The 72089-nt window shown below is 44.0% G+C and overlaps 1 protein-coding gene and 1 long non-coding RNA gene across 2 annotated transcripts; one reads left to right on the top strand and one right to left on the bottom strand.

Moving 5' to 3' along the window:
* Nucleotides 1-40654: 40654 nt before the first annotated feature.
* LOC140396147 (uncharacterized) lies at nucleotides 40655-43510 on the bottom strand. Its single transcript, XR_011936469.1, has 3 exons — nucleotides 43353-43510; nucleotides 42507-42662; nucleotides 40655-40927 (listed from the first exon to the last, which is right to left on the bottom strand). It is a non-coding gene; the product is annotated as an uncharacterized lncRNA (long non-coding RNA).
* Nucleotides 43511-43658: 148 nt separating this feature from the next.
* foxg1a (forkhead box G1a) lies at nucleotides 43659-46126 on the top strand. The gene has a single exon (XM_072484307.1). It carries the CDS (start codon nucleotides 44021-44023, stop codon nucleotides 45248-45250), a length of 1230 nt encoding a protein of 409 aa, XP_072340408.1. The 5' UTR covers nucleotides 43659-44020; the 3' UTR covers nucleotides 45251-46126.
* Nucleotides 46127-72089: the final 25963 nt, after the last annotated feature.

Genomic DNA, 72089 nt, shown 5'->3' with positions numbered 1-72089 from the left:
GAGTTTTTCTTCGGCAGTTTTAAGTTCGCAATTGTATTTTGTGTTTGTGATTGTTTCTTGCTGCTTATGGACCTGTGCCATTACTGCAAAAGACCATTTCATTTCTTTTTGGTCAATCGTGTGGTTTTTCCCCAAGCTTTTTTGATGTCGCCAAGGGACCACTGTCCTTTGGGAATATCATATTTTGATTCAATTTTCGTGGATACTTTAGACAATCCAAAATATCTATAAATTGAAGATTTAAGGTCACTAAATATGTCATCAACAGAGACTTCTGGTACAGCATGACCTCCCCTTGAAGTTGTGGGAAGTTGTTCTCTACCTTTTGAAGGAACAAGATCTATTTTTTGACTTTGGTCCGCCATAAATCCTGCCTTAAAACCCAATTATCTGGTCGCAAATAAGTTGGTGTAATTTGAAGATTACACGACTACTATTCAGTTGTGTTTTATTTAGTTGTACGGTTTGCACTCGATTGAATAACTCTTTCTTAAAAGGTCCTTTCTAAATGGGTCGAAGCACTAGACGTTGCGGCTTTAAGACTTTTAATGGGTGAAAAAGGATTTTCTTACCCCAGTCTAGTCGTTCTTCGGATAGATGTCTTTGGATCTTACGTCCTTCTGGTCTTACTTCGGTCTTCCAATTTCCTCCGACTCAGCGCTCCTTCCCTTTTGCCGTACTACGCCAATTGTTGAAATCTACCATGCAGTTTAAGTGTAGTCTCGTATACACTTTTTAACTCAGTAGAAATTTAAGCTACACATCTCGGGTGCGAAATGAAATCTTTTATTGTGTCGATTGATTATAATTGAGAGTTTGAAATCTTCTTGTGGTTACAAATCAAATGTTCTCAAGAAAGCCCCTGCAGAAGGCTTTAAGAGATATAATTAACTTAGTGATTTACAAACAAATTGAATTTTCAAAATACAGTAATGGTTTCTTCCTCAAAGCAAAACAGCTTGTGCAGACTTTAAGAGTTCGAGTGGAAATATGAAAATACAAAATAAGGATAGCGAGTAGTTAGGTAAAATGTATAGAGTGATCCTGGATGGAAAATGGCTGCCCGGACCTCTATGTTTAAGGAAAATGTTATCAATCTGAAGTCATCTGTACCTACCCCTGTGTCACACTGATTGGTTTGGGTGAGTTTCAAATACATTTGATTGGATGGTTAGTTGTCAATCCTCAATGTGCAACATAACTAAATGTTTCATATTTGGGTGTTTTCTGTGTATTGGAATGTGATTTACACTTTTAATCAGGTCTGGTTTCAACTAGTTTTTTGCTGACTTTTATACTATTCATATTTTGAACAATGGTGGATTCATGTTGTCATGGTGCTTATTTCGACCTTGATCAGATTGTGGTACTGTTTAATACTTTTAATGAAATTAATTTGAACTTCTGCAATTCTATTCATTAGAACAATGGACAGTTTATAATGACAATTTAAGTTTGCAGAAGAAATGTTGCATTTGTTTCCAGCTAGCCTGTGGATGTTTCAGATTCTGTGCTTTTGTTACTGCAAGCTGTGTGCTTTTGTAATCTAAAGCTATGCTTGAAGTCTTATGATGAAATCCATTTTAAAATGGATTTCAAACTGGGCTTTAGTATTTACATCAAAATGGCTAAATCAATGATCCTTTCACCTATCAGAAATTGTTGATGGGAAATGATCAGACTGGAGTCCAGTGACTAGTGGTGTACCACAAGGATCTGTTTTGGGGCCACTGCTGTTTGTCATTTTTATAAATGACCAGGAGGAGGGCGTAGAAGGATGGGTGAGTAAATGTGCAGATGACACTAAAGTCGGTGGAGTTGTGGACAGTGCGGAAGGATGTTACAAGTTACAGAGGGACATAGATAAGCTGCAGCGCTGGGCTGAGAGGTGGCAAATGGAGTTTAATGCAGAAAAGTGTGAGGTGATTCATTTTGGAAGGAATAACAGGAAGACAGAGTACTGGGCTAATGGTAAGATTCTTGGCAGTGTGGATGAGCAGAGAGATCTCGGTGCCCATGTGCATAGATCCCTGAAAGTTGCCACCCAGGTTGAGAGGGTTATTAAGAAGGCGTACGGTGTGTTAGCTTTTATTGGTAGAGGGATTGAGTTTGGGAGCCATGAGGTCATGTTGCAGCTGTACAAAACTCTGGTGCAGCCGCATTTGGAGTATTGCATGCAATTCTGGTCGCCGCATTATAGGAAGGATTTGGAAGCATTGGAAAGGGTGCAGAGGAGATTTACCAGAATGTTGCCAGGTATGGAGGGATGATCTTATGAGGAAAAGCTGAAGGACTTGAGGCTGTTTTCGTTAGAGAGAAGAAGGTTAAGAGGTGAGTTAATTGAGGCATACAAGATGATCAAAGGATTGGAAAGAGTGGACAATGAGAGCCTTTTTCCTCGGATGGTGATGTATAGCACGAGGGGACATAGCTTTAAATTGAGGGGAGATAGATATAGGACAGATGTCAGAGGTAGGTTCTTTACTCAGAGAGTAGTAAGGGCGTGGCATGCCCTGCCTGCAACAGTAGTGGACTCGCCAACACGAAGGGCATTCAAATGGTCATTGGATAGACATATGGACGATAAGGGAATAGTGCAGATGGGCTTTAGAGTGGTTTCACAGGTCGGCGCAACATCGAGGGCCGAAGGGCCTGTACTGCGCTGTAATGTTCTATGTTCTATGGTTCCCTTCATTAACCTACTACTCTCTTTTACTGTCCCACCCGGTACCCACGCAGACATGACAGACAAACATGGGAAGTGCGGGAGGGGGTGGTGGGAAGGGATGTAAATAATAAGGATGAAGGTCAAATTATAGAATCATAGAATCCCTACAGGTAAACAAGGAGGCCATTCAGCCCATTGAATCTACACTGACACTCTGAATGGGCACCATATCAAGGCCAACATCCCCACCCTATCCCCGTAACCCAGAACCCCACCTAACCTTTTGGACACTATGGGCAATTTAGCATAGCCAATCCACCTAACCTGCACATCTTTGGACTGGGAAGAGTCGTTGGTTCTAATGGTGGTTCTTTAGCACACTTTCCTCACAGCGTGCTGGTTGATCAAAGTCCATGGCTTGCAGCCTGTAACAATCTTCACTACCGTTGAGAAATGTATTCCCCACAACTGTTTCTGGAGTGGCCCTTTTGCTTCACATCAAACGTTGCTTTCAGTTCACAGTTTATTTCCAGGTCTCTGCATTTTCTGGAGAGAGAGTTGGTCAGTTCACTCCCTCCCTATTTCCAACTTCATCATTTCCATCTCCATTTATTTTTCTTGTTCTCTCTGCTTCAGCTCCATTTCTTTTTACTGCACTCCCATTTCTTTTTCTTTTTGCTTCATTGGTTCATTTATACCTGGATTTTTGCCAATTCTACTGATTGTTGTTGACCCAAGCTGTGTTTCTTACATTTCTTTCAAATGTAAATGTTGAGTAATTGCTTCAATTATCTCCACCTTCTTAGCTCTATCTCATACCTATATTTTTAATTCATCTACCAATTCGACTGGCTTGTCTTTTTGAAACTCTTAAATAAACAGAGATAGGTCTTCCACCTCAAGAAAGCTTTTAGCATCTTCCAGAGCCATCCTATTATATCACTACAAACCCAGTGACTCTCTTAATTTACACTGGAACCTAAATTCTCCATCTATCATTCCAAAGCTCCCGGACGAGCCCCCAAATTACATTACGACACTCCAGGCAAGTGTGTAGTCAATTCCAGCCCCACTCTTCCCAGAGTCACAAAAAATAACCAAGAATTGTTGAGAAATTCCTGACATCTTTGGCCCTCAGCTGCCCAATAATTAGATTCAGCAGGTTTGTAAATTGAAATACAATGGGCGGGATTCTCCGCTCGCAGATGCCAAAATTGTATTCGCCGATCGGGCGGAGAACCCTTTTTGACACCGAAATCGGGGCGGCACCTGTTTTCAGATGCTCCGCCCCCTCCAAAACGGCGGCATCGGTGAGTATGCTGCACACCGTTGGGGATACTCAGGACATTACCTGAAGGCCCTTCCCCGATGCTCCGACCCCAATGGGCTGACTTCCCGACGGCGTGGGACACATGTCCTCTGAGTTTCTGTCAACCTCGCGTGGCGGCTGTGGGCTCTGTCCAGCGCCGCACAGTCGGGGGGGGAGCCATTCTGCTGGCTGCAGGGACTTCGGTGGGGGCTGGAAGAACTGGTGGGAGGTGGTCCGGGGGAAGAGAGGAGGGTTACAGGGGGCACTATCTGGCAGGCCGGGTGTGCGCGCCATGGATCCGGCAATTCTCCAGCTGTTTCTGGCAGGAACGCCGGGGGTTTTATGTGGCATGGCTGCTAGCCCCTTCCCGGCCAAGCATCGGTGCGGGGCACTGCCGACTTTTTCATCGTAAAACTAGACACTTCCTCCAAACATGGCCTTAAAATCGGAGAATCCAGCCCAATTTCTCTTTATTTGTAACAGTAATAATAATGAAATATGTAACAAATACAACTGGATAACAACAAGCTACCCCCTTTTACTGTCCCACCCTCTACTCACACACACAAGACAGACAAATACGGGGGAGGGAGGGGTGTAAATATAAGGATGAAAATCAAACGGTAAGAGTCTTTGCTTATAATGGTGGTTCTTTAGCATGTTTTCCTCACACCACACTGGTTAATCAAAGTCCTTGGCTTGCAGCCTGTCATGATCTTAGCTGCAGTTTAGAAATGCATTACTCATAGCTTTAACTGGCAATGCCCTTTTGCTTCTCATCAAACTCAGTTTTCAGTTATTTTTTTAATAACTTTAGTGTATCCAATTCATTTTTTTTCCAATTAAGGGGCAATTTAGTGTGGCCAATCCACCTGCCCTGCACATCTTTTGGGTTGTGGGTGTGAGACCCATGCAGACACAGGGAGAATGTGCAAACTCCACATGGACAGTGACCCGCGGATGGGATCGAATCCGAGCCCTCTGGTGCCGTGAGGCAGCAGTGCTAACCACCGCGCCATCATGCCATCCCTTAAACTCAGTTTTCAGTTTGTGGTTTATTTCTAGGCACTCTGCCTTTTATGGAGAGAGAGTTAGTCAGTTCCCAACAGCATTTTCTGCAAAGAGAGTAGATCGGTTCTCCCTTACTTGCACAGCCTGCAATGGTTCTCCTGTATATAGATTCATCCAGGCTCCCTGCTAGTTCAGAAACATAGCCTTTCTAGAGACAGCGGAGAGGGGAGAGGACAGCAGTCCTTCCTCATTTCTGCCAGGAGTCAAATTGATACCAAAACCTCAATGCTTGAAGCTCTGAAAACATTCCAGATCCAATCACTGCCTATTACAATGCAGAGCACAGCCTTTTGGACTAATTAATTGGCCACCAGCCAAATCAATCAAACCAGTCATCACTGATGCCGGCCAGTCTCTGTCATTGGTGCCAGCCGTCTGTAATCACCAATTTAAATCAGCACAGCCTTCTGGATCCTTCTGTTTGAATAAAAGGCACAGGCTGCTCACAGGTTGCTTTGCCTTAAAGTCACATGTCCGTTAAACATCTATGGATCAAAAATGAAATAGTAAAATTTAAAAAAAGGAGAAATAAGGGAATAAACTGGAACAAACAAGAAGGAGCCTTACAATACCCTCTTGACTGCCTTGATTGAACCTGCCTCCATCACACTTCCAGTCAGTGCATTTCTGACCCCAACCACTCATTGTGTGAATTTTTGTTTTCACATCACATTGCTTCTTTTGCAAATCACCTTAAATCTGTACCCTCTCATTCTTGACCCTTTTATGAGCAGGGTCAGTTTTTCCCTATCTACTCTGTCTAGCCCCCTCATGATTTTGAGTATCTCTATGAAACCTCTTCTTAGCTTTTTTACCTCCAAAGAGAACAATCCCAACCTCTCCAATCTCTCCTCATGACTGAATTTTCCCATCCATTCTTGTGAACCTCTTCTGACCTCTCTCCAATGCGTTCATATCCTTCCTATAGTGTGGTGCCCAAAACTGTACACATTATTCCGGCTGAGGTCTACTAATGTCTTGTATAAGTTCAACATATTGGGCGAGATTCTCCGACCCGGCGGGTCATTTACATTGTAAGCATTTACAATGGAAACTTTGTATTTAAACATGTCAACATTTTACAATCACATTTTTCAGTCACACTTTGTTGAATTAATCAAGTCATTCAAAATGCATTGAATTTAACAAGTTGTTTATTTTTGCTTGGTAGCTATAATGTCTATGCCAGGTTTCTCCTCATTGGTTGGGATGGAACATACAGTTACTATTCTAGATCTCTGCCAATCTTAACCTATTTTCCTGGATAGGGGTTCACCTCACTATCAGCAGGGAGCCCAGTAGTGCAAAATTTCACTAGTGCTGCTGTGGAGACACCAATGGTGTTAAGTCGGTGTTTCTGGTAATCATATGTGTTGTGTTTTGGAAGTCTAAAACAACTGAGCTTTATTTACGGTGTGTTATCTCTTACATGGCAGCTCTTCACTCTCGATTTCCCATGCTGGAACTTATGACGTCACGTCCGGTGAACACATTAATACAACAGAGCTTTACTGGAGCTGATAAGAATTAATGCAAATGCATCACATTTCCTCCCCTCCCCCTTAAAATCAACATCACCAACAAGTTCAAAACACGTCCAGCATGAACAATAGTCAATACGCCAGACAGTCTGGAGGCCGTAACTCTCAGAACAGTTGACGGTGAACCTCTGGCATCTTCTTTTTACACTCGCGGTAACCTCTGGCATTTCCATCTTTGCACTAGCATCATCATGTTTGGTTTAACCGGCTTTGATGTTGGAACTCAAGGTTATCCCTGTGTCTGATCAGAAGGTGAGGTGATGCTTTTGTCAACAATGTCTGTTAGTGTCGGGATTGTAGGAAAGGTGAAGTCATGATTTTGTAGGTGTGAACCTGGATTTTCTGCAGGCCCCGATTCCGTTCTTCCAGCCAGCAACTGGTCTGCATGTCTCCTCCAGATAATGTCATCTCTGGTCATGACAGTATAAGAGACAGGTTCAGTCTGTGCGAGGATTGTGGTGGAACCCAGTTCTCTCCTGAGGAGTATTTCCTAGCCAAATCCCCTTGCCCTTGGTGGACACCTCAATGCTATGCCTTGCTTTCCCACCACTCCACTTGTACTTACTGTTGTACAATCTCTTTAGGTTTCAGAGGTTTCAGCAGATCAAAAAAAGAACGTAGTTGTCTTTTCATCATTAATAATGCAGGAGAGTTCTTGATCATGGAATGTGCGGTTTGTCTATACACCAGTAGGAACTTGTTAAGACATTAGATCAGCGAACCTTGTTCCCTGTTTTTTTTCCAAGGTATGTTTTATAGTTTGGGCAAAACGTTCTGCTAGTCCATTAGTAGCAGGATGGTATGGTGCAGACTTAATATGTTGAATACCATTCTTTTGTGAGAAGATTTTGAATTCTTGTGAGACATTGAGGTCCGTTGTCGCTTATCAGTTGTTCAGGATTCCAAAAAAGACTAAACTCTTCCAGCTTCTCTACCTGATGAGGTAGATTTCATCACAGTGACATCTGGTAACTTGATGTGAGCTTTCACCGTTGCCAAGAACATTTGTCTTTCAATAGGTCCTGCAAAATCTACAGCCCAGCATGCCCAAGACCCTCAGCCTCACTGTAAACCACCCGGCCTATCTTTGTGTCATCCACAAACTTACTGATCCTATATGTCATCTCAGCCATTAATATAAATGGTGAATAATTGGGGACCCAGCACAGATCCCTGTAGTATGCCACTGGACACTGGCCTCCAGACACTAAAGCAGCATCTGTCAACATCCTCTGTTTCCTATTGCTCTGCAAGCTTTGACTGCACCTTTATCAAGTTCCCCTGTGCATTTGCCTCCTCTGACCTGACTGTTTTTCTGTGCTACACTGTATTCCTATTCTACTAACAGTCTGTGTGTGTGTCCCCTCCCCCCTCCGCCCCTCCCCCCGACCCCATCCCTCCTCCCTCCCTCCCCCCTCCCCCTTCCCCTCCTCCCCCCACACTCAACTCATCGATCGACAGTTACAACGCGCCACAGCAAAAAACCGCACCGACCTCCTCAGAAGACAAACATGGGACACAACCGACAGAATACCCTTCGTCATCCAGTACCTTCCCAGAGCGGAGAAACTACGACATCTTCTTCACAGCCTTCAACGTCATTGATGACGATGAACATCTTGCCAAGGTCATCCCCACACCCCCACTACTTGCCTTCAAACAACCGCGCAACCTCAAACAGACCATTGTTTGCAGCAAACTACTCAGCCTTCAGAACAGTGACCACGACACCACACAACCCTGCCATGGCAATCTCTGCAAGACGTGCCAGATCATCGACATGGATACCACCATTACACGTGAGAACACCACCCACCAGGTACGCGGTACATACTCGTGCGACTCGGCCAACGTTGTCTACCTCATACGCTGCAGGAAAGGATGTCCCGAAGCGTGGTACCTTGGCGAGACCATGCAGACGCTGCGACAACGAATGAACGGACATCGTGTGACAATCACCAGGCAGGAATGTTCCCTTCCAGTCGGGGAACACTTCAGCAGTCAAGGGCATTGTGCCTCTGATCTCCGGGTAAGCGTTCTCCAAGGCGGCCTTCAGGACACGCGACAACGCAGAATCGCCAAGCAGAAGCTTATAGCCAAGTTCTGCACACATGAGTGCGGCCTCAACCGAGACCTGGGATTCATGTCACATTACATTCATCCCCCACCATCTGGCCTGCAAAATCCTACCAACTGTCGTGGCTTGACACAATTCACACCTCTTTAACCTGGGGTTACCCCATCTCTGGATCTGTAAAGATTTAATCACCTGCTAATGCTCGCATTCCAAGCATTGTCTGGCATCTTTGAATCTGTCTATATATGTGTTTCTGGAACATACCTCTTCATTCACCTGAGGGAGGAGCAGCGCTCCGAAAGCTAGTGACATCGAAACAAACCTATTGGACTTTAACCTGGCGTTGTAAAACTTCTTGCATTACTTACTTTGGAAGCTTAAGTGGTGTGTGAGTCATGTGAGTCATATCAAATCATCTCAGCGCTATTTAAGAAAGGGCTTCAAAGTGCACTCACTGTGAGCTTTGCACACAAGCAGTGGGAGAAGCCATGTCCAGTGTAAAGCACAGCCAGAGTGAGTTTTAAACTTGGGAATTTGAAGTTGAGTGGGAATTTGGTGCAGAGCTGGACGAGGTGCTCTTTGCTTTTTCCCCTTGCTTTGTTACTTTTAAATCTTCAGAGAGTGTTCTTGCTCTGCTGCAGCTGAGGCTATAAGGGAGAGAGCTGATTGGTAAATAAGGGGTAAGGTTGGTAAGTCTTTACTAATTTTATCACTTTTATCGTTGAAAATACTTTTGTGGTTTATAAATTGTAAGCGCTCTAATTGGTAGTGACAAAGAAATAAGGGCCTAAGAGAATTGGATTTAATGTAATATAAAGCATCTTCTAAAGGTTTAATTTAAAGGGGTCAGGAGAGCTCCAAAGCCTTGATTTGCTTGTCTTGCACCACGTGGGATGCCGGGAATATTTCCAGTGTCCGAGACCGGCATGTGTGCAGAAGGTGTCTCCAGCTACAGCCCAGGTTGTGGAGCGGCAGCTGGGAACACAGTGGAGCATCTGTGAGGCAGAGAGTGTCGTGGATACACATATAGAGATATGGTCACAGTGCAGGCTCGCAGGAAAGAAGGCAATGCATGACCAGTAGGCGGAATAGAGAGATAGGTAGGCAGTGCAGGAATATCCTGTGGCCATTCCCCTGCAAAACAGGTATATTGCTTTGGATTAATTTATAGAATTTGCAGTGCAGAAGGAGGCCATTCAGCCCATTGAGTCTGCACCGGCCCTTGGAAAGAAAACCCTACTCAAGCCCACGCCTCCACCCTAACCCTGTAACCCAATTACCCCACTTAACCTTTTTGGACACTAAGGGCAATTTAGCATAGCCAATCCACCTAACCTGCACATCTTTGGACTGTGGGAGGAAACCGGAGCACCCGGAGGAAACCCATGCAAACACTGGGAGAACGTGCAGACTCCGCACAGACGGTGACCCAAGCTGGGAATCGAACCTGGGACCCTGGAGCTGTGAAACAACTGTGCTAACCACTGTGCTATCGTGCTGCCCTTAATATTGAAGGGAATGACCTCTCCAGGGAAAGCAGCAGCAGAGTCAAATTTTTAGCACCATGGTCGGTTCTGATGCAGATGGGAGGAGTAAAATGTGCAGGAATGAAATAGTTATAGGGGATTCGATTGTAAGGGGAATAGATAGGTGTTTCTGTGGCCTCATACAAGACTCCAGGATGGTACGTTGCCTCACTGGTGCTACGATCAAGGATGTCTAGGGGTGATTGCAGGACATTCAACCAATGGCATAGGTAAAAAAAAAGGAATGAGATCCCAAAAGCAGAATATAGGGAGTTGGGAAGAAAGTTGAGAAGTCTGACCTCAAAGGTAGTGATCTCAGGATTTTTACCTGTGCCACGTGCTAGTCAGAGTAGAAATAGCAGGGTATATCGGATAAATACATGGCTGAAGAGATGGTGTGAGGGGGAGGGTTTCGGATTCCTGGGGCATCTGTGCAAACTGGACAGATTACACCTGGACAGGACCAGGACTGATGTCCTTGGGGGAGTATTTGTTGGAGTGGTTGGGAAGGGTTTAAACTAAAATGGCAGGGGGATAGGAACCTAGGCGAGGAGTCAGAGGAAGAGGAAACATGAACAAAAACCAAAGACAGAAAGGGGAATAAGAAAAGTGATAGGTAGAGAAACCAAGGGCCAGATTCAAACTAGGACAAAGTAAAAAATATTTGGAAAGGGATAAGTAATGATAAAAAGACAAGCTTAAAGGCTTTGTGCCTGAACGCGTGGAGCATTCGCAATAAAGTGGATGAACTAATCGCGCAAATACACGTAACCGAGTATGATATAATTTTGATTTCGGAGACATGGCTGCAGTGTGATCAGGGATGGGAACTGAAGGTCCAGCGGTATTCAGTATTTCAGAAGGACAGACAAAAAGGAAAAGCTGGTGGAGTTGCAGTGCTGGTTAAAGAGGGAATTAACACAATAACGAGGAAGGGTGTTAGCTCCAACAATGTGGAATCAGTATGGGTGGAGCTGAGAAACACCCAAGGGGCAAAAAACATTCGTCGGCATCATATATAGACCACCAAACTGCAGTTGTGATGTTGGCAATGGCAATTTAGTTGTGTCAGACCCCTTGGAGATAAGCCACTATGAAATGATAGAGTTTTTCATCAAGGTGGGGAGTGAAGTAGTTGATTCTGAGACTAATCTTAAAGGACTCGATGATGGCATGAGGCATAAGTTGGCTATGATAGCTTGGGAAACGTTACTTAAAGGGATGATGGTGGATATGCAATGGCAAACATTCAAGGAGAGAATGGGGGAACTGCAATAATTGTTTATTTCTGTCTGGCACAAAAGTAAAATGGGAAAGGTGGCCAATCCATGGCTTACAAGGGAAATTAAAGATAGTATTAGATCCAAGACAGAAGTATACAAATGGACCAAGGGATTGAGTAAGAAGGGGAAAATACAGTACAAGAGTAAGCTTTCAGGGTCATAAAAACTGACTGTAAAAGTTTCTATAGGTATGTGAAGAGAAAAAGATAGGTGAAGACAAATGTATGTCGCTTACTATCAGAAACATCGGGATTAGGGGGTAATGTATTGAGATGGACAGAGTGGCATATTTTGGTTCTGTCTTCAAAAATGAGGACACAAATCAGATACTAGAAATGTTAGGGAATGCAGGGTTTAGCGAGAGGGAGGAACTGAAGGAGGTCAATGATAGTAGAAAAATGGTGTTGGGGAAATTGATGGGATTGAAGGCGGATAAATCCCCAGGGCTTGATAATCTACATCCCAGAGTACTTAAGGAAGTGGCTCTAGAAATAGTGGATGCATTGGTGGTCATTTTCCAGGACTCTATAGACTCTGGAACTGTTCCTGAAGATTGGAGGGTAGCTAATGTAACTCCACTATTTAAAAAGGGAGGTAGAGAGAACAGGGAATTATAGACCAGTAAGCCTGCCATCAGTCATGCTTTATTTGGATTTTCAGAAGGATTTTGACAAAGACTCACATAAGAGATTAGTGAGTAAAATTAAAGTGCATGGGATTGGGGATAGTGTATTGAGATGGATAGAAAACTGGTGGCAGACAGGAAACAAAGAGTAGGAATTAACAGGTATTTTTCAAATGGCAGGCATGGGCTGGTGGGGTACGGCAGGGATCGTTGCTGGGACCCCAGCTATTTACAATAGCTGAATGGCCTCCTTCTCCTATTTTCTATGTTTCTGTTTCTAAGAAGATGTATTGCTTTCAGAATTGTTGCCAAGTTTGGGACAAATCTTCCATACTACTAGTTCAACAATCCCAGGAAGGAACATAACTGGTTAATATTCTGAGATGCAGGTTCCTCTGCATTGGCCTTAATCTTTGAAGGAGATTTGTTAAGGCCAGTGGCATCACTAACCTGTCCCAAACACTCATGGAGGATTGGAAGAGCTCTTACATATACTCAGACCATAATCTCCCAATCTCTGGAAAGTGGCATCAAGATTTTGAAGGTGTTCATCTTCAACCCTTCCAGTGACTAGGATGCCATCCAGATAGCACTGAATTCTGCTCAGTCCACTCAGGATCTGATGCATTGCTATTTGAAACAGTGCAGAAACTGATGTGATACCAAAGGATAATCTTCAGATCAATTTTGCTGAAATGTCTGCCTCCTGTCAACCCCGCAAACAAATCATCAATATGAGGTCATGGGTACTGTTCAGCACATAACACTGGATTTATGGTGACCTTGAAGTTCCCGCAAATCCTTACAGATCCACCTTTCTTGATGACTGGAACTATTGCCGAAGTCCATTCACTGTTGCTGACAGGTTCCAAGATTGCAGACTTCACATTCTCCGCCGGCGGGAGTCTCCGTTTTGCCGGCGCCCGGGGGTTTCCCGACGGCGTGGGGCTGCCCCACAATGGGAAACCCCATTGACCGGCCGGTGTTACGGAGACTCCCGCCGGCCGGTCGGGGCAGAAATGTGGCGGGGTAGGTAGGAGAATTTCGCCCCACAAATCTCTCTAAGTCAGCTTCCACCTAAGGCCTAATAGCTTATGGTGCAAACCTTGCCTTCAAGCATTTTGCTCGGCTTGCTTCTTTTATTTTCAGTTTAACTGTAATATTTTTCATGCTCCCTATTTCTCCATCGAACATGACAGTGAGCTTCTTTAGCATTTTTGCGAGGCTCAATTCTCCATTGGTCATCAGTTGACTTTGGCCCAGTTTAGTCAAATCTTCTCCAGCCATGTTAGACCGATCAATGCTGGATAGTTTCCCTTTGACACATGTGGAGACAAATCTGCTGTGTGCCCATTAAGTTGCACGCACAGCTACTGCAATGCGGCCCTTCACTTCTCCTGTATATATTTTCAACACAATCCTTGATTGCCTTAAGGGAATATGTTTCAGTTTCTACTTGTAGACAGTCGCTGGCACCAATGAGACTGTTATCCCAGTGTCAACCTCCATTGTTACTGGCTGTCCATGCAGCAATTTAGTGACCCAATATCGGTGTACCAGCAATGGCTAGCACATACAGTGTTAATTCCTCCTCTGACTCTCAGCCTCTAATTTTCCTTGACCCTCTTGTGCAACATGGACATTCCTCCCTTTATTTTGTTTAAATACTACCATGGTTGCCTTGCCTTTCATCATTACTTAGGGCAAGCTTTTTCTTCCTGCAGACATGCTCTGTGTCCTTTTTTCCACAGCGTCCAAATACCACCTGCGGGATTCTCTGGTAGCAGGATCGTTCGCTTCGCCTGCGGCTGACGCATGCCCACTGGTTTCTCAACGGCATGGGGTGGCCACAATGGGAAACCCCATTGGCTGGTGAAGGAATGGAGAATCCCAGTGGGGGCGCGCTGCGCTGGAAAATGGGGCTGGCGGGACGGAAAATCCTGGCCCATGGTCTTCACACCAACATTCAGCTGCAGAATGCCTTGCTTTTGCACATTGGTAACATGTCCGAATCTTGGGTGTCGATTCAGCAGCCATTTTGTATATTTGAGTACACAAACTCAAAATTGCTGAGCTCCCTTTGCAGCCATAGAAACAGTGATTTCCGTAGCCTTCTGCAGACTTAGATTATTATCAATTAGTAAACATTTCTGAATCACTTCACTGCGTAGACCACAAACAAATCTGTCCCAAATATTGTCATTCAACACATCTCCAAACTCACAATATTCTGCAAGCCTTTTAAGCGCAGCCATGAATTACAAGATTGACTCCCCTCTTCTTGGATTATTTTATAGAATCGAAAGCGCTCGGTAACCACCAAGGGTTGTCCTAGTATATTATCTGCGATCTCATTGTAAGTCTTGATGCCTGGTTTCTCAGGTAGCACTACAACTACGGAGGAAATTAAATGATTTTCTCCCCCCATCACATTCAGGAAAGTGAGCACTACAATATCTTCCGCTATTTTATTTGCCTGCGTAAAATAGTCAAAACATTCAGTAAAGAAAATCAATTGCTCCACATTTTCATCAAATGATCGACCACACCGAACACTCCCGCCATTTTTCTATCATTGGAGAATTCTCGCAACCATGTTTTCAGCAGCTACCTTGCATTCCTCATACACAAGGCAACAACCCAAGCTTATTTATTACAGACAACTATACAATCTGTTCTGCAGGCAGGTTACCATTACTCATGTCCACCTAACCGGTTCTCCGTAGCACATATCGCGCCAGGTGAAACCATTTCCTTTCAAACTTATCTTTCTTTCCAACTTTTCTTGGTAAATTCCTTCTTCCTGGGTGGCTAGCCCATGTAAGTTCGTTGTCCTTGTTGCCAGTTTTTATGTTGCGTTTGAAGGTGTGATACCAGGGAGCACGGAGATTTAAAACAACAGAGCTTTTTTAACAGTGTGTTATCCCTTACATAGTTGTTATTCTCTCTGTTTCCCACACTAGGACTTAAAATGTCACTACTGATGAATACATTACCACAACAGAGATTCACTAAAATTAATAAGAATCAATGCAAGTACATAACAATATGTAACGTAATATTTGTATTATTATCAAGCCTTTGACTCACTGAGCAACACGAGAGGAGATCTATTGTTAATTTATCTGGAGCCTTGTGCACGCGACACAATTGACCTGCCATGTTATTTCCACTGTGAATTGCAATCACATTTTAATTTTTCTATTTGTCAAACTAAGCTGTGATTCCGTTCCCCTAGTTGAGTCCATTAGCTAGGTGGCATTGTGGCTCTATTCATTTGATAGCCTGTATCCCTGATTGGGTGGATTCATTCCAGCCTTTGTCCTCCCAGCACTATCATGGCTCGACAGACAGATGTTCTTTCCAGACATGCTTTCACAGCTTCTCCCTTTCCCTGCTTCTTTATCTGTTTCTATTTTTGTTTTCTTTTAGCATTTTTGAAGTGCTCCTGTCTTCAATACTGTTGCCTCGACAATGTTTTCTCAGTGTTCTCAGCGTATTTTCATATTGGTCCTGTTGGACAGTGTGTTATTATTGACCAAGTGCATGATATGTTTTCGATTGGGATTACTCCATTGTTGAGTGTTTATTTATTTCATACTTTTTCTCACTCATTTCCATTTTTGATTAGGGCCAAAATGTGTGATTTGTTGTTGTTTTTCCTGTCCTCTTTCTCACAGCTTTGTTGTATCGTTTATACATTTTTAATCGCCCTTTCTTATCATGTACTTTTTGCTTGCCTCTCATTTTATTTACAGTTCATTTGCTGAACAGATTCTCCGTTCCTGAGATGAAGTGCTGATGCCGGGGCAGGATTAGTGGAGTTCTATGACAGCACGATTGGTGCCACACCTGGACCGATTCACTGACCGTTAAGGGGCTAGCACCAGCGGCAAGTGAACATAATCAATTCCACAGATAATTAGGGCTGGATTCTGTCATGGTATTCAGGTAAACATCATGGTACAAACATACATACATACTGATGGACAGATCAACAGACGAATCAACACACACACAACACCACAGCCAATCACAGGCAAGAGCATACACAGTACAAAACAGGGAACACGACACTTCCCGCTCATTCCAGCAGGAGACAGCTCAGGGCACAGAGCTCACAGCAAGCCACTCAGACATCCACCATGTGCTGAGTGCCACTCCAAGATAGTGTTAGGAATAGGTCCACAGATTCTAGGGTTATGATCGAACCTCAGTAACCAGTTTACCACTGTCAATAAATGTTAGTAATAAAACTGAGTTGTACCATTCGCAACCGTGTTGGTTTGTCTGTGTAGCAGAGTACCCAACACATCAGATTCTCCGATCCTGCGGGATCCGTCCGGTCCTCAGTCCGGTGAGGGGCTGGCAGCCGCACAGCGTAAAGTCCCCGACTTTACCTGCAGATATGGCTGGGTCTGTGGCCATGCAGGTGTGCCGTGCTGTGCAACATGTAGCCGGCCTAGTGCGGGCCGGCCTGCCAAAAACTGTAACCAGCCTTGCCAACCCTGGACCAGCCGCCACCAGTCCCCCCAACCCCCCGGAAGCCTCCCTTGCCAGTGGAACGGCTACCCCCCCCCCCTACCCTGACTGTGGCGGCGATGGACTCAGTCCGCAGCCGCTGCAAGATCCCCGAACGGTGTGAGCACTCGCGAGCGACGCTGTTGGGGACTCAGCCCATCGGGGGAGGGCCTCAGGTGACATCCTGAGGCCGCCCATATGGCGTGCAGCATACTCCCCGAGAATGCCGTTTTTGAGGGGGCGAAGCATCGCAAAAACAGCATCGGCCCCGATTCCAGCGTAAACGGGGATTCTCCGGCCGATCGCCGAACGGGATTTCGGCGCCGCCGATCGGAGAATCCAGCCCATGGTGTGGGATTTGCCAGATTTGGGATTAACACTCAGGAGGCTGACAACCTGAAGCTGCAAATACATGCTTCACTCCTCACACACACCATCCCAGTCAACAAGATGGCAGCAAGAAAAGTGGTACCAAGTCTACAGGGGCCGAACTGGAGACCCTGCTGGATACGGTGGAGGAGAGGCAGGGAAGGAGGCTGCCAGCCTCCACCACTTGCTGAGCCTGGACGCAGGTGGCAAAGGTCCAGGTGCACACAGCTGATCCGGCACATCAGGTGGAGATAGGAACACCCGAGGGGGTGGACGATCGGAAGTCTGGTCGACCCCAGGGACTATTTTGAGTTTCTGGAACGGACAGTCCCATCAATTGTGGAGATGCAGTCACAGAATCAAAGACTGCATGGGGGGGGGCAATGGAGGGGAAGGTTTTGCACATGGGTCAACATGTCCAAGGCCTGGGTCAATCTGTGCAGGTGGTGGTCAAGGCCTAGGACAGGGCTGCCCCATCCCAGGCAGCCATGTACCAGAGCCACCTGGACATTGCAGCTGTGTTCCAGAGCTTGGCCCAGTTACAGCAGGCCATGGCTGAGAGCATTGGCGGCATTGCCCGGGTGCTGGCTGACGTGGCAAAGACACAGAGGGGGGGTGGCCCAGTCCCAGAGGGACATGTGGCAGTCACTGGCTTATGTGGCACAGACCCAGAAGCTGTTGGCACAGTCACTGGGTGATGTGGCGGAGACCCAGACAGAGGTGGTCCACTCCCTGTGCTCCATGGCCACGAGAATGCAGACTCTGGCCGAGACAAAAGCGGGCCTCCAGGACTGACTAGGTGGCGGGAGAGCCTCAGATGTTAGCTCCGCTCGCAGCCCCTTCCCGTGTAGTAGCCATCAAGCAGCCCGAGGGAGGAGAAAGTGATGGGGCCCGTGCTGGTTGACACCCACAGGGGAGGAGCCGGAACACTGCAGCACTTTGGACTCCACCCTCCCCCCCAACCACCCCCCCCCCCCCCCCCCCCCCCCACCAACCCTCTTGTCCCTGGCATATTGAATGAGCAGCGGGCAGAGCAGGGCCGCACAATGCTACCTGGGAAACCTGAGCAGCAGACTGGAACATCCAGGCCCGGTCTCACCAGAAAATGGCCACCAACAGGGACCCAGGCCGCAGGGCGGGAATCACAGCAGGCCGCCTCCCTCCTGATGTACTGCCCAGGGACCCACCTAGACATGGCATTAGGGCTCGTCAGGCCAGAAATGTAGATACCAATTTAAGTTGGCATGGGCGAAGGGCACAGCATAGCGTTAGAGGCTAGGGCACCTGTATATATTTATTCACATTAAACACCTGTGCACAACATTACAACCTGTATCAGTGCTCTGTCGGATGGGTGTGAGGGGTGCGCTGGTCTGGGCTAGCTGCAGAGAGGTTGCAAGGGGTGGGGTGGGCATGCAGAGTACCAGAGCTCATCCTAGAGCAGGTTGTCATCATCCTCCATCCTGTGGACCAGACCCGCTGTTACTGCCAACCCAGGCCCCCCACTCCATAGTGAGTTAGCGGGTGTAGACATGCATGATGCGCTTCTCATGGTCACACACCAGCTGCTCTTCATTGAGTGGAACTGCTTTTGGTTTGTGAAGACCAGGCTGTCATCTGCAGGTACTCGTAGGGCATCACAGGCTGGTGCTTGGGGGCTCGTAGTGCTGTCTCGTTGCTGGACGTGTCCTGGGGTTGTGGCCGAGGACATGTCGCATGGTTTGCTTGTGGGTTTGGGTAATGGTGTGGGACAGGTGGGGTAGTAGGATTGGGTGGGCGTGTAGGTGGTGGGGTGCTGGGGTTGATGCCGTGGGGTGATGTGTGGCTGGTGGGGTGTTGGCGTGAAGGGGTGATGTGTGGCTGGTGGGGTGCTGATGTTGGGGTGAAGGGGTGATGTGTGGGTGATGGGGTGAAGGGGTGATATGTGGGTGCTGGGGTTGGGGTGGTGGGGTGATATGTGGGTGGTGGGGTGTCTGGGGTTGGGGTTGTGGGGTGAAGTGTGGGTGCTGAGGTTGAGATGGTGGGGTGTTTGGGTTGGGGTTGTGGGTGGTGGGGTAATGTGCGGGTGGTGGGGTGTTTGGGTTGGGGTGGTGGATGATGTGTGGGTGGTGAGGTGCTGATGTTGGGATGGCGGGGTGTTCGGGTTGGGGTGGTGGGTGAAGTGTGGGTGGTGGGGTGCTCGGGTTGGGGTGGTGGGTGATGTGTGGGTGGTGGGGTGCTGAGGTTGAGATGGTGGGGTGCTGGGGTCCTGGGTTTGGGATGGTGAGGTGATGTGTGGGTAGTGGGCTGCTGGGGTTGGGATGGTGGGTGATGTTGGGGTGGTGGGGTGCTGAGGTTGGGATGGCGAGGCGGTATGGGAGTGGTGGGTGCTGGGGTTGGGATGGTGAGTTGGTATGGGAGTGGTGGGCTGCTGGGGTTGGGATGGTGAGGCGGTATGGGAGCGGTGGGTGCTGGGGTTGGGATGGTGAGTTGGTATGGGAGTGGTGGGCTGCTGGGGTTGGGATGGTGAGGCTGTATGTGAGTGGTGGGCTGCTGGGGTTGGGATGGCGGGCTGCTGGGATTGAGATGGTGAGGTGGTATGGGAGTGATGGGTGCTGGGGTTGGGATGGTGAGGTGGTATGGGAGTGGTGGGCTGCTGGGATGGTGAGGTGCTTTGGGCGTGGTGGGCTGCTGGGATTGGGATGGTGAGGCGGTATGGGAGTGGTGGGCTGCTGGGGTTGGGATGGTGAGACGGTGTGTGAGTGGTGGGCTGCTGGGATTGTGAGGCAGTATGGGAGTGGTGGGCTGCTGGGGTTGGGATGGTGAGGCGGTAAGGGAGTGGTGGCTGCTGGGATTGGGATGGTGAGGTGGTATGGGAGTGGTGGGTGCTGGGGTTGGAATGGTGAGGCGGTATGGGAGTGGTGGGCTGCTGGGGTTGGGATGGTGAGGCGATATGGGAGTGGTGGGCTGCTGGGGTTGGGATGGTGAGGCGGTATGAGAGTGGTGGGCTGCTGGGATTGAGATGGTGAGGCAGTATGGGAGTGGTGGGTGCTGGGGTTGGGATTGTGAGACGGTATGAGAGTGGTGGGCTGCTGGGATTGAGATGGTGAGGCAGTATGGGAGTGGTGGGTGCTGGGGTTGGGATTGTGAGATGGTATGGGAGTGGTGGGCTGCTGGGATTGTGAGACGGTATGGGAGTGGTGGGTGCTGGGTTTGGGATGGTGAGGCGGTATGGGAGTTCTGGGATTGGGATGGTGAGGAGGTATGGGAGTTCTGGGATTGGGATGGTGAGGAGGTATGGGAGTGCTGGGATTGGGATGGTGAGGCGGTATGGGAGTGGTGGGCTCCTGCGATTGGGATGGTGAGGCGGTATGAGACTGGTTGGGAGGTTGTGCCAGTGGGACACCACAACTCAGTGAGGGTTCACTTGGTTTCCCGATGCCGACCCCCACCTCGGCGACTGCCTCCTTCACGTGCCGAGTGACCAAGCCCAGTGCCCGCTGCTCCGTGACGATGAGGTGCCGCAGGTCTTGCGGGCCCCTCCAATCTTCTCTCTGTCCCTGTGGTTGTGCACTGCTTTCTCCTTTGGGAGGGGGATGTGGGGAGACAGCTGCGTACTGTTGGGCAGTTGGCCATGGGCAACACAGAGGGTCAGCAGATGATGGCCTTTGTGAACAGGGCACCCGGCCATGGCAGGAGGTGTTGGTACTGGCATGCGGTGCAGGGTGGGGTGTGAGCAGACTACGGGTCGGGTTTGGCCGCCCTCCGGGTGGGGGGGGGGGGGGGGGTGCGTTATGGGTGTGTGGGATGGGGGTTGGTGCCAGGGGCACAGTGCTGTCTACTCACCCGTGCCACCCTGAAAAGGTCATGCAGTTTTTTTCCGGCACTGCTGGCCAGTCCTGGCGGTGGGGTCCACGGCGCTCATAGCCTCGGCCACCTGCGCCCAGGCCTGGTGGATGGCGGTGGATGGCAGCCTCCTTCCCACCCCGGGGTACAGGGTAGCCTGCAGCTCCTCTATGGCATCCAGCAGGGTCTCGAGCTCTGCGGCCGCGAGTCGGGGTGCCACTCTTCCGGCTGCCATCTTGTTGTTGGGATGAGTGTGTGTGGGGAGTGGAGAGCTAATATGCAGCTGCAGCTCGTCAGCCTCTCGGTTGCCAATCCCTACCCCAGTGAAAAGGACACGGTTATTCATTGGAACTGCTGTAGTTCCATGTGGTGCCAGTGCTAGCCCATTAACAGATTCTGATTTGCTCCGGGACTGGTGCCGTTTCCTTAGTCATAGAACACCACCAATTCAGTCCCGGCATCAGCACTTAGTCTCTGAAATGGGGAATCTGACCCAAATACTTCAAACATTGTAACCACCATAGCAACACGCTCACCTCCAAATAAAACACCCTGGGCTGGATTGTCCATTTCAGCAGCTAAGTACCGGCGCCAGCGGAGCATGTGTGGTCTTATACGACCAAATCATGGGCATACAACCCATACCGATTCCGGGACTGGTGAGGAGCTGGCTCCAGCGCCGACAGAAACTCCCGCCACCCATGCCGAAAACGGCTGTAGAATGGCCGGGTCCCGGGCCAATTGTGCACACGGCTGACGAACTGCAGCAGTCGTACCGTACGACATGGTGCCGGCCGTGCACGGACCCAACCCACCTTTCGCGACCCCCACAGCCTTCGCAGAAGTACCCCTGGCCAGCAGCATGGATCCTGGCCGAGTGTGGTGGCGGTGGACACAGTCCGCAGCCACCACGCCGGGTTCACAATTTGTGTGACCATATGTGGTCCGCGCCATCGGGAACACGGCCCATCGGGGGCAGAGCATTGTGGGTGGCATCGGGGACAGAGCATTGTGGGTGGCATCGGGAGCAGAGCATTGTGGGTGGCATCGGGGGCAGAGCACTGTGGGTGGACCGGACGGTGACGTCCCAACGCCGTTACAAAGGTGCATCCCGACGATGCCAGTTTGGAGGGGGCGGAGCATGGCTGACCGGCGTCAAACTGGTGCCAACCCCAATTTCGGTGTTAAAGCCCATTCTCCGCCCAATCGCCAAACACTATTTTGGTGTCGGGCAATGGAGAATCCCACCTCCTAAGTGTAGTTTCGAACTTCACTATTTGGTCAGTAAACTATTGTAGATTCTGTGAGAATTTGATTTCAATTTAAATAAATGGAACTGAGAATCGGATGGTTTCTATAATGGGCAAGCAATCCACTATGTCAGCTTACTGCGCAAGGAGGAAAAATTAAAGATGTCGGGTGGGACTCTCCATTCGTTGATGCAAAAAACGGGAAACACGATTGGGCGGAGACTCGGTTCCGACGCCAAAATCGGGCTGGGCACCGATTTGACACCAAATCGCAATTCTCCGTCACCTCGACAGCGGCATCAATGCAGTCCACAACGCATGTACAGTAAACACCATTTGCATGCCATTAGTGGGCCTGACCCGGTATTCTCCGGGGCCTCCACGATGCTCTGCCTCCGATGGGCCGAGTTCCCAACGGCATGGTTCACTTGTGCTTTTAACAATCGTGAAACTGGCCTGGCGGCTGCTGAGGGAGGAAGAGGTACAAAAAGTGTCCAACATCACCATAGTTTGCTGACAGTTGTGCCACTGGCCAGGGGGCTTCTGCCAGGGCTGGGGAGAGTAGCAGGGGGTGGCCAGGAGGTGGGCTGTGGGGTCAGGGTTGACGGGCACGGATCATCATTACCGCAGACGGAAAGGCAGCCATGCAGCTGCACACGCCGCTGACAGCTCACTGTGAAATTAGTGCCATGGGTTGTCCAGGTGTCCCCCCCAGGCCACCACCTTGGGTGCCCTCTGGCTCCAGATGCCCCATCAGCTGCATGAGCGTGCTCCAGTGCAACCAGTGCCATCTTGTTGGGTGGGATGAGTGTGCGGGGAAGTGTAATGTGGGGATTATAATGTGTATGTGCGGCTGCAGCTAGTCAGCCTTCTGAGTGTCAATCACAGACCCGGCGAATCCTGCACCATTTTTTATTGGAATCAATTGAGTTCCACGTGGCGCCAGTGCTAGTCCCTCTGCAGTCATTGAATCGGTCCAGGTTCGGCACCTGTTTTGCTGTCGTGAAAGTCCACAAATTCAGCGTCGGTGTCAGCACTTAATCTCAGGAACAGAGAATCCTGTCTGCTCATCTCTACTTCACCCCTGTCTCACAAAAGCCTCATCCTGTAATTTCTCAGGAGCAATGCTACAGGAATTCAGCTATTAATACTGAAAAGACTTACATATTTACCTGAAATAGGTTGATGCTCATGGTAAGGATTTTCCCAATATAAATGTTTACAGATGATTTTCCATTGTGAGACGTTGACATACATAGATCGCCACTCAATTTTGTCATCGGCATGCAAGAGGTTAACGACGTTCTCCAGGCTACTTGCAGATATATTCATTAATCCTACGCTCACCATCATTGCGAAATGATAAATTCCTGCTTGTTGAAGGCAATGAAAGGTTTAAAAATATCCTGCAATGCAAGATATGAAATAACAACCTGCCATCTGCTATTGGCAGACTAATCTCTGCCAGTCACAGGTAGAATTTAAAACTTGGCCAATTTTTTTTTAAATGTCCAAACAGTCAGATGTATCACAGTCCCAGAAATAAACCAGCAATTTAAATAATGTTTTAAAAATCATTTTGGCATCAAGTTGAAATTTTAGTTAGCAGAGATAGCAGGACAATTAGAATTGCACAGTGTAAGTGTCGAAAGCAAGTACGAGTTGCAATCATCATGGAGGTCAATTTTAATAATGCAGATTTAACATTCAAAAAGGATCAATAGTTTAAATGAATGCTGAACATATATAATACATAAACTCGTACATATTGCAATATAACAAATTTAATTTGGTGTTTGTTATATAAAAATAAAATTAAACCACTCTCTAAGGTGCTAATTGTGACACTGAAATTCTACAAAGTGTTGGTTTCTGTGGACCCAAATTTCTGTGAACAAGGAGAGAAGCAATCTGAAACACTGCAGTGATGTGTGGAACAAAAAGGGCCCTATCTCTATTTGTACGTATGGCTTCATGTTCCCATTTTATTCCTGTAAACGTGGTAGAATAATGGTTGTGACATTTGATTATTAATCCAGAGCCTTGGATTAATGATCCAAAGATATGAGTTCCAATCCCATGACAGTTACTGGGAATTTGTATTCAGATAGTTAAATAAACCTGGAATTTCAAAAGGCTGATATCAGCAATACTTCTATTGAAGCTACTGAGTTATTAAAAATAAACCTGAGTCACTAATGTTCTTTAGGAAAAATAATATGCTGTCTTTATCTGGCCTATATTTGACTCCTGGCTCACTGCCTTTAATATTTACTGTCCTCTGAAATAGTCAAGCAAACCATTCAGTTGTACCAAACCGACAAAGGTTCAAAATCACGGCTTTTCTCAAAGGAAATTAGGGAAGGACAATGAATGATGGTCTTATCAGCAACATTCACACTCGGAATTCATTTTAAAAATGACCAGGCAGTATGTTTCCATGGCTTGAATTTTGAGGATGATGGGGGCTCGAGGAACACATCCCCACCCAATTTGAGAGTCGCACTGGCATTTTACCCTTTAACAAGTGTTAATTAGCATAATTTAGGACTTCCACCCATCAATCCCATCTTGAAAACCTGCTGACCAATCGGACTGGTCAGCTGCTTTCCAGTCTCTCCAACAACAGTGCTGCAGTGACCGAGAGAGGCACAGCACGGAGCTGCAAGAGCCGAAGTCCCAAGGCTGAGGGTCCAGGTAAATGGCAGGGGTCCCAGGACAAGGAGGTTAGGGAAGGCCTGGTGAGGTGATCTCGGGGGATAGACCAGGGGGTAGGGATGTTTAGAGATCATCAGGCTTTAAGAGGAGGTGTCCCCAGTTAGAGGTGCTGATTGAGGCACCTCTTCATCCCCCCCCCCTCCCCACTCAATATTGACCTTTCCTCATTTCTGGGTCATCCCCCCCCACCCACTACCTGCCTCACACCAAACTGTCAACTACCTGCCTACAAATTAGGGTTGGACGAGAAACAGCCCTTAAGTGGCCATTAATTGGTCACTTAAGGGTCTCTATTGAGGAAAGGCTGGCTTCATGTCCGAGAGCCTATCCACCCCAGAGTAAAATTGCTGTGAAGTCAGGGTGTGTGTGGATCCTATTTTGTAATTTCCCACCTTGGAACCCATAGGTGGAGTGGGGGTGTAACATTCTGGTCCATGTATATTTGCATTCGACACTAATACTAATGGTTCTGCAGACTACTGTCTTCAACTATGTGAGGGAGTGTACCATTGAATAGTATTTATCGTATTTATTATTGTCACAAGTAGGCTTACATTAACACGACAATGAGGTTACTGTGAAAACCTCAACTATAAATGGCAGATTAAAATGTCAAGCAGACTGGGGCTAGGAACCAATTAAGTGTGAAAAGAACATTGGACGGAATTCTCTGATAATGGGGCTATGTCTCCACACCCATGAGAAAACGGGCGCGAATCACTGTGGACTTTTTTCTAGACTGTAGGCCACTAATATCATACATTAACCCATTGCAATTGAGATGAACATGTGACTTAACCTCAAATTTGAAACCTACACAGAAGCCTATAGAACAGAGCTATAGGTTAATTCAATGGTAATATAAGTAATGAATTTTATTTAAACATTGTCTGAACAGATGAGACATTTGCTGGGTTTGGGGACCGCACATGTATCACAGCAGATATTTTCAACTTTCTGGAATTGGTGAATGTGAATGAGGAATCGGGTACACACTCAAATCTCCAGTGGCTGGAAGTATGTGAGCTGTATGTTGTCTGTAACCTTTTTCTTCCATGTAATCCTTAGTTTATAAAGTCGAGTAAGAGCCGCCACTCCTGCCCCCACTGATAAAACATCTTTGAATGAACAGTAAATCTACAAATTCTCCTCAATATACATATACCTAGGCATGTTTCAGAAATAAAGGAACACATTTTCACACTTGTGGTCACTCTATTTGAATACTGACCAGTGTGGTGCTACAAAAGATGAAGATATCTGACAGTTGTGCAGAAGGGTTGTATGTCAAGAAACCAAACTGTGTTGTTTGCATAGTTCTTCCTGTCTGCTCAACTAACTGGGTTTCATAATTGCTACAAAATATGAAAACCACAGCATGGCAGGTAGCAACTGATAGGCCATAAAATATTTATCTGGCTTAAGAAAGCCCTTAAATTGTTGAATGGTATTAAAGCTGCATATAATGGCATAGCTGATGATTTGTGACACTTTATACCACTGCATGCAGGATAGTACACTTAGGTGGGTGGCAATATATAGGCAGTCAGTGAGAGCAACATGTGATATGAGCTGTTACTTAGAGTATGAAACACAACATCTGATACAAGCTGTCAAGGGATCCAAGTATAACATGAGCTGTCAGTTAAAAAGCACAGTGTGAGATAGGATTTGAGTCAGAGGACAGTGGAGAAAAATGAAAGGACATGAATGAAAATGCTACATACAGTCTTATCTGACTGGAAGCATCTGCACTTTTGGCATTTTCAACAGAAATGAGCTGTCCTCTCATCTGGTTGATGGATCAAATGGTTAACAGGATTTTTGAAGACAAGACCTTTTACTGAAAATGTGATTAAAAAAATATGAGATGGTTTGGAGGGGAAAAATGGTCCATCGCTGGAAGTATTGTTTGGAAACTTAACAAATGTGAAATTCTTTGGTAGTGATTGCAAATGCTTTACAACTTCAAGATTTGAAAAAGTTGTTTTAAACTTTCAAGCTGATGAGAAGGGCCAAAATGATCTCTTCCAATTTTTGATTTTTTTTTTGTAATTCCAATAGTCAATGCTTTAATTAATAATACTGACTTCATAGGACCTTGGTGTGACCACATCTTGAGTATTGAAGGAAGGGTGCACCTGCCTTAGAATTAGTGCAATGAAGTTTCACTAGACTGATTCCTGGGAAACATATAAAACCTTTAGAGGTTTGTCAGGGTTGGTGCTGAAATGTTGTTTCTCTGACTGGAGAATCTAGAACTGGGTATCATAATTTTAGAATGAGAGGTTGGTGACCTGGGACTAAGATAACAACAAGAAATAATTCACACTGATGGTTGTGGATTTTTGGAATTCCCAACTGCAGAAAGTTGTGGATGCTGAGTTATTGAGAATATTCCAAAACTGAGATTGTTAAATTTTGGAACTCCAGGGAGTTTGAGTAATGGGGATAAGGTAGGAAAGTGGACTTGCAATAGAAATAATTCATGATTTTGTTGAATGACGGAGCAGCCTGGCCTACTCTTTCTTCTATTTCCTTAGTTCTTAAAAATAAAGCATAGAATGAGGTGATCAATTTTGATTTGGACTAAATGTGGTTTTACATTTCCTACATTCATAATTTCAAGTTGGAAAAGGCATTAGACTGGAGAAAGGAAGTTGAGGTTTGCTGTTAAAAGCAGACGCCCTGAATTTTAAATATTCGAGTTATGTTTTTAAATTAAGATGTGGAGATGCCGGTGTTGCACTGTTGTGGGCACAATAAGAAGTCTTACAACACCAGGTTAAGAGTCACTAGCTTTTGGAATGCAGCTCCTTCATCAGGTGAGTCAGAAATTAAGAATCAGAAAGTTTGCTCAGAAATCTGTCATCATATAACAAATGAAGTTAGAGAATTATCTTGTTTTACCAAAGAAGATACTTTGGTTTTCTACTTGGGACAGTAGATTAGAGTTTAATGGTGGTCTTTACCAGGCAACACCTTTCCATTGCCTGATCAACCAAGAATTCAAGAAGATTGAAATGAATCAAAGGAAAATATTTGTGTCTAATTAAATCCTCATTGGCACTATTTTAAATTCCCAAATTAAGCCTTCAGAAATTCTCAAAGATCCAAAACAATTAATTCCATGCACATGTGAAACACCACTGCCTGGACAGCTAATTATTAATGTGAATTATCTCTCAGATTACCATTCTAAATTTATAAACTTTAAGGAAGCCCAATAAATTGCTTGGGCATTTTTTTAATAAATGGCTCTGAAGCAGGTTAGAGCTGTTCTATAGACTGATGAATGTCCAAAAGATATGCACCTACTTAGTTTTAATGTGCTTGGTAGTAAAATCAATACTTGACAGTCAAGTTATAATGTTACTGTTTTGTGTTGTTTACATCTACAATTACTCTCAGCATAGAGGCTGCTTAATATGCTGTACGTCTCCATCAATTTCTGTTTTATTATTAATTTCCAGCATCTGCAGTATTTTGATTTTACCACTGTTAATGAAGTTTATTTTGAAGTGTAATGTTGGGAAAGAAAAACAGCCAAATTAAACACATTAAGGTCCCACAAGCATCAATGAGATTAATGATCATGTAATTTGTTTCTGTGTTGGTGGTTAAGAGATAAATATTGGCCAAGACATCAGGTGAGCTTCCTTGTTCTTCTTTGAAGAGTCCATTGGATCTATTTGACATCCATGGAGGGTCTTGATAGAAAAACTTCTCCAAACAGATGGCACCTCAGACAGTGCAGCACTCTCGAGTTAGCCTAAATTATGTTGCCAAGGATGTTTGACCCCAGGAACTTCTGAAATGGAGGTGAGAGTGCCACAACTAAACCAATGTGTTTAAACAAATGGTTAACTCCATTAAAATGCTGGAGCAAACAATTCGACAGAAATATTTCATGGATTCATGTTCAAATATGGCACAGCCTAAATGATAATAAAGGATTTAACCCATCAATCTTTTATAACCTTTACTATTCTGAATTCCGACAAGCCCCGGTCATTTCTGCGGACTTCCCGATCAAAACTCTAAAATGTCCATCAATTTCTATATCCCACATTGGCATCTCCCTGTCTTCAACATAATGGTTCCATTGTCTCGGCTGTTCACTCTTTATTCGGCATGATAACCCTCAGTCCTACTCGACTTCGACGGCTCCCCACACCTGAAGGCGCATGAGGCAGAAGCTCACGTCGTGTTCTTTAACTGTATGGGTGCCGCTCTGCATGAAGCACCACCGGCCAGGGAAACTGTCCCATCCTGACCGGGATTTAAGCTTGATCATCGTTAATCACGGCATGAAGCACCATCAGGACCGGGAGTTGAGCTGGACCAGGAATCTCTAACTCCGAGGCAGGAACGCTACCCGCTGAGCCACATAGTCTCATTCCCAACCACTTAATCAGTATCTTCCTTTTTACGGATGAACAATAATAATTCTATCTCAGAGTCCACTCCTCTGCAGCACCGTCAATCTCTAATTTTGTTCCAGATTTTGTCATTTTATCCTTGCAAGACAAGGATTATCACCCCCCCCCCCCCGCCCTTCTAATCCTGTATTTACAATCCAAAGATTCTACCTGGATCATTGATTCCAGTGGGCATTTTAAACAACGTGTTGACTGGGAGTGGAAAGCAATTTTTAAAAATACCGAGAATAAAATTGTAACCAGTATTATGGAATGGCGAAGCTGATTAAAAAAATATTGACCAAATAGCCAAGTAAATGCTGGAACGTCATTTGATACGTTGGTATAAATAACAGCACCACTGAGGTACAAGCTGGAACTTTAAACACCAAGTTAAATCAGTGACCTTTGAAATGCAGTTGCAGCGCTTGTTTCAAACCTTGGTCCCAATGTTATTAATGCAACATTTTAATGTGTGTGAAAGTGACCTTGAGTGTTATAAGTTATACTGCGAGGGCGCTTTTAAGCAACAACAATGCATTGTGCTAAATGGTTGCATCGTTCTTGCGGCACTGCAGCGATCGAATCGTTTCTTTTTAAATGTGTTTAGCAAGGGCATATAATAACACTGCAATGTTCATGGCACCGGCCAAGTACGAATGGTGGAATTTTTAGATCAACTCTCATAAGAATTCACAAAAAGGCTGTACTTTATTTACTAAGTTACTGGTATCTAAAAGTAACCCGTGTAAACGGAAAGAATCCCCGGTGAAACTAACTTTTCCCGTCGCACGTTACAAAATACAAGGCGAATTTATTTAGTGCCTTTAATGTAAGATGCATAGCTTTTATTATCATTCCTTTTTTGATTGCAGGGAAACGCTTGTAAATGTTGATTGTCTGAACGCTGCTTGCTGCGCGCTGACCAATGTCTAAAGTATGAACCAATCTTCATTGCAATGCATCACACTGCACACATGGGCTCAATGGATTGTGATCGCCAGTCAGTATTTAATGTTAAACTGCTGACTTCCAGATTGCAGGGAATCGGTGAGTAGACAGTATCGCGTGTGTCTAGACCCCTTCGGCTCTTTTTAATGTTATTAGAACACAAGGGGGGAGATTTTCTTTTCTGTAACTTTCGGTAAGCTTCTCGATATGGCAGCCGTTATATGTCAAGTAACTGTAAGAGATCAGTGTCTGTGAAGTGCAAGATTCAACAATGCGCTCATTATGTCGCACTCTGCCCCGCTCAGAGATCTACCTTGATATACCACACCTGACTGACTGGAGTAAGAAGTCTTACACCACCAGGTTAAAGTCCAACAGGTTTGTTTCGAATCACTAGCTTTCCGAGCGCAGCCCCTTCCTCAGGTGACTGTGTCCTAACACGTGTCCTAACTCCATTTCTGGGCAACTTCTTTGCAACGTCAGAAATTGAGAAAATACGAAGGCAGGCCCAGCCCACTCGTCTTATTAAAAATAAATCTGTACCAAGTTTTTAAAAAAGACATTGGGAAATATCTTAATGAACTATCCAGACACGTTACAAATGTAGCTTAAAATCAGACTGAAGTTGCATTCAGCATTATTCCAAGTTACACTGAGATCAGCCATGACCTGTTTGGGCTGGTGTGTCGATGTTCCCCCCAAACTTTGCAGGAAACTGTGTTAAAAGGCATCTTTTGAAATGCAGCTGGAGTCATCAATATGAATTGATGCGAGGCTGTTTCTGGAGAGTTTTCACTTTTGTTCTCTGCAGCGGTTGCACCGATGTCTCAGAACCCACTTTTCGTGTGCAGAAACGTTAGCCGATGCCGGGCTCGCCGCTAGCTGAGGCCGGACCGCCGTTCCCACTGACAAAGCGGCCACGCTGTGAGCGGAGCACAGGAGTGACACACTCGCTGCTTCGGGGCTCTGACAGGTCCAGTCAGGACTGACACACTCTTTCTCTGCGCAGGCGGACAGACCGTGGGATTAAATGCAAAAGTAGAAATTCAGGGCGGGGGGGGGGGGGGGGATGGAGGGTCTGTTCCCAGCATCAAAAAAGCAGGCACAAATGGGGTGGAAAGGATAAGGAAAATGGTGCAGCTACATTGAAATTAAAATGAAAGTTTTAACGAATGGTGTTTTTTTATTTGAAATATTAAAAGGGATCATTAAGAAAAAAGTAGTAGATCGATAGATAATGGTTCCGGACATGTTGGAGAATTGCTGGTGTGGGAGCCACATAAGTGCGACCAAATGTGCATTTTTTGAATGCGTTTATATTTCAGAAATGAAATACTAAATCTTGTTAGTCTAACCAAACTCTGCGCTTAAAATTCACCATTTCTGCATCCATTCCCGACATGTCATGCACACTGTGTTCATTTTCTGTAAATTTAACTTGATAAACTCGATCTGAGGAAGTTTCGATTGCCAGTGGAAAATGCCACAAGAGCCATTTGGCTTTGTGCAGAGATACACTCTGCCGCTTGGTGACGCTAAAGAGGCGTCAGGCAGAATATTAGCACATTGATCGAGATCAAGGTCTTCAGAGCCCCAAGTGTTGTGCTAACGATGAACAGATTTCGCGCGAAATATCTTGAAAATACAATGTGATCTTCAGTTCAAAATAGGAGCCTGGCTGATATTTACATTGCGTTTAGTTGAATTCGTCTCGGATTTTTTTACTTTCGAAATTGATACACAGAAAATCAGGGTAGCAGTTGTTTGATGTCACCCTCCACCCGTATCTCACCCGTACTCTCTACATCTGTCAGGAAAATGGCTCAATTCTAAACTAGCGACTGCAGGCTCAATTTTTCATCATTGTCTCAAGAGATTCTCTTTGGCTCAAGCAAATAAGTTTCAACTTTAACACATCGGTTCTTCTCTAAGAGTGTTGCTATTTTAACGCCTGATTAGTCTGTCAACTCGTGTGTTAAATTAGGAATCGGTTTTAAAATCTGCCATTTTGGAGACTTATATTGGAAGCTCCATTCTTGACATTAGTTGTACAATGGGTTTTATTGCGTAATTCACACCGCAGTCCGACTGGAGACCATTCTCAAAATGGAAATGTCTAACCAAAACCATTCCAGAATAAAATCGGGTGGTGTCGTTTCTATCAGCACTTTTTGTTCCCGTCACCTTCTAATAGTTATAATATTTGCGAAGAGCCTGGTCCATGTGTTGTGGACCCGAGTAATGATTCCAGCAATATTTTCAGCAGTTGCTGTAGAATTATTTTAAAAACACGTTCTTGGAAAATATAGACAAGTGTATTATTAAACAAGTCTAGACTTTACTGGGTTTACAAACTGCCGTCTAAATCAGGCGATGGAGGAAATTCTTCATGAGTTGGTCAACCAGGGAAACTTGGGGACATTTGCAAAGAGGTCGAGTCTGTTAAGATTGACAGCAGTATTACTCCCAGTAGGAGGGTAACTAGGAAGTAAAGCAACCGGTTGATATTCGAAGTGACCCCAGAGTGTTGCATCGCCAGCTAACTCTGAGTTTCTGCAAAAGCCCAATGTAAAATGTCCTTGAATGTAAAATTGTCCAAAAGAGATAATATCAGACCAATACCTTTCCGGCAATGGAAGAAACTTTATTTTTAATTAAATGCAAGAAGAATGATGTGTTATTGTTTATTTCAGAAGCACATTCTGTTGGCTATGTGAGGGAACCAGCCGTTCTTTACACGACTATTGAATAACACGGACAATCATTGAGAAGATATTTCCCCAGAGATCCGTTTATCACACTCACAAAACAGAATGCAAACAAAAATGAAGTCACAGAAAGAGCCCAGCAAGTTCTGAGACTGGCACGCCGCGGGTCGGAGAGAATTTGAGCTCCATTACAATATATTAGTGACAACATTCGGGTGGATTGCAGGTGGCGTTATCGGACTCTGGAACAAATGTAGTTTACCTTTGACGGTTGAACACTTGTTTCTGGGACAAGTTCTATCACAACTCCTGTGTTGGAGTTTTGTTTCCATCAGTGAAGGCGACTTCTCGACTGAGTTCGCCCCTATTCTGGAGAATGGAAGCAAAATTCTCACCAACAAATACTGAGCGGTTTATTATCAGCACCTGAGTTATATGTTTAACATGAACCGGGCAAGGGGAAGATGTGACCTCGCTGAGGGACACGATTAGCTTATTTTGAACCATTGGTGGGAAAGTTTCCCTTGAAAAATGTATGACAGGCCTCAAGGTAGTAATCTCATGTTCCTCTTACAATTTATAATGTCGCCTGCATCTCGGAAATAAATCTGTAGCCTTGAAATGACTCCCATTTTGCCAAAGGGTGAAATTTGCAAGGACAATTTCATTTGGAAATCGCCACGGGATTTTGCTCAGGGTGAGAATCAGTCGGTGTACCTACCGCATGGCAATCCTGGCCGTTTGCGACATATTCAGAACATATGTATCCGGCGAAAATGACATTATCGATAAACATTGCAGGGTGGGGAAAACCAGAGAGGAAAACTCTTCCAGGCCCCATCCCACCTCCAACTCTGTGCACCCCTTGAGGTCATCAAAAGGATTTGACTGGAAACTCAAAGCAATTTGGACGCTAAAATTGTCAGCTCCGTGGGGGCGGTAATATATCCTGAAGAACAAAAGGGTTATGTTTTAATCGAGTGGCTAACGTTGCAACATTGTAGATTATTCTGTGCAATAATATTCATGTCAGAGACCCAAGTATCAATGTCATCACATGGGATCAGTGAAATGTTTCTGGTCTGGTTACTGTAAGGTTTATTCCCCCTGTTGTGACTGATTCAAACAGCTGGGCAGTTCCACGGGTATTGAAAATGCTCCAGCGCTTCAGCCACACGATTGTCCTTCGCAATGTATTAGCAAAGCAGTGATGCTAGTCGCAGTCAGGACGCAGTCCTCATCAACTAATCCACACCGGGACCTTTCAACAGGGCTGGCTGAGGGGCTGCGATCAAATGGAGGATATCTTCCCTGGTTTTGTCACTCTGATCACCACCACTCCATTTTACTCAGGGCAGGCCAGGAGCCAACCTGGAACGTAATTGCTCTACTTCAATAAGTTAAAAAATAATTGTGGGGATAATCTGCATTTGTATAGCGCCGTCCACCGAGGCAGACAGGCACAGTGCGCTCACACGCACCACGGGGGGTGGTGGTGGTGGGAGGGGGGGGGGGAGAGTCGGTCTACATTATCTAAACTTTATTTTCAATTAATTTGATCATTTCACAAGTTTCTGGCGATATCGCTGTTCGCGCCGATCACATTTGCCAAGGGAAACACGTACACCAAGGCGGTGGGGGTGGGTGTGTGGGGGGAGCAGAGCTTGCAGCAATTCTCTTCACATTCAATGTTTATTAAATAAATGCAGCTGACCGTTCTGAAGCCGTTAATGTGAAGAACTTGTGGATTGCGAGCGAACCGGTGACATCAGCCGTGCCAGCAAAATAGTGTGTGACATGAACAGAGAAAGATCCATTTGGCAGAGTCAATATCCCCCCCCCCCCCCCCCCTTCCCCCGGGAAGTTTCATAACCCGGAATGAGAGAGCGCAATATTGAGAAACGCCCGTCTGTCCCCAAGCCGTAGCATCTGCACTCCTGAGCAAGTGGTCAATCAATATTCACAAGTGATTTACTCGTTACTCAACAATGTGGTCCCCATCAGTAATGGGATCAACATAATGTTCATGGCCACCATTCTCTTCTGTAAGACTTTTGGCGCTGCGGATTTTGTTGGCACCCTCACTTCTGATTACAGGATCCAGATTAAAATTTTAAAAAACAACCCAAGTGTTCTTCAACTGTTTATATTTTCACGTGTGTGAGAGGAACGGGAATATCAACCTCTCTGGAAATGCTGATTTTTCATTATTTACCAATCAGCGCTAAGTTTTTATGGGTTACTGAAAGCGAAAGGAACTGTATTGGCATATTCCATGCTTTCCTGCTGATTTTGGAAACGATTTATTTTCCGTGGGCTTTAATGAACAATTCTCACGCTGTGGTTGCTAAGAAATGAACTGGCTCATCACAGATTTCAATAGGACTGTTTAAATATTTTTGTTTTATATGCACCGTCTACTTTTGCAACCTGTAAATATTTATGAAGCATCAAAGCTAATGTTATTAGCTATCAGCGGTATTTTGTGTTTATCTTGTGCACAATACATTATCTTTGAGACGCCAAACAGTACAAACTCCAAACTTGCGGCGATAAATGTGGGGTCCTCCGCTAGGCGGCGTGTCTGTGCTGCTCGGGAGAGCGAGGATTGCTGCTAAAAGATGGATCAGATTTTCTCGGAGCTGACTTTATAACGGAGTCAGTTTTAATATCCTTTGTTTCCATCTGTGAATCTTCCCGCGTTGTGCTAAAAGCAAACGTTATTGTCCATCGTGTGTAAAATATTATAGAACGCGTGTAATGGTTACCACGTTCAATCGGCAACAAGTAATAGTTTAGTTGCTTTATTATTGTATTATAACCCAACTCCGCATTCAGCCTCTTCTTGACGGCTTGGGTAACCGTCCTGGCGCTAAATTATTTCCCTGGTCAATGACCAATATTGAAATTTCGTTATTTCCATATAGGCACCGCGACTTTCTCAAAACTGCGAAAATAAATTTGTTCAACCATTTATTTCAGGATTTTTTTTTTGCATTTCGAATATTTACAGGATTCTTCCAGCTGTATTTTAGGAAGTCCTAATATTTGATCCTATTGACTCCGCGAGAATGATTGGGGCGTCCGGTTCGTAGATTATGGGGAACAAATGTTTCCTTCTTGGAGTGAGAGGGATATGGATATGTGGTAAATGATGCCCACATACTTATTCACGGCCTTTCCGGACAGGAATGGACTGATTTAGGGAGAATCTCGACCGGCAGTCATGTGAAGGTAGTTACGAGGTTTTTGCATAGTCTGCAACGTTAACTGCACCAGGAGCGTGTCGAGACAAGCAACTCATTTGGACTAGGTGCTGAGGGAGAACTGCTATAGGTAGATTTTACACAAAGCGCTCTTACTGCAACCCTGATATTCTCTGGGCTGTGCAGATGGAACTGTGTTTTAATATTTATAATTATTCAGATTGCGAAAATTACATCAACGCGAACGAATCAGCAAATGAGAATAATTACCAAAATTACCGATAAATAAACTCCCCGAGTAACATCCAGCCACTATCACGGCATCCGGAATCTGACACAAAATATTAATTATTTCTTAAAGTGCCGTTCAGGAAGGAAGCTGCCATTCCTATTCAGGTTAGAGCGATAAACACCCAATATGGCAATGGGAGTTTTTTGTTGTTGCAGGCAATCTGTGTTTTCCCCAATTCCCGACCAGTACCACTGGGTAAACACCGAGCAAACACAACGTTGCTGCAAAAAGACACAAAGAGCCACTGGAGATTGAACCAGCAAGCTGGGCATTGCAATTAATTTTCACACCTCATGGGCCCAGATATTGAAGTCAAAGCCATACATAAAATTAAAGACGTTCTCCCTTTAAAAGGTCGATTTTCACAACAACTGATATTAGGAACAGTGATGTCAATTGAGTTTCACCAGAATTGGTCAAAGTTGGAGCGGTTCAATGCAATCCGTTTGAAAGACCATTGTTTACATAGGGGTCGATTTTTCTTTCTACAGAATTTCTTTGTGTGTTCCTGATGCAGTTTCAATGTCCGGAATACTGCGGCAGACAGGATGCCAAACAAGTAATATTTAATATAGATCTGAACGCTCTTGGAACGAGATTGCAGCCGTTCGCACGTGATCTATTAAAGCTTTTTGCTGCGGTCCTACTTTTCAAGGAAACCGCGTTTAGTTGGCGATTGCAGGTTGCTGCTCAAAGGGTTGCATCAGTTTTAATAAAACGATTGAAGTAAACCACAAATTAAGACAATTGTACATTTTGTACGGTTACGTCGAGCGTTTTATAAATAGTTTGTTTTTATTGGCAGAACAACCGCCTTATGAAGGGAAACGTCAGTCTTTTTTTTACTTGTTTAAACCCACGGCGTCACACCATTTGCAAATCAAGTCAATATTTGAAATCGTTTTGTTAATGCGGCGCTCCAATAAAGTAAACGCCGGCTCACATTGTCAGCCTGGGTAGATTCTAGTTTAATCTGGGACAGGACATTTCAAATGAAATTCTCGCATATATGGAAGAAAAGGTTACTGCTGACTCCGCATGAGAGAAATGTAAATTCAAATAGTTTGAATTGACCAAAAAAACACCGATTACTTATTTACTTGAACACCTCCCAACATCTATTTTAAGTTTAAAAAAATACTCCCCGCCGAAGATTAAAACAGAAACATAAATAAATAAACATAAAAAGAATAAATATTGGAAGGCGCTGGAAGAATCGTCGCTTATGTTTTCCATCCAGTTCAATGCATGACACATGCGGCTATTTCTCATTGAACTACATAACCCTGAGCCTAATATGGCGGGTCAATAAAACATTGATTATCGGTATTCGCCGTTTGTACCTGAATCCTCAGAAAAACAAAACGAAATGAGGTTGCAGTTATTGAGGCAAATGTTTTAATATTTAAGAATCTAAGCTTCACAAACTGCCATTTGCCCATCCAATTAGCTGAACTGTTAAATGAGCACCGAAGAAGGCCGGATATAGGCAGCCAGTATGACCAATTCATAAACGAAGTGGCTGGACAGTTCATATCGTTGCTTTATATTGCACGGAAACGTTGACTGAAATCTTTCAAAATGCTCTTTTTAAATAAGAGATTGTAACTTTTAGTTTTGTGTATGCATTGTCTAAACTCTTGTCATTTCCAAAACTGTTGGTTATTCGAGATGTTCGACAATAAAGGGGAACTTTCGAAAACAATTTTTGCTGTACAGGTTTCTTCGGATGCATACTTCACGTTTACCTCAACCTTAAATCAGAAGCATTAACAGCAATAAATCATATTGATCTTTGATCATTTCGGATGAGGTTTTTTTAAAGGCCTTTAGTTAATTAGAAAATAATTCGCCAGCATGTTATTTATTTTCTCATTGGCACCATTTTATTTATCTTTGACTCAGTCAGTTTCAGCAGGTTGCAAAGAAGTTTCTCTGTGTCATGGTTCTGGATGAAAGTATTGTTCAGTGCCAAGACCTTCTGCAGTGTAAATGCGGGGTATATTTTACTGAATATCTAGATCCGACTCGGGTTTACTCAACACCCACACAGTAAATTATTCAGTCTGCTGAGACGCGTTTACAAGGGTTAGAAACTGTACGCTCATCGATTGTTGGTCACGCCTCAATGTGATGTTGCGTTTTCTTGTTCGCTAGCATGTGCACCTCAGGACCTATGCGTTTAGGAAAATGTTCTGTAGGGCGAGCTAAAAGAAAATACCGCAGGTTTTGTGGATAGCAATGTTGTCATGCAAACAATCGTTTCTGACACCTTCTGCATTTCGACCATAGATTATACATCAAGATCGATTCGTCTCAATCTTGTGTTTTCTTTGTTTAAGGCACTCCTCTGACATTGCCTAAATGTTGCTTATGATTTTATTTTTATTTTCAAATGCATTTAGTGCTGCTAGACTGCTTCAGTTACAATTACTATTTGCATTACAATTTGTTTACACTGGGACCAATCCACAATGAGCGGCTATCTTCTGGCTTTGTGTGTGCGCGCGTGAGAGTGGGTATGTGATAGAGTGAATGTGTGAGTGACTATGTATGTGTGTAGATGTCGAGTGTGTGCGAATGTGTGAGAGTCAGAGTGTGATTATGACAGAGAGTGTGTGAGTGTGTGTATGGGTCTGTGAGTGAACATGTGTGTGAATGTACGAGTGTGTGAGTTAATGCATGTATGACTGAGTGACTACTTGTGGGAGTGTGTGCGCGTGTGTGAGTGAATGTGTGCATGTGTGTGTATATGCAAGTGAATGTGAGTGTGTGTGAGTCAATGTGTGTGAGCGTGTGTGAATGTGTGAGTGTGTGAGTGAATGTTTGTGAGATAGTGCGTGTGTGAGAGGGGGTTATGTGTGAGTATATGTGTTAGAGTTTGAGAGAGAGAGAGAGAGAATGTGTGAGTGTGAGTGTATGCGAGTATATGTGAGAGAGCTGGAGAGTGTGTGAGAGAGACTGAGTGTGTGCAAGCGTGTGAGTGTGTGTGAGAGGGACAGTGTGTGTGTGAGTGAGTATGAGTGTGTGTGAGAGAGTGTGTGTGAGTGTGAGTGTGTGTGTATGAGAGCGAGAGTGTGCGTGTGTGTGTTGGAGTGTATGTGGTTGTGAGTGGGAGAGAGCCTGTGTGTGAGAGCGTGTGTGTATGCATGTGAGTGTGTGTGAGAATGTGTGTGTCTGGGTGTGAGTGTGAGTGCATGTTCATGTAAGAGAGTGTATGTGAGGGTGGCTGTAGGAGAGAGAGTGTGTGGGTGTGTATGGGAGACAGACAGTGTGTGTGAGTGTGTGAGAGAGTGTGAGTGCATGGGTGTGAGAGAGAGAATGTGTGTGCAAGAGAGTGAGCGTGTGGGCATATGAGAAAGTGTATGTGAGGGTGGGTGTAGGAGAGAGAATGTGTGTGTGGGTGTGTGTGTGAGAGAGTGTGTGAGTGAGAGAGTGAGAGAGTGTATATGTGTGTGAGACAGAGAGAGAGAGGTAGTGATTGAGAGGGATTGAGAGAGAGAGGAAGACTGTGTGTTTTCTTTCCTGCAGTTTTCAGGAGAATTTCCCAGTGACACAATGTTATGATGGAAAGATGCTGCAAATGACAGCGCCGGTAAACGTTCATCTTAATCATCGGGCTCTTAATTTAGTTTGGTGCTGGTTTTAGTGCTTAGCAGCCGCTGACAACCTACAGGGAGTTAATGAGTGACGAAGCAGGGCTGCTACACCAAGTAACACTTTCCTGGTGCGAAGACCACTAACTGGGAAGTTTAGTTCACTACTGTTTTCGCAAACCTAATAATACAACCTGTAACAAAAACCACTTCTTCAGAAACATGTAGCACTCTAAATACAGAAACTTTCAATCACTAATTATTAGCGCCTGCAGTCAGTTAAGTGTTTTATTTAGTTACTTGGGGAAGAATTTAATCACTGATTCCTTCAATCGTCTATCAATCCAAGTCTATTCAGATCACTTGCAGATCAAGAAATTACATTTGAAAAACATAATTCCCTTGGTGCCAATTCAACAAGTGTATTTTTGTTCAAATTCAGGACAAGATTATCTATTTTTTGGGGAATGACCACCACTGGCAACATTCAGACAAACCTCGCAAACAATATAAGAAATCAGAATTGTCCTGAAATTCATTTATTCCTTGTTATCAATTCTACCACTGGTATCATGGTTACTTCAGTTTTTGTTATAATTCCAGGGGCTTCAGTCCTGGGTTTATATTTCTACTCTCATATGTTTTGCTGAACTGCACCAACCCAGTTAACCTAATCAATAACACATGGAACTCTTGGTGGAGATTGTGGGGTTCTTTTTTCCAACTTTATTTAACCACATTTATAAATCCGTTATATTTCACCATTAACTGTATACGGCAGATAGGCAACATTTTCAAGGTGCAACATCTCAAATATCACATCAGACTTTTTGTAAATCCACGCTGATAAGCATCGCATTATTAGAATGCATTAGTATGGATGGTTCCCCGTGACAGTAGGAAATATGTAATACCCAGGAGGCCACTTGTATGCAAGAGTTTCTTTTCATTGAAGGTCAAAGGTAAAATTCTGCAGCAGACACAAAAACAATATTAATTTTTAAAACTGCATTTTCAAAACCTCAAACATTCATAACACAAAACATGCAACACCTTCAGGGTATATTTCTGCACATATATTAAAAACCGCTGTGCCAAACCCTCCTTTCTTATGTGACGATAAATGGGAGAAAGACTCTGAACCAACATTGATTGCAACACATTTCTCAGTTGATTTCGCTATTTCGCCTTTCTCGATTTTTGCTTTCGTGGTTCACACCTGTGTTAATTCATATTATTACACATTTTAATGACTGTTTACTTTAAAATTTGTGTTCACTCTCTTTGTGAATTCTGGTAACAATTTCTATACTGGCAGGTCGACCATTTGTGAGGGATAAAGGAATTTAAATAAGCTTTCTTTTAGTTGCCTGTTACTATATACATTATATGCTGTATGTATAATATATATACTATACTTACTGTAGTATAAAACAAGTTAACTTCAGACAAGCTTCATTAAAACTTACAAACGCAATTCCTAATGGTTCACATCTGTCTCAGTCTGTTAGCTTCCCTGAATCAATATGAAATCTCCCTCCTTTCGAACCAACTTATGAAACTTGAATTATGTTGAACAGAATTCAAAATATTATAATACACAACTAGCACCGTTTGCTTCTTTCGGTCTTCCAAAATCAGTTTGGAATACACATTTGTAAACGATTCAAAATTGTTATACAAAAATGCTGATTTAAGTATTGCTAAATCACAGCAACAACTGTGGTTCAATGCAAACAACAGCTGTGTCTATTTAAAAAAAACAATTCAATGACCGCTTGCACATATGAGCATGCAATCAGCTAATCTCGTTTTTTTCCTCTCTCTTCGTGTTAATCAACACTTTCCTTCCTGCATATCAGAGTACAAGTACTGTAGTTACCCCACACCAGTAAATGTTTATGTAACCTGTCCTTTCCCGGGAATCCGGTTACGCGAAATCATTTCATGCTAGAGTGAGTAAGAAAACGAGCAGGTCAGACGAGACTTTAAATATAAACCGAGAAAATAAGCGAACGGTTTACAATTTGCTCCCCCCCCCCCTCCCACACACGCAGCATATGAAACAATTTATGACCTTACACAGAATTTACTGGTGACCTTTTGCCCTCAGATATTGCACTGTTTTGAAATAGGGAACTCCCTTCAGCCGATTTCAGTCCTACCACAAAGGATGCAAATATTTAATTCCTTCCATGCCTTTGAATGTACTTTCTAGGTTAGTTCGGTGACTGGGAAATGTAGTAGAGTTTCTTGCAAATGCCCTGGTGTTTTTTTTAAATGATATTAGGAATCAAATCCATTCACCATTCTCACTTACAACACAGCCTCATTTTGGCATTTAAACGCGCTTTGTTTCTTGAAGCCGAAGTTTAATGCTGTTTTGCAGATATTAACTTAAAATATTCATCAATTTATACCAATTTCAATTCGGGTGTCAAAGTGCCTGCGGAATATAGCAGCAAGAGTGTGTGCCTTGTTTATATTTTACTCCCGCTGTATTATTAAGTTAAAACGAGAGTTGCCGTTTTATTTAACACATGTGTTACCAGGAAACTGGAATTGGGATCCGCTGCCCGGCCGCTTGGTTGAGGTGTTCCGTCCACACAGGGGCTTTCCGCCGTCTTCGATGTGATGAATCCAGCCACTTCTGCAGTTTAACGTTTGCAGACAAGGCGGCGTCCCAGCTTCACTTGGCGTGACCCCTGTCGAATAAAATACCCCAGCCCCAAATAAAGCAGGAAAAGCATATGATAAATGTCAACACTTTATAAGGCGTTGTAGCAGCAAATAGCAAAATCGCAGTCAGGTCTGAAGGGATAAGTAGAACGCGAAGTATTTGCGCATTAATACCCTTCTTCCGATATTTTTCTGAGCATCTTAATGAATTAATATTTAAGAAATGGAACAAAGAGGCTACATGAACAACTCAGGGTGTATAACACCGGCTACATTGACTCATCTGCAATTTAACATTGGGCCCTGCTTGTTCAACACTCATTAGTTTTGAGAAATAAAAGAAAAAGATCTACAAAGCCAGGATTTTATTGGTTTTGAATAGACATAAAGTCACAATCAATCTACAACTGGTTATCCACAATGTCCCATCCGCCATCATGGATCCAAGATGACTGATAGCAAAAGAATCAGAGCGAATGATGGAGATTTGGATGAAACGAACAGACTGGCGAGGACGGGATGTTGGTTTTGGAGAGCGGGAAGGGATTGCTCTGGGATCGGGCTTGCGGTGCCAGCCAGAGGACAGCCCCCCCCCCCCCCCATTCCCTGACTGCCTCTCTTTCCACCCCCTCCCCCCCCCCTTCCCCTCATCCGTGCCCAGTCCCAGCCGGAGCTCCCAGCCCCAGGCCTTGGCCGGGTGCTCACACATCACTCACCCCAAGTTATTCCCATTCCATCACATGCCAAAGGAAAGCAGGTTGAGACTGGGAGATTGGATGGGAACATTGGGAAGGGGCACAATGCACTGAATCAATCAATACTCAGCCCTTCATTGCAGCAGCTTAAAGATTGTTATTTTGTAAACTGGGACTGCAAACCCCTCGGAGAAAGTAGTCCGGCGCCGCCCCCCCCCCCCCCCCGTTCCTGCTCTGTTTTGAATCCCGCAGTTCTGCAAAGGATAAACAAACTTGCAACGAGAAGAGACAAACATTGACATACCCGCAATGCTGGGTGGAGGGGGGTTTGGATAGTGTCGGGAGAAGGAAGCAATGGGAAGAGAGTGTGGGCCTGGAGGCGGCGGTGGTGCGGTCCCTGCTCACTTCCCGCCCTGGGACTGGATCGCTCCGCCCAGGGGGGCCGCGCCGATTGGCTGCGGCCCGGGCCGACGCGCAGGCGCGCCGCGGGCTGTGATTGGGCAGTGAGTGAAAAGGTTGCAGCGAGTGTTTGCAGCCGAGCGGCCAGGGGCCGGAATGAATTGGAGCAAGCTGGCTCGGCTCGACGTGTTTTTAAGAACATGAAGTAGTGGCTCTTTTTTTTTACTACATGAGTTGCCAGCGTTTGCGATTGCGGTCCAACTGTGCTGCTGTAATTTTACCTGTGTGTGATGTTGGACATGGGAGATAAGAAAGAAGTGAAAATGATTCCGAAATCATCCTTCAGCATAAACAGCCTGGTGCCCGAAGCGGTTCAAAGTGACAACCGTCACCGATCTGCCCCCGAACAGGAGGACAAAAACATCCTGCCAACGTTGGAGTCCAAGTCTGAAAATACTCTCAGCAAAAGTGACAACAGCTCGGCGGAGCCGCCCTGCTCTGAAGACAAGGAGAAGCAGGAAGAGAAGAAGGTGGACGGCAAAGAAGGAGACGCCGGAAAGGAAGGGGAAAAGAAAAATGGCAAATATGAGAAGCCCCCGTTTAGTTATAACGCCCTGATCATGATGGCCATTCGGCAGAGTCCCGAGAAACGCCTCACCCTCAATGGCATCTATGAGTTCATCATGAAGAACTTCCCTTATTACAGAGAGAACAAGCAGGGCTGGCAAAACTCGATTCGACACAATTTAAGTCTGAACAAATGTTTCGTGAAAGTTCCGAGGCATTATGATGACCCTGGCAAGGGGAATTACTGGATGCTGGACCCATCTAGTGACGATGTCTTTATAGGTGGCACCACCGGCAAACTCCGCAGGAGGTCCACAACATCTCGAGCAAAGTTAGCTTTCAAGCGGGGAGCGCGCCTCACCTCGACCGGACTGACATTCATGGATAGGGCAGGTTCCTTATACTGGCCCGTGTCTCCATTCCTGTCCCTTCATCATCCCCGAGCGAGCAGTGCATTAAGTTATAATGGAACCACCTCACCTTATCCCAGTCATCCGATGTCCTACAGCTCGGTGTTAACTCAGAACTCTCTGGCAAACAACCACTCATTTCCAACATCAAACGGCTTAAGTGTAGATAGACTTGTTAACGGAGAAATTCCTTATGCCACTCACCACCTCACGGCCGCGGCCGCCTTAGCCGCCTCGGTGCCATGTGGTTTGTCTGTTCCGTGTTCAGGCACATATTCGTTAAACCCCTGCTCGGTAAACCTGCTGGCAGGACAGACAAGTTACTTTTTCCCCCACGTTCCTCACCCTTCAATGACTTCTCAAAGCAGCACTTCAATGACGGCTAGGACAGCGTCCTCCACGTCTCCGCAGGCGCCTTCAACTCTCCCCTGTGAGTCTCTGAGACCTTCTTTGCCAAGTTTCTCTACAGGACTTTCTGCAGGGCTCTCTGATTACTTCACACATCAAAACCAGGGGCCCTCTTCAAACCCTCTAATACACTAACAAATCCCTTCGAAAAGACTGTAAGTTAACATTTTACACACATTTGCGTTGTAAATAATTCTCAAAAAAAGCCCAGGTATTTTTATTCAAGCCCCATTCTTGTCTGCATTTTGTCAAATCCCGTAGGGTTGTTTGTTTATTCGATTTCAGCAATGTGCAATTTGAGGCGGGTTAGATAGCAAACCACTAGTTAAATTAATGTAGACTGTGTATTTAAAACGACTACATTCCAACTAAGTTTAAATTAGAGATCTCTGTTCCAATAGTTCCACCGAATGTCCATGTTTGCAGTATTAGAATCTATCTCTGCTGGGTGGCTGCTGGTTTCAATATCGGCGGAAAAAAATCACACTAAAAATAATCAAAATTTAAAGTTTGATTTGTATTTCGTAACCTTACTCAAAACATGCCTAACCTTTCGGTCATTTTATCATTTGGTTACAAAATGGTTCATGTTTACTTTTAGACCAAAGACGGGGCGAGAAATGCACTCCTTGTTTAAGAGAACAAGTACTTTGAAAATAATTCCTAGTTTCCAGTTTACAACACTGCCTGCAAAGAATCAGAAGGGGACAAAATTGATGATTGTCTTTTAGTTTGTGTTGTGCATAATTCGATGTATGTGGTCACTAACAGTTTCCCTTTTCAGTTCCTTATGTAAATGTAGTGAAATGTGTAAACCTATTGTACTTAAAGGATAAATTTTGCGGACGTGTAACTTGTGTTGCTTAAATGCTTCATAAATTCCTTGAGTGATTGTTAATGTCGTCTCAAAATTTCATGATTGTGATATTGTGATCATATGCCCGTGTTGTCACTTAAAATGTTTACTATACAAAAGGCACCGAAATAAAAAAAATAGGTTACATTCAGAAATGTTGACATCTTGTCCTTTTCTTTATCACCGCTAAATGCAGTAGCGATTTGCAGTAATATTTTTTAAATGGAGGCTCTCCTGCCCTGTGCATTTTGGTGCCCCATCAACAAGAGAGGGAAATCTACCAGTCAAAGGCAATGCAAGTCAGCGTTATCCTGGCCTAACTTCTCCTCTTTCAGTCACCCATGTTTAACCTGAATCCACCCTACAATGTCTGAGCTAGGTTCCAATGTAATTAACATTTTCAATTTTTACCGACAAAACTAATTGTCACAGTTCTTAACATATCCTATATATTCGCACAACCTGTCTTTAGAACCGTTAAACTTTCAGCATATTACAAATGATAGGTTTTAAAACGAGCAAGCATAGGTTAGAAATTATTTCTAATAGGAGTACCTATCAACATTTATTTTGCCTGGCTAGTCCTTAAACCATTTGTCCATCATGTGTCATTTATTTAAATTATAAATCACCCAGAACTCGCTGAGGTGTATATTTTCAAACAGTTAATATAGTTGCTCCTGTGGTATATTTTTGATGTGAGCAGCAAATCTGGTTTCACAGAGCGCGGGCCCTATCCTTTTACAACCACAGGAGTCTGTGCATTTTTTTTAAACAATGGATAATCTTCGGAAGATATCTGAACAATCCAATTCAGCCTGCAATGGCACATATAAAATAGAAACGTTTTTAATAAGATAATGATCCAGCAGAAAACTTAGTTGAAAGTTTATAAATTAATATTTTCTTTGTTTTATTATTCTGACGGCGAGCTATTATTTACACAATTACATTGAAGTGTAAGGCCAGTGTTAGAACAGAAGGCTGTCAAGGGCTGCGTGTACTTTGGGTATCTTGAAGATTCAGAAACAGACCCTGATTATTAAATAAAATCTTTAGTATAAATGAGTGTATCAATGAGTTTTATATACATTTATTATTTAATTTCAGATTAAATGAATTTATACAGCGATCCGCAAACTATTCCTTTTGGCGTTATTACATATAACTAAGAATTTCAAGCCTTCTGTGATAATAGACAATTGCTCCCCCTCGGAAGATACCACATTATGAGAAAACGTTAACGCATTTCTTGCAAATCCGATCTGCCTGTTGTCCTGCGCCGGGGTGCTACCCTTATTTGTTCTTCTTGTACCACATTAAATATGCCCACGAGTAATGCAAGAAGAGCTAGTGCCTCTCACAATAGGCCCGAAGGAAAATCAATCTGTGCTTTAGATGTTATCACTGCAATGTTAAGCGGGGTTACACAGAAGAAGGAAATGTGCCTCGTGAATTAAACGCAGTCAAATTTATATGAAAAAAGAAAAGGAGAATTTGCCAGGCGCTATTGAGGGATCTATTATTAATACTTTTTTGACTGCTAAAGAAACGTGAAGGTTCATTTACATAGTGACAATACGCAGTGACGTTGGCTGTGTGCGGCTGACTTCTCCATACGTCTTACGGAGAAATGTATATCCCGTTTCTTTCCTCAAAACCGGCGCTCCGTAACTAGAAAATAAAGTTCATCTATCTGCTGATAATATGCCGTCTGCAGCTTATTAGGAAAATAATGAAACACAGAGCTTCTTTATTTAGGTTAAAGACACTCGTGCTTTTCCAATCTGTGTGGCCCGGTTACATAATTAACCTCAATGTAACTCCCAAAAGAACATTATACAATTGGGGGAAAGTTTAAAGGTTTTTCGTAAGGTACCGTTTTACGGAAAGGACAGAGAATCGACCTCCTCTCTTTACCTGTGAAGTTTCATTGAACAGGGACCAGGAGCCGAGATGCAGTTGTCCTGTGTTTGGTAAGTCCACAATGCATTTCTTCTTTCAGTAATTAGACATTGGTTTGCAAAGGCTGTTTGAAACATATGTACGCGTATATTGCGCCGCATAGATTTATTCCATTGTTGCCCTTGAACTGTGATTGAATTAGATTCTGGGACGAAGGCGGCAGTCTATCTAACGCTCTAATCGCCACCAGGAGCGGGAATTCGGGAGTTTACACAATTCATCATTTGAAGAGTTTATGCTAGCTCCACATTAAAAATTGCGTGGTTACCGTAAAAACTCCCGCAGGGTATTCATAATAATGCCAGAATAAGCATCCAAATACTTTTTGTGATTACCTACAAACGAACGGAAATCCAGGAGTTTTTATAAACATAATATAGGCCTGACCTAGGGTTTACAGAAGGCCGAGTGATTCAAACAAAAGGGAAAGGTGTATTTAATATGACAATTGTATTACAATTCTATTGTCAAGTTGCTTTGTGTTGACGGATTGGGAGGAGAGGGGGGAGTGCTGGATGGCGACAGTATTTCAGCTCACGGTGATATTCAGCTGTGACTGTAGGCATACTGCCTGGAAACACATCTCTCCAAGCACCTTTACTCTAAAACACGCCTAGTCCACTGCCAGCAAACTTAGGAAATACAACCATGTTTAAAGCTCCACGAGGAGGTTACCTGGTGGCTTTGTTGCGCCTAAATAAAAGTTTGAGAATTAAATATTCACTAACGACCAGGACAATATCTCTAAACTAATGGTTTCAAAGAACAATATATTTTCAATGCCGAAGTAACTCATTTCGAAGGCAAATATTATATTTTACAACTTGGCTTAACTACCTCGAATTTATGTTGAAAAGGTCAGATTTAAAAAAAGAAATCAAAAAGCCAAAGTATGTGGTGTACATTGTCCCTGTTGGTGTTTTAGATCTCAGAGCGGACGTGTATCAAGTCTAAATGTGGCGGTCTCATACGAGTCCAATGCAGATGGGAGCTCAGCATTGCACGGGGAAGCTCCGCTTCGCGTATCAAATGAAATGTGGCGGTGTGAAAACTTTTATAAGGTTCTGGTGTGGAAGGTTGCGTCCAGCTATCTGCCTAATATCATATATTATTGTCAGCTCTGTGCTATGTCTTACAATGTAGGCGATTCTGGGATAACACGTCAAGGTATAGTCGAAATCAGTCATATCATTTCCAATAATTCTATTCGGAATCTGATAACTCGCAAAATATGATCTCAACACTGGAGAAAATACCCTCCCCCCCGACCCCCCAACATCGTGGTTTCTTCGAAAGTGCAGAAGTTTATTCATATTACAAGTAACACTCCTCCCTCGGTTGATATTTATTCATGTTTCTCCTAGCTCCACAAACCAATGTTAGATTAAAAAATCTCGACAGTTCTGGCTATTTGGCAGCGTGTTTTGTTGTTTGGTTATTTATTTAACCCGTTTTAAAGCGAATTTTCCCTGATAACTCGGGATCGAAGTTTCGGCTCGACCCGTTTGGGTCAACCCTGGTGTTTGCTGGGTGAGTCAGAGGTGAAGGTGAATATCATTAGAGGTTTTAGGATGTGCGGAGGGTGTCCAGAGGGCGGAGTTCTTGCGCACTGTAAACTTTACAGGCCAAACTTCACTATAATCGTCTGGAAACAGATGGCATCGCATAGAACCGGACCAAGACTTTAGCTTCAATCACCTAATTCTAGGTAGGTAACCAGTAAAAGCAACACAGGGATAACTGAAATACAGCACAATGCTAATAAAAGGAAACAACAAATATTCCCTAATCCGGGATAACTAAAATGTGAAGTAAATCTGAATAAAAGCGAAAAAAAATCAGCAAGCTCAATTTGCATGACGATTTGATGTTCTTACGGAGGCTATTAGTTTCAATTGTTTGATGATTTAATTTTTAACGTTTTAAACAAACTTTAGCTGTGGCGACTCCTTTAGTGCAGACACTTAGATGTAAGGTTTTATTAATCTGATATATAGTAATTAAAAACAAAGGAACATCATTACCAAATGCTGAAATGGTCCTTTTTGGGGGCAATGATATTTTTGGCGCTGTTGCCGACCACCCTTACAGTAATTTCTATTTATTTCTGGATAAATAATCTGCAAATTGTTCATTGGCATTAAACGTACATGTAAGCGTTTTAGAGAACATTCGGGTTACACGTGAGGCGGTTACTGAGTACACTAAACGAACCCAAATAGCGAAAATAGAACTATTGACAAAATAGGTAAAACTGCACATTTACAAAAACTGATACTTGAACTTGTTTCGTAGATCACCATGTTATGTGACGAAAAGCCGAGAGGATGTTGATTTTTAAAAATGTTATATCTGCACAAAAAGCCATTGTTCGGTACTGTCTTTCACAGGCAATATCAACAGAAACCAATTGGCTTCGCATTCGCTCCATCGACATTTCCGGCTGAATGTTCTCAAAGTTCCTGTGTTTCTATTTAAAATATCAATTCTCAATTCTTTGAAATTATGTAACCACGCATGTATGTAACTTGCAGTTAGCGGAAGATGTGAATGTAAAATTCATCACTTTAAATTAATTTCAAACACTATATTAGTGCAATAAAAAGCGTCCTCTGTGTTAATTGCAATTAAAATGCGAGCATTGCGTTCTCTGTCGCACGGGGTGCTATTGAAACTCTTTAACTCCCTTTAAATTTGCGACACGTTTAGCCAACCATGATATATTTCACTTTCATTGGGATCTAATCCTCGCTAAAGATGTGAGGTATATGTTCTGAGTCATTTTATTTTTACATCTTCAAGGTAAAATAATAAACATACATTTTAGGTTATATACATTCGGGTATGGCATGTAGCTATTTGCTGTTTCGGTAATAGGTTAAATGGTAAATTCTAGTTTGACTTTTAACAGCTGATTCTCAGCACATATAAAATATTGGATACCCTTCATGGATTTTAATATTTCCATTTCGTTAATACCTACATGGTATTTTATATATAGTTTGCAAATAGGGGTTACTTTCCAAATGATTATTTATGCCTATATATAACATGTGGTATCTTCATTTCTGAACGAGATGTACTTCGAAATATTCTAACTACCCATCTCTATATTATTATAAATGTTCATATACATATATCTATTGACAGATATTTCTAATAACCTTGAAAATGAATGTTTTTTTTCAACACACATACAAAACATTATGCAGCCGATATAACGGATATTCTTATATACACATATAATAGATCATAACTCGGACTGTTAGTCGTCTGCTAAAACAAATGCTGTTTTATTATCTCCAGGGTTTAAAAACACGTGTTTGTAAATGCATGTATTTGCATACGGACAGACTAAACAGTTAAATAGTTGGTGCAATTGCCCCTCACAGACTGGGCATCGCGTGAGTCACAGAAGTCGTCCTGTTGTTGAACATTATTGACTGTGACAGGTCACTTTGTTTGTGGTGCCTGGTGTAGTGAACTCAGTATTTTCTTCAATTTCAACACACTGAGTCTACCATAGAACTAAGCACATTTCTCTGTTAATTCATCTTACATTTCCAGATATTTTCACGGAAACTTCAAACTGTTCTCGCCGCTATGGTTAAGATTTCTAAAGTTTGCCAAGTCTTCACGTTGTACATTTAATACAGGCAATCATCAATATTGTTTGTGATTTAATGTATGCTTGAAATTGAAACGCGAGTACTACCGCCAGAAGACAGATAAGTTCAGCTCCCTTTCCGCTTTGATTTTCTTCTGACAACCGCTAACCTTTAAAAAAACAGAAGTTTGATTATAAAGTCAATGGTCGCTTGGGGGCGCTGTTGGTAAAGCAATGAGAGTCTCCTTCACTCGATGTCTAAATCTCACTCTTTCTTCCCCCTTTCTTTCTCTCTCTCGCTTTTCTTCACAGCTTGTGTCTGTGTTTCCAAAAACATAATGCATGTATTCGATTGTCTTTTGCACATTCCGCATACACACCACTATCGGCACCAAGCGAGTTCTTTTCTCACGGTCTCCAGAGTTGAAGGTGTCAATCCCAAGTCAGGAGTTGCCTTGGCTCCTGAGACAGCAATGGACTCACTTCCACTGCGCTCAGAGAAGAATCGGGTCCCAGATTTTCTCTGGCAAACCCCAGCTCCTGGAACTCGCCTGGTAACGACCCAACCAGAATAACAAGGCGAATGAGGCGGCGCTCAGAAAGATGCCCACAGATTTAGCAAACATTGCATGTCCACTCAAAGAGCAAATCGACCGCCCCCCCCCCCCCCCCCCCCCAAAAAAAAAAAAGTCTGTGCTACCCTCAATATAGAATAATAAAATATATTGTTTAATTGAGTTATTTGGATATTTAGCAAAGCAGAAATAATTTAAGAAATACAAATTGTCGGTATTTTGTGAATAATTATTTTACCTTAGGGAAACTATGAACACAGCTAATTTATAAACAATTGTCTACTAATCAGTTCAGACTAAATGTCTTATTGGTTTGTTATGAGGAATGATGAATTCTTTATCACCTGGGAGCGTAAATATGTTTTGGGTATAATTCAGCTAACACTTAACTGCACAGATTTAATAACTTTAGATTTGATAGCTCCTTTTCGTTGGATTTTTGATGTCGCTTAATATTTTGACACATGAAGTATCTAACAGACAGTAGGATTTTTCATCATTTAAGTACTTTTTTATCAAGCTGTCATTGCGCAACTGTCTATTGTTCCCACTTGTGTAGGTAAAGTCCGCTGAACAGCACGATTGATCTGATTTAACTGCGAGCTTAAATGTTCGATAAGCATGTTTTTTTTAAAAAATCGGTTGAACTTTAGAATAACATTCTTTGTCTGTCACGTCACGGGAAGATATAATTGAACTGTGCCGCACATCTCTAACCGCTCTTAAATATTCCGTTTTTCTTTCTCTAAGATGGGCGCCAATGTGTGCACAAACTAAACTGACTATTGGTGTATGTTTTACAAGTAATGCATAGAAGCAGCAAACAATGGCTTTCACTCCAGGGATTTGATTTGTAAAATAATGAAGCTGGGTTTTCTCAAATCTCGGTATACCGACTGGCTGTAAAATAGAAAACGGCGTGAAATATATAGGGCTATAACTTTGATATGGAAATGTGGTGTTTCTATTTACAAGGAAAGCCAATGTTCCCCTTAAATCGAAAGAAGCACCCATCATACCTCTTTCTCTCACCTAAAAACACAAAGCTGCACATCTGTTCAACTCGATTGCCGCAAAGATTCTGATTATTGGAACAAAAGCTGTGATTTTAAATCATTGACAGTAAGAGTTTGACCGCGTGTCTATTAGAAAATGATTTCAAAACTCCAAGTGGAAATATACATGTAATTGCTGATTTTAACAAATAAGCAGGAAAGGCATTTCCATTGGTGCAATGTCATTAAATACAGGTACCTTGCTTGGCATACTTAGAAATTTCATTAAAAAGGGTGGAGTGAAAGATTATTTATTTAGCATAAGTAACTGCGGGTATCATTTTACAGCATCTGACTTTGACGAGTAATTGAGAGAAACTGAAGTTATCTGCTGAAGAACGCGTCCGTGATAACTCTTACACCACGGAGAATTCTGGACAGTGAATAGACCCAAATTTATTTTAAAAACATTTTTCTCAACCGAATTAAATATCCAAGAAGAACAATAGCAAATTTGCAACGCTATTTTTTGTCACATAAAGTAAACATTTTCCTTGTATGCCCGCGTTCAAATGTCAAATCTCCCCATAAAACACGCAACGTTCACACCTCAGTATTTAATATAAGATGTTGGTAATTGGTTTAACAATTACACTACACCTTGTCTTTGTGCATTAACAGTTGATGGACCCTGTCATTTTTTTTAACAATAATTATCTCCAATGATTCATTTCAATTCCCCTTCTCGCTAAAATTAATTTCATAAATGAAACCACGTTTTCCTTTTTCTCAGAAAACATGTCATTTTCCGATCCCTTTCAAAGAGATTCCAATCCGTACGCATCCGTTTTATTAGACGTTCTCTGAAACAGAAAAAAAGATATATTAACATTTTAAGGCAATTTATTTTGTTTAAAAACGACCTTAAACATGAAATGGCGGAAGCTGTACAAAATGCAAGTTATGTAAATATTCAAGTCCAGAAGAAGACGTCGCCTTTCGAGCGATGCCAAATATTAAAACATTATTTAAATCGTGCAAATAAGAATTGGCTCCTCTGATATTATTTGATATATTTAGGAAATGGAGAATCTACTCCTATGTAATTACATTGTAGAAACCATTTGGGACTCGGTGGGAAGTTATTCGGAGAAGCGTGTAAATAATATTCGATTCCGAATGGGATCCTAATGTGCATCAAACCTCGGACTGGTGCACACAATTATAGGCAGTATTGTTGGGGAGAAAACACCAAATCATAACATCTAGTAGCTCGCAATGGTATAAATTACACTTCTGACCAAAAAAAATCATCACTGCAAATACATTTCTGCTGATAAATTAACATGAATCAAATAATCAAATACCGAGTTGAACTCCCAACATGCCAGTGTTGCTAACGAATTGTTTGAATGTCACTACTGATAAACAGAACTCAGCAAATTTCATACCCAGTAAGAGGCGATGGTATAGACAAGAAATAATAATTGTTGTTTTCTATCAAACTTTATCGTAAATTACTCATTCACCCTGGGTAAAATAAATTAATGCCGAAACCGACTTTGGTGTTTAAAATACGCTCACAGTGCTAAAAAAAAAACCCCACTGTTGATAGCATTGCGTAAACATGTCAACCACACATTTAAAATGAGTCATTCATCAGAAATTGGTCACAAATTATACAAGGTTTAATTTGTATTGATTTGCGTGCTTATCTATTTGTGAAAACTTTTACGTAATTACCTACATAGTCATTGGCTTGTGTTAATATTACCGTATTGTTTTGAAACAAATTTCTTATAATCGCAGAGAACATGGCACATGTGTATTTTTAACAATCTATTATATCGGTGGTAGGTTGTTAAGCGCCCTTGTAAGTATCGATGGCACTTTAATCCAAATGTGCAATTTTCAGGCAGAAGTTAAAATCTAAAGTATGTTATTTGAATCCTTTGCAATTGACGAGAAGTGTCGCTTAAAATATACTCACTGCTCGTAACAAGTAATAAAGAGTACTTCCACTGAAAAAAGAGTTTTACTTGTCACTGTCCGGGGTAGTAAACATGTTGGTGTTAGCAGACGGTCCATGTTTTGTGTGAAGGATTTGCTGTTGAATCGTCAGTCGGAAATCTGTAACATTTTTCCCAGTTTCGTAACTTTGAATATCTTCAATGATCTTGGTGTTTGTTTTAAATTACCAGTATTAATCGACTCATTCATTAGATTTGATGGATTTATAAATTGCCAGTCTAAGTATGTTTTTCTCGACATCATCCTTAAATCACTCTGATATTGTTCTGTGGTTCATTGAAATAAAACTTGTACGTAGGGTGATTTCTAACGTTTCATCCATGTCACCATTAGCATAAACATTGAATAGAACCATAGCATCCTTGCAGTGCAGAAGGAGGCCAATCGGCCCATCGAGTCAGCACGACCCTTCGAATGAGCACCCATGCTCATGCCCACACTACCCATGCCCCCCCCCCCCCCCCCCCATCCCTGGAACCCTATAACCTAACCTGCACATCCCAGGACATTAAGGGGAAAATAAGCATGGTCAAGCCACCTGACCTGCATATCTTTGGACTGTGGGAAGAAAACGAAGCACCCGGAGGAAAACTAGGAGACACGGGGAGAACGTACAAACCCCACACAGTCATCTCAGGCCGGACTTGAACCCGGGCCCCTGGCGCTGTGAGGTAGCAGTGCTAACCGTCGTGCCGTTCAAAATCAAGATGTATAATTGAGATTATTTGATGCTGATCTGTAGCGGTGTATTGCAGTTTCTGTGGTAACTTATTTTATGGCAAATTACTTGAAATAATATGTATTCACGCAATGAGATTTGCGCCAATAGTAGGGAAGTTGGATAGTGTCTATGTACCTCGTGTATCTATCTGCTCCTATGTGTATCTGATTTCTGTGTGTATCTGCCTTGTGTGTATTTGTCCCGATAGGTATCTGTCTCCAGTGCGTGTATCTGCTCCTGTGTGTATATCCAATGTATGTGTGCATCTGTCCATGTATGTATATCTGCTCTGTGTATGTATGTATACCTACCCTGTATATATCTGCCCCGGGTATGTGTCTGTGTGTTTGCTCCATGTAATTGTGTGTATCTGTCCCTGTGTGTGTTCCAGCTCTTGATGTATATGTTTGTATCTGCCCCTGAGTATGTGTGTCTGCCCCTATGTATGCCTGGTTATTTGTGTATGTGCATGTACCTTCCTCTGTGTGTGTGATCTGACCCTGGGTGTATGTGTGCATCTGCCTGTGTGTGCATCTGCCCTCTGTGTTTGTCTGCACCATATGTGTATCTGCCCTTGAGTGTATATGCCTCTAGGTGTGTGTGTGTGTATCTGACCCTATGTGTTTGAGAATTTGTCCCGTGTGTGTGTATCTGCCCATGTGTGTTTGTGTGTATACACTCTGCGTGTGTGTGTATGCGCCCCTGTGTGTATCTGCAGCGCTTGTGTCTATATCTGCTGCTGTGTGTATCTGCCTCAGTGTGTATCTGTCCCCATGTGTGTGCATCTGCCCCTGTGTATGACATATGAGGAGAGATTAAACAGTTTGGCCTTATACTCGTGGGAGTTTAGAAGGATGAGAGGGGATCTGATCAAGGTGTATAAAATACTAAAAAAGGGATTGATAAAGCAAACATAGACCAAATATTCCTCCTTGTGGGGCAATCTAAGACAAAAGGTCACAAATATAGGTTGAGAGGTGGTAGATTTAAAACTGCGATAAGGAGGCACTCCTTCTCATAGAGGGAGGTGAATATGTGGAACTCACTGTCCCTTAGTGCGGTGATCCATATCATTAAATGGTTTCAAGAGGAAGATAGATATATTTCTGATAATAATCCCGGGTGAAAAGGATATGGGGAATAGGGAGGGAGGTGACTTTGAGACCAGGAAGAGATCAGCCATGATCTGATTGAATGGTGGAGCAGGCTCGAAGGGCCGAATTGCCAACTTCTGCCCCTAATTCCTATGTGTGTGCATATCCCTCTGTGTGTGCATCTGTTCTGTATGTGTGTGTACCCCTGTGTGTGTGTATCTGCCCCATGTGTGTGTGTCTGCCTAGTGTATGTGTGTGCATTTGCCACATGCGTGTGCATCTGCCCCATGTATGCGTGTGTCTGCCTAGTGTATGTGTGCATTTGCCACGTGTGTGTGTACCTGCCCCATGTGTGTGTGTCTGCCTAGTGTATGTGTGTGCATTTGCCACGTGTGTGTGCATCTGCCCCATGTATGTGTGTGTGTATCTGCCCCTGTGTGCGTGCATCTGCCCATGTATATGTATCTGCCTGTATATTTGTGTGCATCTATCCCTGTATGTGTTTCTGCCCCTGTGTGCGTGCTTCTGTCCCTGTGTATATGTGTGCATCTGCCCCATGTGTATATCTGCCCCTGTGTAGGAATATCTGCCCTTGTGTGCATGCATCTGTCCCTATATATATGTACGTATCTGCCCCTGTGTGTGTGTGTGTATCTGCCCGTGTGTATGTTTATCTGCCTGTGTGTGTGTTTGTTTTTGCCCCGTGTGTGTATCTGCCCCTGTGTGCAAGCATCTGCCCCTCTGTGTGTGTGCACCTGCCCCATATGTATATCTGCCCCTGTATGTGTGTGTATCTCATCCTGTGGTATGTATCTGCCTCTGTGTCCGTGCATGTGTCCCTGTGTATGTGTGCGCATCTGCCCCATGTGTCTCTCTGCCCCTCTGTGTATGTGTATCTGCCCCTGTGTGTGTCGATCTCATGTGAATCACTACAACCTGTAGAGTCGGCACTCAGTTTGGGCAGCGCTGTTTGAAAGTCCGGATTATTTCTTTCTTCTGACTCGCCGGCCCAATAGGTTGAGCTAATGCTGAGGGCGTCGTGTGAATGAACTAGAAAACACTCGACAGGTCGTGAATAATCGTTTTAATGAGTGTGTAAAGCATGCGACGGGGTGCAGAGAGCTGTCGGGTTAAACAAACAACTTGTACCCTGATGTAATCCGATTGTTAAAGTGCAAAGTGGTGTCAATCCAGTCTTCCGTTCCGTTGGTTAAAACCACAGCTCCAACACGCGGGAGTCCAATTGTCCCAATTAAAGAAAAATAACAATATTTTCTTAACTTGAGTGTGATCTTGTTTAATGTTAGTCTGGTTTAGTCAAGCATCAAGTCAGACAAAAAGGTGATTTGTGATCGCACTACGGTCTTTAATCAAAGTCCAAGTTAATGCACAATGTATTTGCAACCCATAGACGGCAATGCATTAATATTTTGTTGAAAACAATTTGTCTATGTAACGTATTTATTTCTAGCAAAAAACAGCGAATGAGGGCGAACAATGCAGACCCTCTAGCATCAGTTAAGTGCTTTGATATTTTATACACAAGGTACACAGTGAGTTGGTTTCATGAGCATTTAAACTATATAAAGCTGAGTTTTTGAACGGGACGAAGAGACGCTGACACACAAACAGGCCCGAATGCCCTCCAGTTCCAACACAATCACGTGTTTCCAAACTGTTGGCCCACGTGTGAAACTGTCTCAGAATTAGGAAGATGTTCGCATGCACCGCTCCCAGTGTATAACCGTGAAGTAGGCCATTGTAATTTTCATACAAAAGGATCGAAATAAATACTTAGTTTCAATTAATTACGGCGACGTATCGCCCAAGCATAAGAAAGTGAGCGACGTAGCGAAACAAATGCCTTTGCACAGGGGTCTGCCTCACTGTCCAGTGCTGATCGCAAAACTATTTTGGAATCCATTGGTCACTTTTAAATTTCCAGTTGCAGTCATTTCAGGCCGCTTGTCCCGAGATTCCGAGAACAATAATTTGGAAAATATGCTCTGTGCGGAGAAAAAAGGCATTTCCAAAGAATTTTACAATCTGCTGGTAACTTGGTGTTAAAATAGATCATTGTTTTACGAATACTTATGACAGCTGACATTACTGTTGAACGATGCGGACCTAGTTATGAAGAACATTTAGTCTAGCCGCAATATTAAAGCATCAGCCCTATTGATTATTCAGCAATATTCCTCCTGAAGCAAACCTGCATGCGTTGATATTCTTTTATGTTCATTAATTGCTATTAATTATTTTTATTTTGACATACATAATTCAAAAATAATGCAAGTAAAATATTGCCTAGTAAACAGTTCAGACAGAGTTACAGTAATTATACAGTGGAATGAAAAATCAGTCCAAGAAAATTGAAGATTTACAGGGTGTAGACAATGAGTGGTATACAATTGGCCTGTTCTCCTGCTTCCCAAGAAAGATGCGAGGAAAGTAAAATAATTATAAGTGTTGATATTCCAGAATTGTTTCAGTTCATGTGTCAACATTACAAGGAATTGTTATATACCTCTAGGAGCCAAATAACCCTAATAATCTTTACAATATACCCCCAAATTGCTTTTTATTCTAGCTGTTTGTTTTCTCTGCGTTGCTGTGTAAGTAAGATGCACTAACATATGTTTACGTCAATACAGCTGTGCTTTAAGAAACGTTTGTCTTGCTGAAGTGAAAACAGGGTACAGAAACAAAAACATTCACAACGTCAGACGCAGGCGGGTGACAATTCTTAACACGTCAAGAGTAACCCGCCAGTTTCTGAGGCAATGGGAATATGCAGGGGCTGCTATCAGATACCGATTTGTCCAAATGTTGTGTAATTTAAAAGTCGATACCAAACATAAATTTTCGAATTCGGTCTCATGCCTGTACACAGCGTCAGGGCATGTGAGTGTTTGCATCACTGGCTGCTGGAGAAATACACTTCACATCTTTCGATCAAAACCCCCTTTTACTGCCAAGCGAAGTCATCGCTTCAAATCCGAATCATTTGTAGATAACACCCCACTGCGCGAAGCTTTAATGATTTCACTTACTGTACTTGGATTAATGAATAAAAATATAACCACATATCCGCCTGTGATCAATTGCAAGTGAAAAGGAGGGCGGATTGACTTTGCTGAGGGTGCGATGGCCATGCCTCGAGTCTCGCTGGCCGCCGCTCGGAAAACGGAAGGCGGCAGCCAAGCTCGGCCGCCAGTTTGAACATGCCACTCGTTTGCTTCCTTACGGCAGTCAGTGTGAACGGATCTGTTAGTCTGGGGTTTGAGATAACATCTTCCTGAAGGCATTGGCCCTAACCAGAGCGATTCTGAATTCTTCAGCACCCCCAACATAAATAAAGCTGCCCCTGATACTCACACAGGCGCTCAGACGGTAGGTAGGGTGAAGAGCACTCCAACGCTGGAACTCACTGCCTGACCAGGTGTCCTAGAAACCAATTTTAGACAACACGAAATATTGTGCAAAGGAAGGGTGAACGTGATGAATGCAATTCTGGTCACAGTGCATAGAGACAATCCATGGCATAAAGTGCTCTTTTGTACAATAAAAGCAGAGTTCGGCGCCGGTGCGGGTTGCGCACGTAAATAGCAGGGTCTCTGCCGGAGTAGGAATTGCTATTGTTAAACGCGCTGAAGCCATTGTGTGGAAAGTAAAGGCGAAAGGGCAAAAGCATTCTTCAGATTGAGTTTCTTTAAGTATTCCCTCTCGAAACAGTTCACTAGTTTTCGGAAAGTACTGTATTAAAAGTAAACATTCTAAAATTCACAAAAGCAGATGTTGAAGACTTGCTGCCTCCTTGGACACATTGTGCGTTGTTTCATTATAAGCAACATTTCAAAAATGAGGACACATCAATTTTTCCAGACGATCCTGGTGATGGGTGTCTTGCCGCCTTCTATGTTTTGGAACTTTAGAATATCAAACACTAGCAGGATATATGATTGAATGTAAACTCTGGAAAAACTGAGATGATCAAAATAAAATTCACCGTAAAATTGTACCATTTGAAATCCTCCAGTTGTCTACGCTCACAGCATCAGATCAATGCAATTTTAGCATTTTGTTTCTATGGAATAAAAGACGCTTATTTAATTTTTCATTTTTAATCATTGTGCGTTTCGGATCTTTTAGAAGTCTATTTCCAACTCTGTAACTATAATCTTATCTTCAAAGGCTGGTTACAGCTTTGTCTAACAGTTGAACCAACACATTTTGTGTTAACTGTACTTCTATTTAGGATTTAATAAAACAACAAATTTCTTGATAAATATGCAATGCATCACCATTTAAATTTGCTGAAATTAATCTGACATTGTTTAGACGTTTCATCATTATAGCCAGATTGTTTCAGTTGCTTCATGTAAAACAAGTGAAATGTAGCAATTTAAATCAATGTAACTGATAAGTCACTGAATATTGTATAAAGATAAAATTACGCGATAACCTGATACATATAACATGTATTATCGACGATTCAAATGATTTAACTCTCTTTCGAGATACCACGGCTTCTGCTCAAATAAAAATCAGAACCGACTCAGGCACTTTTTGTTGGCATTTGCTACCAACGCACATTAATACACTATCATGTTGTAAAGATTTTAGACGGAGGTAGTGCCGTTATCTTTGCATCATTTTGTTTTCTGTAAAGTGATGGGAATCGTTTACACTTTTCTCCGATACGTTAAAAACACGAGTTTATCGGTATAATGAAACCTTTTGGTATAAAGTGTGCGCTCTTAGATCGCATATTTCCAAAATTACATACCAGACTAGCGAGCTGGTAATTTCTCACCATTTCTCAGCTGTTTTTAAATATAAACAGAGATTGGGTTGAAGCTAAAATGAGATATTTACCATTTAGGCATAGCTAGGTTAACAGGAACAAACTTAGCAAACAGCTTAATCTTTTCACATAAAAACACGAGCTTACTAATACATTTAATTGATAGCGGTCAGATTTATAACTTTGTTGATTAAAACACAGTGTTAGACTTTTACTTTGAAACTGACTTGCACACGTATAAAATACAGGTCATTCACTTGGCTTGGCATGAAGGACGCTATCCAGACCTCTAACCGTTAACGTTGCCATTCATACAACACACCCAATAAATTATCAAATGCGTCACCTTGGTTGAAAACATCTTCATACACCACACTGGACCAATAAGCAATGCTTTCAAGGGTTATTTTTAATTTGATTCTTCAAACGTGAGCTTCAAAAGCATCCGCATATTTATTTATTTTATGTACTTGTGGAAATTGTATATTTAGCTTGAAGAATCAAATCTAGGCGCGTTTGAGGAGTGGAAAGACCAAGACATCATTAATGTTTTCATTTAAATAAACTTCAACCCAACCTTCCGAACAATCTCCAGCGTATGAAAATTTTACATTCGGAAAATGTTAGTGTGTTCAATCTTCACTGCATCTTGAATATCAGAAAATATTTTTTAAGTTGAGGATTTCTCCAAGAATAAACAGAACGCCACATACATTTACTATTAGACGCTGGCGTTAACACAATTAAGTGGATAAAACAATTACTTAAACTGATATCTGGGAGTCTCATTATTAGCCATGTTGCTAACAAGCAACTGGATAAACAAAAGGTCATTTTGTGTTGAAAATATGACAGTATATGATGAACGTTTATTGTAGAAATTGGATCTATTTATTTTTTATTTTCTTGGTCACTTTAAGGGAACAGGATTACATTTGGCCAAGATAACATTAGCCTTATAATTTGGAAATAATTTAGCCAAATGTGTGAAAGTTTGATGCAACTACACCATCAAGTCAGAATAGAAAATAAAAGCTGATCTATGGCAGCTTTTTAAAAACAAAAGTTCTATTTGATAAAATGAAATAACGCTTTTACATTTTATATAATTTAGAGACCCTGATTTTCTGCACTGAACGTTGAGGTGATTTAGAGTAGTTTGTCTCTTTTACCTTTGGATTCTGGGTGTGATAAAGCCCAGGCAGATGGGATGAATCATCCTCACAATTTGATGCTTCTTAAGGGCTGTAACTGAAACAACTTTGTGCTGCATTAACCCAGTTTTCATTGGATATGAGTGTACAGCAAAAAAAATCTGTCTGTAATTTGGCAGCAATTGCTGTTGATTGGGTAGTCTCACTCAGATAGGCCATAATGCTGACTTGATGTGTAGTAAATTGGATTGGATTTGTTTATTGTCACTTGTACCGAGGTACAGTGAAAAGTATGTTTCTACGAGCAGCTCAACAGATCATTAAGTAAATGGAAATATCAGGGCATGATCTTTTAGTTAGGGCAAGAAATGCTTGAAATAACACACAGAACACACAATACTGCCTATTCCTCCAGCAAATATCAGCTATCTGCCAATATGCTTGTCATGTTTCTTGATTTAAAAGGTTCAGTGGTTTTCAGGTTAACACACTAAGGGAAATTAATAACGATCTCGTCATACAAACATAAAGTAATTACCGGATAATTTGACATTTTCTTATTTAATAATTTTGTTTATTTTTAAATGTGTTTATCTGCTCCAGAATACTCTCTATTACCAAAGCTGAAATGGTAAACATAATTTGAATTATTTTTATTTAAATGACAATAGAAAAACAGTTTAAAATATATTTACAAACATAAAATTACATATTTTTTTGTACACTAGAAAGAAACTGTTGCTAACATTAATAATGTGCTTTCCATGCATTCCATATTAAAATAATTTGGGACCATTCATGTTCTTTTAATTTTAACCAGCTCAAGATTTATATCTTGATTTTTGATAGCAACAAAATAATTTTTCATATCGTGAATAATGTTATAATATGATTATCAAAGTGGTCTTGATGCAATAACTAAGGTATATTTCAAAACCACACAATGTTTACTTCATTAATGTGAAATGTTCTATATTCACTCCTTTACATATAAGTATCTAAAGCAGGGCAACAATTATCATTGAGAAGCACTTGAAATATCTGCTGACAACATGGTATGCAATTTGTATCGTAGTATGGTATTGGGTGAATGCATAAATATATGAAAATGAAGGACAGGAAGAAAATCAGCTGGACATTTTGTTTTCTTATGATTAGTTTCATTTTGATCAAGTCATATGTTTGGTTATTTTACTGAACCATTTGATTGCTTGGCTACCAAGCGACCACCAATTCCTCAACAGGATAACATATTATAAAAAGCCAATATCAGTTTCAAAAACAACACTACATGTGCTAATTCAGAGACTGTACACTCCAGTGTCTACTAATTACTTATGCAAGAATGTGCAGACATCACTGAAGAATAGAGGACGTAGAGTTGGTTAAAACCAACAATTACCTCATGCTTTAATTAACAATTTGTTCCCGATTCCTAGCACCCTGCCTTTGCATTCATATAGTAAAACAATACACTGGATCCTTATTTACTAAAAAAAATATACATTCACGTTCTCCTTGATTTGTGAATAAAGTGTGAGATTTCACAGTCTAAGCTTTTATTGTGATTTATCAACATTTAGTTAGAGTGTGACTAATTAAGAACATGTGCACATTCAAGACTTTGCAATTGCACAAAAAATACATTTACTACACAAACAAACTAAATTTGCTCATTCAGATATTATAATATTAGAATGTCTGAACTGACTAACTTTATGCACATTTGTCTCTTATCAATTGTACTGTAAGTATGTCAGGTACTGCTGAGCAAATGCAAACAAACCACTGCCATAATGAGAGGGATATTAGTAAATTAAACCAATTGTGTCAATGTACGTGCATTCGTACGTGCACCCTTGGTAGCCAGGGAAAGGGTTGGCCCACTGAAGGATAGGCAAGGGAATCTATGTGTGGAGCCAGAGGAAATGGGCGAGGTACTAAATGAATACTTTGCATCAGTATTCACCAAAGAGAAGGAATTGGTAGATGTTGAGTCTGGAGAAGGGGGTGTAGATAGCCTGGGTCACATTGTGATCCAAAAAGACGAGGTGTTGGGTGTCTTAAAAAATATTAAGCTAGATAAGTCCCCAGGGCCTGATGGGATCTACCCCAGAATACTGAAGGAGGCTGGAGAGGAAATTGCTGAGGCCTTGACAGAAATCTTTGGATCCTCGCTGTCTTCAGGGGATGTCCCGGAGGACTGGAGAATAGCCAATGTTGTTCCTCTGTTTAGAAGGGTAGCAAGGATAATCCCGGGAACTACCGGCCGGTGAGCCTTACTTCAGTGGTAGGGAAATTACTGGAGAGAATTCTTCGAGTCAGGATATACTCCCATTTGGAAGCAAATGGACGTATTAGTGAGAGGCAGCACGGTTTTGTGAAGGGGAGGTCATGTCTCACTAACTTGATAGAGTTTTTCGAGGAGGTCACTAAGATGATTGATGCAGGTAGGGCAGTAGATGTTGTCTATATGGACTTCAGTAAGACCTTTGACAAGGTCCCTCATGGTAGACTAGTACAAAAGGTGAAGTCACACGGGATCAGGGGTGAACTGGCAAGGTGGATACAGAACTGGCTAGGCCATAGAAGGCAGAGGGTAGCAATGGAGGGATGCTTTTCTAATTGGAGGGCTGTGACCAGTGGTGTTCCACAGGGATCAGTGTTGGGACCTTTGCTGTTTGTAGTATATATAAATGATTTGGAGGAAAATGTAACTGGTCTGATTCGTAAGTTTGCAGACGACACAAAGGTTGGTGGAATTGCGGATAGCGATGAGGACTATCTGAGGATACAGCAGGATTTAGATTGTCTGGAGACTTGGGCGGAGAGATGGCAGATGGAGTTTAATCCGGACAAATGTGAGGTAATGCATTTTGGAAGGGCTAATGCAGGTAGGGAATATACAGTGAATGGTAGAACCCTCAAGAGTATTGAAAGTCAAAGAGATCTAGGAGTACAGGTCCACAGGTCATTGAAAGGGGCAACACAGGTGGAGAAGGTAGTCAAGAAGGCATACGGCATGCTTGCCTTCATTGGCCGGGGCATTGAGTATAAGAATTGGCAAGTCATGTTGCAGCTGTATAGAACCTTAGTTAGGCCACACTTGGAGTATAGTGTTCAATTCTGGTCGCCACACTACCAGAAGGATGTGGAGGCTTTAGAGAGGGTGCAGAAGAGATTTACCAGAAGTTGGCTGGTATGGAGGGCATAAGCTATGAGGAGCGATTGAATAAACTTGGTTTGTTCTCACTGGAACGAAGGAGGTTGAGGGTCGACCTGATAGAGGTATACAAAATTATGAGGGGCATAGACAGAGTGGATAGTCAGAGGCTTTTCCCCAGGGTAGAGGGGTCAATTACTAGGGGGCATAGGTTTCAGGTGAGAGGGGCAAGGTTTAGAGTAGATGTACGAGGCAAGTTTTTTACGCAGAGGGTAGTGGGTGCCTGGAACTCACTACCGGAGGAGGTAGTGGAAGCAGGGACGATAGGGACATTTAAGGGGCATCTTGACAAATATATGAATAGGATGGGAATAGAAGGATACGGACCCAGGAAGTGTAGAAGATTGTAGTTTAGTCGGGCAGTATGGTCGGCACGGGCTTGGAGGGCCGAAGGGCCTATTCCCGTGCTGTACATTTCTTTGTTCTTTGTTGTTGTTTGTTCGAAAATCCGAAAGTGGTCATTTGTCCTTATTATGGTCAAAGTTACACTGTTACTCTTATTGTCAGTTTATATTGAGGCTATTCTAGCACAAACCGATACAGAAAGCATCCAATCAGATTAGTTTTCTGGATGAGGAAAAGGTGCATTTTTTCTGTGCATTTGTTTCTGCACACTACGGGCGGGATTCTCCACTTCGCGATGCCACAAACGCAAACCGTGATCGGGCATCCGGCCAAAATCAATCTGTGCCGGTTTGGGCGCCATGCTCTGGAATCCCTTGCTGGTGGCCATAATGAGGTTTGCGTCCCGTGGCGGCATGCAAAACCGGAATGTGATTAGCGGGTTGGACCCAGTATGCTCTGCCCTTCCTCGATGCTCTGCCCCTCTCAGGCGGATGCCCCATGGACGCTAATCACTACACGTATTTACAAACGTGGGCTGGGTGCCATGGCTGTGGAGGGGGAATGGGAGGCGAAAAGAAAAACGGAAAAACCATTGAAAACTGTTGGGCATGCTGGGGGATGGCTGCCCGGTCTGGGTACAGCAGCAGGGAGTGACGGTGCCAAGTCCGTGGACTTGGAGTGTCCCCCTCGGGATTGGGGTGGCCTGGCTCAGACAACCATTGCTGCAGTCTGTCTTTTAAACGCACTCCTTTGGTGCTACTTACAGGCACCTGGCTGCTCACACAGCTGAGTGCTGCCTGTGTCCTTTAAATGTTCAGAAAGCCTCTGGTTACTGGGAGCCCAACCAGGCCGCCCTTCTGGACACCCTCATACCCCAGCTGTATCATCAAGGGCCAAGCTCAATTAAGAGTCCACCAGGTGTTGGCACTCCTCAGAAGTGCTGCCCCATTGCAGAGGAGGCAGGGAATCAGCAAAGCTCACCCCAACCAGAGGACAACTGCACGTGGCCTTTGGAATCCTCCCTTGTTCTCCGCTCCTCTCAGAGCAGAGGACTTACCAACGCCTCTGAATCATCAGCTGTCTCCTCCTGGTGAGACTGGCAGGACTGACTGCCTCTGCTACCACGTCCCAGGCAGTGTTCAGGAAGTAAGGTTGAGTTCGCGGCCCACGCTGGGGAAGAGGATGTCCCTCCGCTCCTCACTGGCATGGAGCTGAGGGTCCAACTCAGACTCCTGACCTCGGGGACAGGTCTTCTCTGAGCCAGCTTGGTAGCTGTGGTGAGTGCGTGGTAAGTGGAGCGCTTAAAAACAGCCCCAGCTGCCTGGCTCTTTGCCGCTGTAGCGCACAATGACTTACGAGAGAGACGAGAAGTGATGAAGTCGATTGAGGCTTTATTAAGCGAGACTTGTCCCCAGCAGTTCAGCAACAGAATGAAGCGGCGGGGAGAAGCTCGGGTTCTTATACTCCGCCTTCAGGGCGGAGCCAGGAGTCAGCAGCCAACCAGGACCCGGGATCTGTCAGCCAATAGCATCATGGCTTCACAGTCCCACATGACCCGTAATACATACCACCACAGCCGCTAACTCCAGTCCCAGAGGTTAGAATGTCCACAGGGCCAGGAATTGCTTGGAATTCGTGCAAGCAGAATGCTGACCCATTAGCATGTCCTGAATTGCTCCACAAATAGCACCGCCAATGGGAAAATAACAATTCAGTCCCTCGCCAGCACTTAGTGTCCCAATGGAGAATTTTGCTCCACATGTCAGAAACTTATACTTTAATGTAGTTTATTTAACATAATAAAATACCTAAAGATGCTTCATCAACGTCTTCCTGAGCTTTCACCAATTTCATTCGAAATCAACCACAAAGTATTGCACAAGAGCAATCCAAATGTAATATTCCTTCTTAAATTCCTGTCCATTTCTGAAGAGCCATTTGGTTGGGTCTTAACAGGAAAATACCCACTTCGCAAGAACATGCTCCTCTGGAACAGTCCAGTTGTAATTGAAGCTTCCAAGCATGTGGAATTGAATTCTGGTTCCAATACTACTAAAGCACAAGGGCTGGACTCTCCGTTCCTGAGACTAAGTACTGACGCCGGGGCAGAACTCATGGACTTTCACGACAGCAAAACGAGAGCCGAACCTGGATCGATTCAGCGACTGTGGAAGGACTGGCACCGACACCACGTGGAACACAATCGATTCCAATGAAAAACCGTGCGGGAGTCGCTGGGTCTGTGATTGACACTCAGGAGGCTGAGAAGCTATAGCCCCATACACACATTACAATCCCCACACACACTCATCCTAGTGAACAAGATGGCACTGGTTGTGCTGGTGTGCGCCCATACAGCTGATGGGTTGGCTGGGCCAGAGGGCACCTAGGGGCGTGGCCTGGGGGAGGGGGGACCTATATGACCCATGGCCCACATTCAAAGTGGGCTGTTAGCGGCGTGCGCAGCTGCATAGCATCCTTGCCAGCTGCGGCAATGGTGTTCCGTGCCCGTCCACCTCGACCCCACAGCCCTCCTCCTGGCCACCACCCGCGACTCCCCCTTGTCCTGGGAGAAGATCCCAGCCACCGGCACAACTGCCCGCAAACCATGAAGATGGCGAACACTTTCCGTGCCCCCTCTCTCTCTCTCAGCAACCACGACGCCGGTTTCACGATTTTTAAAAGCACAAGTGAACCGTGCCGTCGGAAGGCGGAGAATCGCGGAGGCCCCGGAGAATACCGGGTCAGGCCCGTTAATGATATGCAACAGTGTTTACTGTACATGTGTTCCGAATCACATTGAAGCTTCTATCAACGTGACAGGGAATTGCGATTTAGCGTCAAATCGACGCCTACCACAATTTGGTGTCGGAACCTTTTCTCCATCCAATTGCGTTTCGCAATTTCAACATCAGTCAATGGAAAATCCCGCACAATATCTTTGTGCTTTAATCTATTGAGACATGGAGAATTGAGTTCTTATAAAAGTTGTACATGTTAGGCGGGAATTTCCGTTTCTCAGAGTGTTGACGCCAACGCAGAATTCGTGGACTTTCACGACAACAAACTGACGCCACATCTGGAATGATTCCATTACTGTTGAGGGGTTAGCACTGGATCTACATGAAACACAATTGATTCCAATGAGAAACGGTGCCGGATTCACCGGATTCGGGATTTGTATTCAGGAGGCTGACAAGCTGCAGCCGCCTATACACACTTCACTCCCCACACACACCATCCCAGCCAACAAGATGGCAGCAAGGAGAGCAGCTCCAGCTTTACTGACGCCGAGCTGGGGGGCCTCCTGGACGTGGTGGAGGAGCGGCGGATGACCCTGTACCCAGCCCGGAAAGGAAGCTGCCAGCTGCCGCCATTCATCGTGCCTGGGCACAGGTGGCATTGGCGGTCAGTGCCACCAGCAACACCGGTTGAACACCGAAAGAAACTGCATGACCTCCTCAGGGTGGCCAGAGTGAGTAGGCAGCACTGTGCCCCGGCACTAATCTGTGTCCCACACACCCGTAACGCTACCCCCCAACCCGGAGGGCGGCCGGACCCCCAAACTGTTCCTCACGCCGGTACCATACTGGCCGCTATGGCTGGTGCCCTGGTCACTGAGGTCACCAGCTACGCACCCACTGGGCTGCATGAGTTGGACTGTCTTACATTGTCATTTCCTGTTCCACCCACCCGCCTTTCCAACCCCAGGAGAAGGCTGCGCACAACCACCAGGAATGGGAGAAGACAGTAGGGGGACCACCAGAGCTGCAACCCTTCACTGTGGCCGAGCAGAGGGCCCTGGACATGGTCGGTGGCCCGGAGGAACGGGAGGTCACTGAGGTGGCGCTCGGCCACGGGCGACGAAGTGAGACCTTGCTGAGTTGCGGTTCCCCGTGACACGTGTGTCAACCCCCCCAACTGCTCCCCACCACCCTCACCCCCACACCACCCTCACCCCCACACCACCCTTATGCCAACACCACCTTCACCCCCACACCACCCTCACTCCAACATCACCCTCACCCCCACATGACCCTCAGCCCCACACCACCACACTCCATCCCCACCCACACGCCCATCTCCAATCCCCCGCGGCCCGCAGTCTAAACATGCGTCTCGTCTTGTGCCTTACAGGACCTGCTGGGGATGGGGCTGGTCCATCAGGCGTCCCCCGCCCCCAGCCAGTGCCACAGTCGGAGCCTCCCCATGAGCCCAGCAGTATTGGGAGCAGCTAGGACACCAGCCCTCCACTCGAGACTCAGGAGACCCCAGAGCTCGGGTCAGAGGGTGACAGTGATTTTCCGTCACAACTGTCTCCAACACCCTCCACCATCCCAGAGACACTCTCCTCCATTGGGCATGTTCATGAAGAGGTTCCTGGGACACTATCTGGTGCGCACACACACTTGACCCGGAACAGCAGGTGGAGGTAGGAACACATGAGGGGGCGGATTGCCGGAGGGCAGGCCGATCCCAAGAACCAGCTGCCATTCAGACAGGTCCCGGGCTTCCGAAACTAGACAGTCCCATCAATAGTGGAAATGCAGTCACAGAGCCAGGGACTATATGAGGGGTTGTCGGTGGGCATCTAGCACCTGCAGGTGCCGATGGAGGAGTCCAAGCTGTTGCAGGAGGTGGTGCCGACCATGTGAGCCACCCAGACCAACATCGCATGGGTGGTGTCCGTGGTGGAGGCATTGGGGTCAACAGTTTTGGCTATGGATCCAAGGCCTGGGGCATTCTGTGCAGGGGGTGGCCTAGGCCTAGGGCTGGGTTTCCACCTCACAGACAGCCATATGCCAGAGACACCTGAAAACCACAGCGGTGCTTCAGAGTGTGGTCCAGTCACAGCGGGCCATGACTGGGAAAATCGGTGCCATTACCCAGGCGCTGGGTGACGTGGCGCAGAAACAGAGGGAAATGTTGTAGTCATTAGCTGATGTGACACAAACCCAAAATGTGGTGGCACAGTCGCAGCTTGATGTGGTGCAGTACCAGGTGGCAATGGTCTACTCTCTGTGCTCCATGGCCACGAGCATGCAGACCCTGGTCGAGACCAGAGCGGGCCTCCAGGACTGGCAGCGCCAGGTGGCAGGGGAACCTGAGAGGTTAGGACTGTTTGCATTCCCGTCCCATGGACTAGCCCGAGGAGGAGGTGATGGGGCCCGTGTCGGTAACTCCTGCAAGGGAGGTGCCGGAACATGGCAGCACCTCGGACTCCCCCCCACCCCCTCTCCTGTACCTGCCGCATCTGGTGGGCAGCGGGCAGAACTGGGTGCCACCACGCCCGCTGGGACACCTGAGCAGCAGCTGGGCCCATCCTGGCCCAATCGCTCCAGAAGACGCCCGCCAACGGGGACCCAGGTTGCAGGGCAGGAATCACAGCAGGCCACCTCCACTCCTGCTGTACCATCTGGGGAACCACCTAGACGTAGCGTTAGAGCCAGTAAGGCCAGGAAATTAGACACTAGCTAAGTTGACATGGGTGCAGGGCACAGTTTATTTGTAGTTAGGGCACAAATATGTGTATATTCGTTCACGTTAAACACCTGTTGCCACCGTTACAACTTGCCTCAGTGCTCTGTCAGATGGGTGTGA

The sequence above is a fragment of the Scyliorhinus torazame genome, chromosome 2 (assembly GCF_047496885.1).
Source record: "Scyliorhinus torazame isolate Kashiwa2021f chromosome 2, sScyTor2.1, whole genome shotgun sequence".
NCBI lineage: Eukaryota > Metazoa > Chordata > Chondrichthyes > Carcharhiniformes > Scyliorhinidae > Scyliorhinus > Scyliorhinus torazame.
Note: the sequence above shows the minus strand (reverse complement) of the source record. Positions and strands in the feature narration are given on the sequence as shown.

Excerpts from the sequence above, each read along its gene's own strand:
- foxg1a (XM_072484307.1), top strand. The coding sequence starts at position 44,021 with ATGTTGGACATGGGAGATAAGAAAGAAGTGAAAATGATTCCGAAATCA.